General features: G+C 31.5%; 2 protein-coding genes and 1 pseudogene across 2 annotated transcripts; 2 read left to right on the top strand and 1 right to left on the bottom strand.

The window, feature by feature from the left end:
- Window positions 1-19,287: 19,287 nt before the first annotated feature.
- On the top strand, window positions 19,288-24,430 carry LOC121391032 (cytosolic carboxypeptidase-like protein 5). Its single transcript, XM_041522796.1, is given in 10 exon segments — window positions 19,288-19,347; window positions 20,179-20,253; window positions 21,572-21,725; window positions 21,728-21,903; window positions 22,073-22,187; window positions 22,190-22,351; window positions 22,589-22,801; window positions 22,804-22,954; window positions 23,764-23,902; window positions 24,242-24,430. Coding segments are annotated over 10 exon segments (1,434 nt in total).
- A 13,921-nt stretch (window positions 24,431-38,351) lies between these two features.
- LOC121391030 (tyrosine-protein kinase SRK2-like) lies at window positions 38,352-45,379 on the top strand. Its single transcript, XM_041522795.1, is given in 6 exon segments — window positions 38,352-38,591; window positions 43,209-43,342; window positions 44,223-44,267; window positions 44,269-44,968; window positions 44,970-45,159; window positions 45,162-45,379. Coding segments are annotated over 6 exon segments (1,527 nt in total).
- Window positions 45,380-46,462: 1,083 nt separating this feature from the next.
- On the bottom strand, window positions 46,463-47,545 carry LOC121391029 (annotated as a pseudogene).
- Between the last annotated feature and the right edge of the window lie 24,544 nt (window positions 47,546-72,089).

The raw sequence follows: 72,089 nt of genomic DNA, 5'->3' as shown, positions 1-72,089 counted from the left end.
GCTTTTAAAAAGAAATAAAATTTTTCTTCTTATTATAACAACGTCACTTCAAAGAGAAAACTTAATGTACCAGTTCAAAATATTACAATGTGTATTGGCGTATACATTATAACAGTTATTAAGTAGTTATTAAGTAGTTATAATATTGAATTTTATAGTGATTACTGTTGTACATATAAATTACTAAAGGAAAGTAATATTAGTATATACCAATATAGTAAACAACATTATAACGATATAGTAAACAACATGTATTGTACATATCATTACTGATATAATTTACAACATTACAACTTACTTTCTATGTTATCATATGTTGGGGATACTGACAACATGACATTACTAGTACTAGTACTAGCTATAGACGCTGTTCCTAAGATGTAATCTTTTTAATATTTATTTACAAATTTTTTGCTAACCTGATGATAAATTGTATAGTGTGTTTGCTTGACCTGACGTAGTGGGTGTGGCTTGAGAGGATGTGGAAGGAGTGACAGTGGAGGAAGGAAATGATGTTGGAGATACACTTGTTGAGGATGTGGAAGTAATGATTGTAGATATTATAGAAACCAGTTCATTTGTTGATGCAACTCCTTTATAATGATAAAATATAATTTAAGTTTTTTCTTTCATTAATTTTTTTCTTTCATTCAAATTGGTTACCTACCTATTGTTGAAGTAACTTTACCTATTGTTGAAGTATAATTGTAAGAGTTGAAGTGATTACAGAAAGTGTGACTGGATCATTGGGATCAATGAGATCAGCTTCAGCATAATATGTACCAGTATCATAGACAGTAACATTACTGACAATTGAAAGTCATGTTCCAAGAATCTTGAGAATATGATGAACCAACTCTAGAATTACCAGTACATGAGCTTTGATCACAACGTATTAAGCTATCATCATTAGATGAATTTTTAAATCTCATGTATTTAATGCCTTGTTTCACTCCACGAGCTCCACCATTGACATATTGTATGGAAATGTTTAGAGTAACATCTAGACCTTCCGAGAAATTTAGTGTTGTACCAGAATTACATAAGTTTTGTGGAATACATCCAACAAAAGTTGGAACAGCTGTAAAAAGGAAAGAATATATATTTCTAGTTTTATAACACATTAAGTATGTACAAGTATTGTTTATTACTTACCCACAACAGTCAAATTAAATATATCTTGTTCTTCATTGTGTACACAACGATATACTCCCTCATGATCTGCTACTACATCCTCAATTGTGAGAGAATCATGGACAGTAAAAATACCAGAAAGAGTTTCCTTGATTATTGGGGGCACTACCAGTAGGACCATAATACCAAGTACATGGACCACAATTACAATAAAATGTAGTATCTCTTCCCACACCACCTTGTATTCTACGATGTTGAGTATTACCTATTGATTAAAAAAAATTTATAATAATTACAATAACTCCTAATTTGTCAGTAAAATTAGGTATATAGATTCTATACTATGGTATGTGGCCATCTTTGATACTACAAAATACATTAGTAAGTTCTATTTGGAAGATTTGTAACAAGTATACTACCAATATACTTATCAATACTATGTGTATAAAGTAGTTTAGTTTAGTACTGTGTCAAAAGAAAGCAGAATCATGCTCTTCCCCATTCATATATTTACACACCCTTGAACATGGCTGTTTTTCCTGTGAATGAACTTTGAATTATATGACTTATTAAAAACACATCTATTCATTCAACCACCTGTGAATTAATCTATCAATCATTTGTCCATTTATATACTTACTTTCAGAGGATACTAGTAACCCAATAATAATAATAGTGTTAAAACTGTTCTTACTCCTTTCAGATCTAGTGGTAAGACTGTAAATCCACTGCTAATAACAAAATATCTATAAATGTCCATTTCTTGTTTATGTAAGAGAGAGTGTGTGCGTATTTGTGAGAGAGTAAAAGAGAGAAAGAGAGATTATTTGCACTGTTCTATACATAAATTCCAATAGTAGATTTACTTCTAGTTACAAGGAAGACATCTTAACGGCCCAGTTAGCATTGCAATACAAAACTGAGCGTGCTCTTCACCCAAAAAATTGAGTAAAACATTTTTTATATGACAGTAACTTTGCAAGAGTATCTTATTTTACGTATAATTATATTCGCACAGCGACACACAGACGCACATGTACACACACACACACACACACACACACACACAAGCAAAGGATCCTTCCATCAACTAACCAGATTTAAAGATGCTACACGGACAGAGCTACAGATGAAGCAGTAATGAACACGACAGTAACCAAATTATAAATTTATCGTATATTCTAAAGTTTATATACGCTCTAGTAATGTCTGCAATGTGACTTATCAAAACACAGGAAGTTAGGAACATACAATGAAAAGAATCTTAGACTGGAAACCAACTAAATACTGTCATTACAATTAACTACATAGTGTGAAGTATTTTATTCATGTTAGTCAGAATTTTTTTTGTGAAAATTGAACATAAAAAACAACACTGTATACATTCATAATACATTATGTGTTTTTAAAATGGCTAGCATACCCCCCCAAAAATCAATAATGACAATAGTCACTACTGCAGTAAGAACATCGACTATTACCAAAGATTTCTAAAGTCTTCTTCTGAAGAAAGGGATGGAAGGAGGGAGAGAGAGGGAGATTAAAAATAACCTTTAACATATTGTATATTACATACTGGCTTTTTCCCAACCAAATATCTTCTACATAATGTCATGGTGTCAAATATATATACTATAAATGTACATGCATTAATACACATGTACATATATAGTATATATTTTTATATATGTGAGTACAAACTGACCATGAGTCATAATGATGCTAAGATAAACATTACACACACATTTATCATAACATTATATACTATGATGAGATCATACTCCACTATGAAGTGATCATTGTCTTGTGTCACTACATGTAATATTATATTTAAAATTTCAATTAATAACAGCTTTTACTAACTGTTTGTTACAAACACCAGCTTCAACACATGTAGCAGCAATCTCTATAATAATAACATCTATATTATATCATTTTCCCTAAATAAACTACTTAACATAATATAGTCTATTAATCTTCCTTCACAATACCTTCTATTGTGAAAATATAAAGCTAGACATTACAACATCAAATAAAATCTAGACAAAGTACTGGTACTATGACCTAACTGGTAATAATTACCCACATTGCACTAGGGGAGTCTATTACATAGTATACAAAATAATGACTTAGCAATTGCTTAAATAAATGTATTTTTAATTCTCAAAAAACATTAGCCACTTAAAATTAATTTTGATCAATGTGTACATAACGAAATAAAATAATCACAATGACCATATTAGGAAGTAAACTCCCTTAGTTCTGGGAAAAGTCAACGTGTATAGACTATACAAATACAAAATCAATTTGTTTTCTGTCATCAATGATTCATTGATTATTGTAACGTATAAAGCATTGTTATAATTATTACAGTAATAATGTATTGTATTATCTGATCTGATAAACTAACTACATGACTATTAGTATATCATTTTTTCCTTTTAAATTCAAAATATACTACTGAACTAAACCAAAGATACATCCATATATGTACATGTGAATAATATTAAGAAAGTAACATACTCAGTTATAAAACTTGATGTAGTAGTAATATTATATTGCATATAAAGGAGTATTGAGAACCAAATATAGTCACTGGAATACTACAGAGAAGGAAGCTACCTGTATTGTACTGGATAAATATCAGTAATTAATTTTTTTCTGGGGTCTGTATTGAGTTTGTAGCCAAAGAAATTCTCTCCCCTCCTTTGAGATGACAAGTTAGTGATGTCACCTCATATGTAGTATTACAGTAAGTGACACTATTTTAATGGAATTTATTTCCTTCTCTATAGGTCTGGTTCCTCATTCATAACCTTTCCCTCATAGTACATATAGACTTTGTATGTATTAAAGGGATGCATTACTAAATGAAAAGGAATTTATGGCTATTAGTTACAGTATATACACTAACATCATATTTTATTGTGTGTGACACTATTATAAAATGATAAAAAAAGATATATTCTAACTGACATCATGTTCCTTACAATATATAGGAACTATATAATCATAGAATCATATACATTATCTTTATAAGAACTATGTTGTAGACAAAACTACTAGCATACCTTAAGATATCATGTTATGGTTTATATAGTATGTGTAATAATCAAATTATTTAAATGTTATGTATATACTGACCAAATAAATTATACAAACCTCTCACCTGTACACTAATGTATGTATGCATGTGTGTGTTAATGTATAGTTTCAATACCAATAAAGTAATTATTATACTAAGTATAAAAGATAAAAGCCAAGTCATCTTACTTGTTGTTATTGTTGAGGACACTTGTTCTAGTCCCATACTAATACTTTAGTGTACTATACAACCTCTATATTGAGGACACTTGTTCTAGTCTCATACTAATACTTTAGTGTATTATACAACCTCTATATTGAGGACACTTGTTCTAGTCTCATACTAATACTTTAGTGTATTATACAGCCTCTATATTGAGGACACTTGTTCTAGTCCCATACTAATACTTTAGTGTATTATACAACCTCTATATTGAGGACACTTGTTCTAGTCTCATACTAATACTTTAGTGTATTATACAGCCTCTATATTGAGGACACTTGTTCTAGTCCCATACTAATACTTTAGTGTATTATACAACCTCTATATTGAGGACACTTGTTCTAGTCTCATACTAATACTTTAGTGTATTATACAGCCTCTATATTGAGGACACTTGTTCTAGTCCCATACTAATACTTTAGTGTATTATACAACCTCTATATTGAGGACACTTGTTCTAGTCTCATACTAATACTTTAGTGTATTATACAGCCTCTATATTGAGGACACTTGTTCTAGTCTCATACTAATACTTTAGTGTATTATACAACCTCTATATTGAGGACACTTGTTCTAGTCCCATACTAATACTTTAGTGTATTATACAGCCTCTATATTGAGGACATTTATTCTAGTCCCATACTAATACTTTAGTGTATTATACAACCTCTATATTGAGGACACTTGTTCTAGTCTCATACTAATACTTTAGTGTATTATACAGCCTCTATATTGAGGACACTTGTTCTAGTCCCATACTAATACTTTAGTGTATTATACAACCTCTATATTGAGGACACTTGTTCTAGTCTCATACTAATACTTTAGTGTATTATACAGCCTCTATATTGAGGACACTTGTTCTAGTCCCATACTAATACTTTAGTGTATTATACAGCCTCTATATTGAGGACACCTGTTCAAGTCCCATACTAATACTTTAGTGCCTATACACTAAGGACAATGTCTAAAAAAGAGAGTTTTGTAAATTTAAGTATTAATACTTTCCAAAACATTTTTAGCTCCAAACATTTGAAAAACGATCTGTATATCACACTGTATATATAAATATGTCAACAATCAGAAATAGTTTATATATTAGAATGAGTCCAATAGTCTCTATAAGTTAATACATCAATATTATTTAAATGGGATGTTGTGATTTTTTTTGATGGAGTTTGTATTCAAGTTCATGGAATAATGTAATAGGAAGTTCAGACTAAAGGTTTATTTTCAAAATATACACATAACTTTGTAAGCAACTTCAAAGAGAATAGACTATACATGTTACAGATGTACATGTACATTTAAAGAGTGGTTAGATAACATTTACTACTACATAGAGTGTTTGTAAATGTGCTTGTAGTACTGAGAATGATATCTGATTTCATTGTAGTTTTTACTAGGAAAACTAATGGTATAATAAAGAATGTGAACTTAAGATGAGAACATTTACAGGATATAGTAATTAATGATGTGTATTATACACAATACAATTAACTATTATAATGATTCTTTGAGTTGGACATCTATAATAGACATGTTATTAAGTCTTAGTATTGAAATAATAGTTAATTAACCACAATCTGATAAATTAATAGTTTTATTTGTTAATAATGTATGATCTCTTCTTGTAAGTCATATATCCATAATCATCTGTCCATTTATCAGATCATATATCCATTTTTAACTAAACATCTGTCCATTTAGCAGATCATATATCCATTTTTAACTAAACATCTGTCCATTTATCAGATCATATATCCATTTTTAACAAACCCTCTACCCATTTTACCACAATAAGATACTTCTCAATATAGATAGCATAATGATCATCATCATCATCTTCTCCAAATGGATTACCAGAAGTATCAGTGTCATGGTATAAAAGATGATGTCATAACTATGAATATCATTAAGGGAAAGTCCATTTCTATTTGAGGCTCATGAAATGTTATTAACTGGGTGGACTCTCTCATAAATATTGTGATAATATTATCACTGTGAATTCTTTTAAATTAATGAACATTGACTTTCATAGCTATTAAAAGTTAATAATGAGTCTTATAACATTTAATTAATAGGTGTGATTACTTATAAGACTTAGTGTTATTACAAGATGCTTGGTTTTTTATTAATTTAGTGAGTGGGCAACTCCACACAAGACTAGTTTAGTAAATTCTTTCTTATAAATAGTAGTTATGATCTTATCTTAATAATAGGATTACAGAACTAACTCTTATACAGAAACTTTCACAATTACAATTTCTGCAATCCTCAATTACATGTAAACATGTGTTGTTCTAGTATTACATATTTAGTTATTGCAATAAACAGAAACCTAACATAATTACTGTTTTGATATGACTTCATGAAGGTCAGTCATTGTTACCATAACAACTCATATTAGACATAAACCCACTTACATAAGGTAGTTACGAAAACAGGATGTTCTTACATGCCTCAATGGGTAACTTCCAACAATAAGTCATTCAACTTATCAATATTAAACCCTCTGTTATCTATATCAGGGTCTTTAGAAGGGAAATATACCTAAAAAAAAATTAATTCCCTCGTTTTATATTGTCAGACTATACAAACTGTATAATCAAATTTAACAGTTACCATTCAAAAGGAATATTCTCCCTCATAGAATATGACAATTTTGAAATATATTACATAATACCTGTGTCTTCAGAGGAAGTGGAACAATCACAAGACAAAATGGCTCAGTTCCATTATAATACTCTTTGGGAAAGTAATTACTTAACATGATATGATGCTTTTGAAATATCATGGTTAGTTCTTTCTGAATGAAACTACACTTGACAATACATTGTGTAAAAATGGATTATTATCTACTCACATAACCCTATACATTAATGTGTATTAATATGGACCACTCATTATAGCTATAGCAACAGTGCTATAAATTATAGTTAATAGTACTCACTCAGTATAATAGATGGCTTCAGTCCATAAGTTATATTATTATTGTAGTTAAGAATATTAGATATTAGATAAGTGTATTAATATGGAATTGGGACCACTCACTGAATATATACTTGTATACACAGGAAGAAGGAGTAATGGCATCAGAGTTACCTGGTATTGCTAATTATTAGGGGCAGGTAAGCCTTTACCTGCCCCCCATATGTGATTATTGTGGTCAGCACTATTATCATTAAGTGATAGTACTATAATTATAGATGGCTTTAGTACATGCATTAGTTATCAGCTCATCGTATACTAGATAGTTAGGAAAAGATTATGATTCTAGAACAGGAGTACCAAAGAGGGCCAACTGCTTCAGCCACTATGCACATATACACCTGAAGATAGAGAACAAGTGCTGAGGAAAATATACAAAAAGAAAAACAAGGAAAATGAAGAATTTTGCTGAGTCTATGCTCCAGGAGGCTTGTAGCAGAAATGTCAAATGGCCATGTGGTGCAACTGCATTTAAATTGATATTAAACATCATTATGGTATGATAACCATTACTATGTCAATATTGTTACAGTAATGGTTACCATAGTAACTTTGTGTGGGAGCATACATGCTGTTGCTAAGATATTGTTATAACAAATTATAATATTAACGATATGTTTCCATAGCAACAATTACCACAACAACTATTACAATAAAAGAATTAAAGATATAATTGTTGCTAATAACCTCCTTTAAATTGCTATTAAGCATCACTTGTGGTCATGTTTTTATGATAACTGTTACTATGGTAATATTGTTATGATTGTCACTTCTTACTTTGCCTACATCTCATTTCGTCTACTCTCATTTTGTATCATTTGTCTATAAAGGATCATTTTAAAAATAGTCTTTGACCAATTAACAATTGAATATGAGTTTGGTAATCTATGTGTATTTAGCTCTAAGTATCATTAAGTAATAGCTTAACTCAGATAACTTAAACCATTGTGTTACTAATGCATCATGTATTAGTAGCATTATTTAGTTTCTACTAAATGCCATGTTGTTAAAATCCATACAGAACCTAGAGATTCGTTAATTTATATGTACTAGTGGAAAAAAATGAGTAGAAATTGTCACTGTGGTAGAAAATAGCTTTTTAGCAAAACTACATTGTTGCCATGGTGATATGTTGTTATGTTGTTACAATAATTATTACTATGGCAATTGTTGCTATGGTGATATGTATATAGATATAGATATAAATTATATAGTCTATAACAAAACCTAAAGAGATTCATTAAATTACATGTACAAGAACAAAGAGGATAATTTTTATCTTTAAAAAAATAATGCAACATTTAAGAGCAGTACTAATAATGTCATGACTCCATGAACTTAGACCAATTAAAAACATCTGCTTAATAACTTTATAGTATTGTTTTTAATTTTATTATAAACATTGTCACAACCTACCAAATACATGATTAATAACCACTGTTTAATTGTTATCTATAATTAACAAAAAATATTTCACTACAAAAATGTATTTTTACATTATACATCCCTCTCCTTTATATAAGAGATTATATCTTTTACAATCTAATACAATGTTAATAACAAATTGATATAAAGTGCTTAAACAGCTTTTTCTGAGGAAATGCTTGGCTGGGATAACTTCCAATCATGATCAGATTTAATGACATCATAATATTGACTTTTAGCTGAGCTAGACGTTGTAAGGTCACATGTGGGCACATAGATTACAGGTGCTTGAGATGGAGACTCTATCGGGAGACATTGATTGGCTATTGTTTTCTTCTTCTGCTTCTTTTTATACCATCTTTTTAAACAAAATGCCACACAAACTGCAATAAATGTAATTATTATGACAAAGCTTGATACTTCCATAACTAAATCTATGTATGTCACAATGACATCACTGCTCACTAAATGGATGAAAATAAGAGGAATGGATTCCTACAAATGTAAATAATAACAATATAGTTGTAGTTTTTTCAACTGTACAATTGTTCTGCATAAATTCACTTACAAAAATACTGAAATTTTAACAAACTCACACTGTAGGTTTATTGATACTGTTGATAATGCAACTGTAGAATTACTGGGGAAAGTATCAATAGTAGAGGAGGGAAATATAGTAGGATATATTCTGCCAGATGTTGAGAATATGGAAGTGGTGATAGTAGATGATCCAGGGAGTGAAGTACTACCTGTAGACGATATACTTGTTGGTTTAGAGGATGACAAAGAAGTTGAGGAAATTCCTTTAATAAAAGGTAATAATGACATTAATTAAGACAATTTTTTATTTTTTTTATTGATACTATGCGTTGCTGAAGTGTAATGACTTAGGGAATATAAGTACCTTTACTAAATACCAAACTTGAGATTGTCGATGAATGTAATCCTGTCTGTTCATTCATGGAAGTGGTATATGTTACTGTTGGATTGAGTATTGTTTGATGTGTATTAGTTGAGTAATTAGAGGATTGAGTTGTAATATCAGCACTGGAGGAGAATCCAATGATTACTGAGCTTGTTAAAGGTATGTTCTCTAGAGCAAAAAATGCAAATATTTGATGCATTACAATCAAACTTACTATGTCCATCACACCTGATGTTGTTCGTTGCCAAGTAATAATAACTCCAACCATCCTGAATGCAACCACGTATGAGACAGAAAGAGCCATGAGGAATTGTAATGTTATATACTTTATCATCCAGATTTTTTAAATTGTTTATAGCAAGAATACAGCTATACTTCTAAAGTAAAAAAAGAAGCATAACTATAACTAGTTATAAATGTACTGCTATATCTGACCTCATCTTGTGTGATGATATTTTTTGCATACGTATTCCACCTGGAGAAGTTCATTGAAATCTTTATTTAATGGTTCACCATTAATGTAGCATAATTCATACTACAGTTAACAATCAGCTCTGCATGTTCTCTTGTATCAACTTCACAAATGAAAGTGAAAGAACAGTAAATAAACAAATAAAAAATAAATAAATAAGAAACTAAATAAATACTAATTATTAACTGTGTGCATAGTTTTTTTTGTGTTGCTTACATGAGTCAATTTGCTGCACACAAATTTGTTCGTAGTCAAGACAACTTTGACCAGGTTGGAAGAGAGTTAGTTGTAAGAGAATACAGACTAAGGCTTGAATACGCCAAGTAACAGTCATGTTAGCCTGCAATCCACTCTAATATCTCTTCAAGCGCAATAGAAAGACCAATTATTTATAGTGACCATACATATAGTGACCACAATGTAATCATATAGTTGTGAAGTGTATACATTTCCAAGAATGTCGATGCACCAAAGCATGTAATCTACTTGTAATGTACATGGTGAAAAACATGTACATTCCTTCAGCTGTAGTGTATTTCATACGTCTCTATTAAGCTAGTCTCGTGTGTATTCATATTACAGTCATTCCATAATCAGTAAATAAAGTTACATAACAGATGTCGACTTTTAGATAAGACAGACATTGACTATATATAGCGTTGATTGTGTTAATGTATTTTTAATGTAGTGACTACTGAAATGAGACTACGGATTAAATACATATACTGAAGGGAAGGAGAGAGACTGCCAGGGGGCTAGGAAGGAAGTAATCGACAGCTGTGTGTAGAAAACATGCCACCAAAATTTAGTATATGCACTAAATTAGCAAGAGTTATATTATATTACTGTTGTATTACATCATCAGCAATTAAAATTAAAAATTTAAATTGGTGAAATAAAATTGAAAAATAAACATTACAAAATTGAAAAATAAACATTACAAAAGCATATACAAAAGAAACTAATATATATATGCTAGACAATAGCCTCTGATAAATTATATTGTTGAGGTAATCTCCAATCAGGATCACTTATATAAGACATTGATGTCAAATGCACTGGTGTTGTGAAACTGTCTACTGGTATATGATATATAGGAGAATGTGGACTAATATTATTTGATGATTCCATGAGATCATCAGTTGCTTTTTTTTTCTCTTCTTACTCAGATAATAACATAGTATGATCAGACAAACTGTCACCATCACCACATCAAATGTAAGAACAATACTACTTGTTATGATTAGTATAATAACATCTAATACATAAAAATAGTATTACAATTAGGAATGGATAAGGTATTGTCCAGCTAGCCTTTATATCACCAAATAAACGATAAATTCATTTAAAAATTACTATGTTTGTACAAGTACAAGAGAAAGTTGTGTACGCACACACCCTAAATAGTAAGCATAGCAAAGTGTGAACTTCCAGTTGGACCTCTAAAGACTGTTAAAAATTTAATGTAACTACTAATGTGAAATATTTTCCAGCAATAAAAAGTAGTGATACTAGACTTTACCTGTAGGTATCATATTAACTGGTTTAAGGGACCACAAAACCAATGATTGTAATTTTTTTTCCATCCTTTATCTTTGCATGTGATGACTGGATAATTCACAACAACATTAGATTTATAAATATAGGTCTAAAGAAATGACAGTTACATCCAATGAATATAAACATGTACATATCTGACCTCATTTTGGTGAATAATCTCATTGGATATTATTACTTGGACTGGTTTACAGTTAACAGACAATCCTGTGGTGTCTAAACATTACATATATTATATTATACTAACGTTGTGTTAGTAACAGTAAGAACATGAGAATAAAAAGTGGGCTAGATTGAACAGCTATCACATTGTAGCCCAATCCTCTCCAAGATTTTGTACATTGAATAAAAGGTAGTCCCATTCTTTACACATCAGTCTAACTATAACACTAACTACTGCACAAGTTATGATGAACTACTCATCTTTTATAAACTAAACGTTGTTGTTGAAAGGATGCAACCAGCCATTATTATTGAAAATCTACAAATACACAAATTCATGCTTACTACATATTCTACAACACAATTTTTGTCACATGTTGTCACATTATATTGCTCACAGCAGTAGTAGCAACATTAATAGATACCATATTATTTTCAGCAATTGAGAAACACGAATGGAGTAACATGACTGATACAATACTAATATAATATAATTTACATGTCAAGACTAGACAGTATGTAATGTTATTTTATGTAATAGTATATGTCAGTGACTTAATAATGATACCAGTCAATAAGAACACACACTATCATGCAAAGTATGTTTTCCATTACATCTCTTGAGGTAAGAAGGTGGGAGGATGATATATAAAAGGACTTACCAGTTCATAATTGTGGTCGTTTACTATACTCATTTTCATTATTGAGTTGGCCACAAGTTGTACAAATCAAAGAGTACATTTCCTAGTAAATCTAATTTTACCATTTTAAGTCAACATCCCATTGTTATAAAGACAATGTAAGTAGTAAAATAATAAGTATTGTATTGTAGAGTATACTTGTATGGTAGCTATCCTAGGTCACTATGGTAAATAATGATGTCCACTAGTCTAGAGCTTACTAATAGTAGCTATCCTAGGTCACTGTGTTAAGTACTGATGTTCACTAGTCTAGAGCTTACTAATGGTAGCTGTCCTAGGTCAAATACTGATGTTCACTAGTCTAGAGCTTACTAATGGTAGCTATTGTAGGTCACTGTGGTAAGTACTGATGTTTACTAGTCTAGAGCTTACAAATGGTAGTTATCCTAGATCACTGTGGTAAGTACTGATGTTTATATCCTACTTCAAGTTGTCTCATTTGTTTAACTGTTCTTCTAAGAAACTTGGGTCTTGTTCCAACTAAATCTGTTCAGACATTTTATTTTATTTAATTTTCTCATTGTAATCATTAACAATTATTAGTTTTAAGGTAGCACCATTAGATACTATTATAGAATATTATTTCAACAATTGAGCATACAAAATTAATCAATAAGACTGGGACAATATATATAATATAATTTTTATATTGAAAGTACGTATAACTGCAATAATATGGGTATTGTCTTATGTGATGTAGTATGTCATTTCTGATTCTTAAAAACTCCCAAAGCACCCAACAATATCAAAATGCCAATAATTATAGCAGTCACTATTATAATGAGAATACAGACTATTACCAAAGTAAGTTTTCTACTGCATCTCTGTAGGAAAAGAAGGAGAGAGAAAGAATCCCAAGAAGACATGTAGGGAGAGAGGAGAAAGAAAATAAAGGGTTACAATAATGAAAGTTTACAGCTGTGGTTTATACATCAATCACATTGATACTAAGAAGAAGCTTTACAAGTCAAAGGATAAATTTCCTAGTAAAAAAACAAATGTGGTTTAGAAGCCTTTAAAATGAATTCCTTTTGTTATATAGAGTGGTCCAATAATGAGTCATAAATTACAGGTTATTTGACATCATATATCAGTAGGGACTAGTATGCTGATGTTAATAATAATAATATAAATAATAAATAAATTAAAATAAAGTAATTGTACAGGTGAATAATATTAGTCTAATAAAAATATATTAGTAGGGATTGCAGTTCCATCATTCTTACATAATAGTACAGCTACATAAATACAACAATTCATATATCATGATGTTATTAAAGCAATTTAAAAAGTTGGTGAATATCCTTACTTCCATATATCACTGTGCTATTATGTAGGGTAATAAAACTGTTATCATTACTATCTTCTTTGCAATACATTTCAATGGACAATCTAGGCCATCCCTCTATAGACATTGTTACCATGTCCCAGATAACTATGACAATACTACTAGTAGTAGAGTCTTGAAATTAACATCACAAGACCTTCCATCAATGAAGTATATACCTTATGTTTAACGGCCTTTATTAACTGTTTGTTACCGGCTTCAACACGAGTGCCAGCAATCTCTACATTAGCTTCAATGTTATCTGTAATTTGAGAACAAAAATAGTATTATTTTATACTTTAATAATTTTTATTTACCAATGACTTCCCCTTGTTCATGAACCATTGTACCAAGATCACGGAAGATATCGTTAATGTCTAATATATCAGTCTAGATCAACAGAGATATAAGAATGTTAATAACAGTACTGATAGCTATAGCTAATAAGCTCTAGACTACAGTACTTACCACAGTGATCTAGGATAGCTACCATTAGTAAGCTCTAGACTAGTGAACATCAGTACTTACCAGTGACCTAGGATAGGTACCTTTAGTAAGCTCTAGACTAGTGAACATCAGTACCTACCACAGTGACCTAGGATAGCTACTATTAGTAAGCTCTAGAGTAGTGAACATCAGTACTTACCACAGTGACCTAGGATAGCTACCATTAATAGCACTACACATTTCATACAATAATACTAAAAATAGATACACGTATATATATATATATATATATATACTGTATTATATGTTTGTTGTCTATAATGATCTGATCTTTCAATACTGTAAGTGTTATAGTTCAAATACCCAACATTAATACTATTAAAGTTAACATTGGCATGGAAGCCACACCCACCTCAAGTTGTCTCATTTGTTGTTCTCTTTCCTCTAACAAACTTGCATCTTGTTCTAACTCAATCTGTTCAGCCATTCTATCATGATAATCATCTCGTCTACAGCATAAGAGAGAGAGTGTGTGTATGTAAACAATCTTGGTTGGCAAGACACACAGATATTATATATATATATAAAAATATATATATATTATATATATATATATATATATATATATATATATATATATATATATATATATACATATATATGTCTCCAATTTAGTGGTAAACAAGTCTGGTATTCAACTATGAGCAGCTGTAAGCCAAATCAACAGGAAATCGCTAGCCTTACAAAATAAGTAAAATAACTCAGTAATGATAGGGGCTACCTCATAATAAAAAAAACTACCCTTTTGGGCCATTAAAGGCATTATGTTTTGTAAATTGAATATAAGATCGACAACATCAAAATAAGTAAAGATCATTTATAATATACTTACAAATTGTGATTTATAAGTTTTTCATCATCTTCTTCTCCAAAAGGATTACCAGAAGTATCATTGTCACTATATGATGACGATGATCTCTGTATAAAAAGGATGATGTCATAACTATGAATATCATTAAGGAAAGTTGGATATCTTATATTGTTAAGTTAAAAGACTGTGAATTTAAACAAATAGGTGAGGTCACTTGTTTGTTCCAAAGTCCTAAGTATTCTCTAACTAATAACATTGTTATCAACTTGTGTTACTATATTTAGGATTTAGTGGTATATGTAATCTCTCTTGACATTATACTATAAATAGAAACTTTTATTACTATATTTAGGATTTAGTGGTATATGTAATCTCTCTTGACATTATACTATAAATAGAAACTTTTATTACTATATTTAGGATTTAGTGGTATATGTAATCTTTCTTGACATTATACTATAAATAGAAAATTTTATTACTATATTTAGGATTTAGTGATATATGTAATCTTTCTTGACATTATACTATAAATAGAAACTTTTATTACTATATTTAGAATTTAATTTTTTATATCTAATCTCATTATATCTAATGTTTTATATCAATGTACATTTTACATGTACATTGTGTGAATTACCTGTCTAGCTTCTCTTGACTTGTTCACTAATTCTTTCTCAGATTCTGAGTCAGCTACAGAGAAAAAAATATACATCCACATGAAATTTTTGATATATAAGATATTACCATATAAGGAGACATGAGTCATATATACACAACTATAACCCTATTTTTTGAAATCATACTTGTTTCTTGAAAATTTATAAAAATGTGTAGTTATTAGTTTAATATACAGTCATTATGTAGATATTGTTTACTAAATTTCATATACATTGTATATAAACTAACTACATAGAATCTATTTAATATTTTCTATACAACAAATATGGTTTATATATTATAATAAAGAAAAAAGATTTCATCATACCAATTTCAAAGAGTTATATATATTATATCATTATGATGTAATGACATAGTAGTAGTGTTATTGAGATTTTTGTTATTGAAACTCCTACTTCTTAAAACTGACTACATTAAACAATGTCATCATAAGCACATGAAATAAATATCATCTACATTAACAATTAAATATGTAAAGATGAAGAAATTACAAACTGACTAGATCATAAGTGTTGATGTAAGAATCATTACACCCACACAAATTAATGCATTTAAAGCTGAAGCTGGTCTAAGAGAAATAGATTTGTAAAGATATGCTTGTTCAGGACATCATGTCCATTATACCATAGGTAGGAGGAGTCTATTATAATATTTTAATTTTAAATACTCATATGAAATTTTTCTATTATATAGATATAGTCTAATACATATGTACATATACATGTAAATGTACATGTATATGTACATATATATTTACATATATATTTACATATATATGTACTATATGTACGTGTACATATACATGTACATATATATGTACATATGTACATGTACATATATATGTAAATATATATGTACATATGTACGTGTACATATACATGTACATATATATATGTACATGTACATATATATGTAAATATATATGTACATATGTACGTGTACATATACATGTACATATATATGTACATATGTACATGTACATGTACATATGTACTTGTGCTCTGTAAAACTTACTCTTTGTAAATTTTTGAAACTTGATGCCAGCTGAACTAAATGATGTCATTAAATTCTCAAATTGATTACGTTCACTCTAAATTTATAAAAAAAAGGAAAATAACAGACTATACATTTTAGTTCAACTATTCACAGATTGTCATAACCATATATGGTAACAATAAGTACATCCATCCATTCATCTATCAACAAATACATCTATCTATCTAACTAAGTCAGTAACAAAACTGTCACAGAAACATTATAGAAGTTCATTCTATCTATCTTATATACTTACTACAGTCAGAGTTCATTCTATCTATCTTATATACTTACTACAGTCAGAGTTCGGCTTTGTAATCTTAACTTTTGTATTGGAGAATTTGTGATTTTGGCTAATTGTGCTGTGTCAGCAACTAACTGGATACTAGAGTAGAAGATATATGAGGTCATTAATATAATGAGTATAACCCTGTCATTAAGGTCAATATTATAATTAATATAATTTCTACCACTCCAGTGTATTCTCCATAACACAGAAATATCTTTAATTTATACATTAATTATAACTATAGGCTGTCCAAGTTGAGAAGAGCCCCTTCATTAAAAAAAAGGTGTTTTATGCATGGAATGTAAGGTGAGGTATTTCCTCACCTATTATACACAATTAGTGTTGAAGCATATTTTAATTATATTCATTACTTGTTCACGTGAATGTCATGCGAACACACCACGTTTTCTCTCGTGTTTGTGAATATGCCAACTGGAAAGAGATTGAGAGCGCAAACAAAGGTTGTTGTGAATGTCTATGAATATTTTGAGGAACTTGGCAGGCGGCGTTAAACGGACTGAAGGATCTCTGAAACGAACCTCTGATGCTACAAAACTTTCACGTACCAGCATCAAGAGGTTACGATTAGTTGTAGACATTCTTAGTTTTCCTTCTTTGTCGAAAAGTTTTTTTCAAAAAAAACCATGGTGGCTTTATAGCTGCCTCAAATCACAAAAGACGATACCTGGTTATTATTTTAGTAATAAATTGGTATAATATACCATTTGTTCATATAATTAGAATTGTAATTTTGAATTGCCACGTGACAGATGGCTGACTACTCAAAGCGAAAATTGTGTTTTTTTATTAAACCCTCGAAGGTGTGCAATTTGAAGTATGTGAAAGGTATGCCATTGAAAATGTATGGAGTTTTCTAGTTTGGTACTTCTCGTAGTGCTAGAGAGCCAAATTTTATATATAAAATGCGCATTTGTGAGCTAAATCGATTGTGCAAGTTTCATGTCGATAGCACGTAAAACGGCAAAAGTTATTCACACGTCTGGGTGGCTTTTCTCAACTTGGACAGCCTATAGGGGATACTCTCTAATTATGACAAGGATGTCCTCTCTAATTTAGTAAAGTTAATTAAGACAGGGACATTCTCTCTATATGAATACTTACATTTCTTCCCTTAGCTCTTGAGTATCTTGTCTAGTGTCCAACAAGTCAGTCCGCTTTTCAATTATATCAACTAACAAAGGGTTAAAAAAGAATAATTATGTTACATGTATACATGTACATGACAATACATAGCAAATGTTGCTATGGACACACCCCTTAAAATCCCTTTAATTGGGTTGTTACATGCATCAAAATGTACTAAGATGCTACTTAAAAGTGGGTGTGGCTATGTTGAAATGAAGGGTGGTGGCAATACTTAAATGACTTCCAGGATATTACTACAATATTATTGTTTTGAAGTAGATAATACCAAGTTTAAACCTCAAACTCTATGCATTTTTATACCCCCAGACCTATGTGTACGAATCTATGGAAGTATTGACATGAGGATGAGGCAGTTTATAAATTTTTTATGTATATTTATTATACCATTTTTGACAAAGTGTTGGACATTTTCTTCAATTTCTCGTAAATATTTTGTTACTTGAGGATTAGACGCAGTAGCTATGTGAAAAAGAAAAGAACAATAACCAAACCACGCCACAAAATTTCAAAAGCAAGTTAGACTGTGTTATTGTTTTATTTATAGGACATGCATTAATTACTCGAAGGAGGGTTGTAGGCAAAGTCGTCAAACTCACGCTAACCGGCAGCCATCTTGTCTTCTAAAGATCAGCAGTTTCTTTCTCAGTCATGTTGATTATGCCACACCAACTTTGGTTGCTAAATAACACTGGCCGCACCTCCTAAATTGTTACTATGGTAACTAAACAACATGGCTGAAGGAAGAGGAGGAGAACAAGCATAGTTTAGACTGGGATTAAAATAAATTTAGTTATCAAAAATGGAGAACCTCGAAGAAGACGTCCCTGTACGTGGTAAAATCACGAAGACATTTGGAGAAGTAACATTTAACTCCAACTTTGACTCAGGTAGTGTCCTTTATAAGACGCTACATATTGTCTGTGTGTCCATTCAAGTATCTATGTGTCCATTTGATTTGTTTTATATTCTATAGATTCATGTGTTAAATTTACTATTTATATGTCCATTTTACTATAAATCATGCATCCATTTACATCTATAAATCCATTTTAACTTTATTCCATCCATTTATCCATTACACTATACAATATGTTTTATTAGTATCTATTGATCCATTTTAATTATCATTCATACATAACTCCATTTACAATAATTTTATCCATCCATTTTAATTTATCCACTTTAATTCATACATCCATTTTACTACAATGTTTTATTAATTTTCCAGGCAATTTAGATAGAGTAGTACAATGTCCTTCCAGTCATCCAGACATACTAGAATTTAACTTATGGACTGCACCAGATTGTGCGGGGACACCTATCAAAATAGTAATAGATCTTGGTTTTACTTTAGTGTTATAACGTCACCAAATTATCATGGAAAAACAATCAAGTGAGTGGGTGGATATTATTAATATTCGTGTATTACAATTAACAGAGTAGGGGTGGATTTAGTGTATTACAATCAACTGAGTGGGTGGATTTAGTGTATTACAATCAACTGAGTGGGTGGTGAAATAATTAAAAGTCTCTGTTGATTAGTTAATAATGTATGTTAATAAGAGGATTATGTAATGGAACATTTATTACATGTTCATGTTTAGCGAGCACTTTACAGGTTTTTATTATACTTTTTCTTTTATAGGATGGATATTTAAATCTTAATAAACAGGTTCGTCTTTATCAACAGGGATTTACTCCTCTCATACGTACTGTACCAGGAAGAGGTGGTTGGGAAAGAATGAGAGATCGACCTGAATGCCAGGTAATAAATTAATGAATGGATGAATTGATATGTAGATGAATGAATGGATAGATAGATGAATGGATGGATGGATGGAAGGTGTGTCCTTGTAATAACCATTACCTACATATACTGGTACATTAATATTATGGGAACCATTCCAGTCCATGTAGTCTAAATGTACATTAACTTAACTGTGTAAACATTCCATCAATACTTACATATATAGCAACAACAGGTCATTAATCATTGACATTTAGCACTATTCAATAAATAAATATAATAACATATATATTATATTATTATAGATATGTATATAATGAGTCTTTAAATATAACTCAATATGTAATATATTATAGATAACTCAATATGTAATATATTGTAGATAACTCAATATGTAATATATTGTAGATAACTCAATATGTAATATATTGTAGATAACTCAATATGTAATATATTGTAGATAACTCAATATGTAATATATTATAGATAACTCAATATGTAATATATTGTAGATAACTCAATATGTAATATATTGTAGATAACTCAATATGTAATATATTGTAGATAACTCAATATGTAATATATTGTAGATAACTCAATATGTAATATATTGTAGATAACTCAATATGTAATATATTATAGATAACTCAATATGTAATATATTGTAGATAACTCAATATGTAATATATTGTAGATAACTCAATATGTAATATATTGTAGATAACTCAATATGTAATATATTGTAGATAACTCAATATGTAATATATTGTAGATAACTCAATATGTAATATATTGTAGATAACTCAATATGTAATATATTGTAGATAACTCAATATGTAATATATTGTAGTCATATTTGCTGTTGTTTGTTTTGTTTTCAATTTGACAAATTTTTTAAAACATTGATTCACTGCCAGTTACTGAACTTTAAAAACATTATTAAACTTTCTTTGATTTTAGACTATCACTTTTACTCATTACATTTATTTATTTCAGAACTCTTTATTCATTTAAAATTTAAAAAATGAACTTATTTTTATTATGATAGGACATTTCAGACTTTATGTTTGTCTGTACAACCAATACTAAAAATCAATAAACAAAGTCAAGCTATTATATACAATAAAACAACCAATCTATTTCATTGGCTGTTGCTATGGACTCATTAGATGTATATTTGATTGGTTGTTGTATTGTATATATAGCTTGGCTTTGTTAATTGATTTTTAGTATTGGTTGTACAGACAAACATAAAGTCTGAAATGTCCTATCATACCTATTACCTCTCTACCTAAGCCTTTTCAACAATTATTTATTATATTATATTTTATTATAGAGTTCAGATGAAGGTATGGTTCTGTCATTTCATATTACTCCACCTGAGCTACGTAAATCTATATCTCACATTGCTTTTTGCTATCCTTTCTCATACTCTGATTGTCAACGTTATTTAACAAAACTTGAGCAGAAGTTACTAAAAGACAGAGAGAAGACAACAGTATTTATTATCATAGAGATCTCTTATGTTACTCATTAGATGGACTACGTATTGATCTCATTACTGTATCGTCTAATTGTAATATCACCACGGAAACAGAACCACACCTACCTGGACTGTTCCCAGATAGGAGTGTGAGTAGAGCTCAACGCTTCCACAATAAAAGGTATGTTTATATTTTATAGAAATTGTAGCTCTGTTAATGAAAGGCATATTATAATAGATCTCCTTAATATAAGGGGTTTCCTCATTATATATGCTAACTGCTTGGTTTCCATAGCTACATACATGTACATGTACTTTCTTATAAATTGTGTTACTCTTCTATTCCTTCCACAGGTAATTCTTATCACCAGTCGAGTCCATCCAGGGGAAACCCCTTCTAGTTATGTCTTTAATGGAATCCTTGACTTCCTTCTCCGTGAGGATGACCCTCGATCTCAAACCTTAGAGAACAGTTTGTATTTAAACTAGTCCCGATGTTAAATCCTGATGGTGTTGCTAGAGGACATTACAGAACGGACAGTCGAGGTATTAATTTGAATCGCGTTTATCTTAATCCTAGTCATGAGCTTCATCCACCCATTAACGCTATCCGCAGTTTAATGCTATATTATTGTAATGGAACAGTACTACCTGACCACAGTCATCACTATGATTTCTATTGTGAATGTGCTCCACTTCATGGTACTAATACATGTATAAACAACAATGATAATATGGAACGTAAACATGTATTAATAAATAATGATTTAGACTCAATCCCAAATCAATTACATGTAGACTCAATCTCAGACCATGTAGACTCAATTCCAAACAACTTAGACTCAATCTCAAGCCATTTAATGGACTCAGTTCCAGACCACATAATAGATTCCTTCCAAAACATTGATGATAATGAACAATTATTACATACGACACCAAACATGGTTGCTATGGCAACACAAAGCAGTCCTTCAGGAGTAGCATTGTATGTAGATTTACACGCCCATGCAACTAAACGAGGTTGTTTTATTTATGGAAATCATTTTGATAATAAAGAAAACCAAGTTGAATGCATGCTACTGCCGAACTTGTATCATTAAACTCCGCCCATTTTGATTTTGGGCACAGTGTTTTTTCCGAGAGGAACATGTATATGGCTGATAAGAGAGATGGAGATACAACTAAGGAAGGTAGCGGTCGTGTTGCCTTGTACAAAGCTACTGGTCTCATACAATGGTAAGTTTTTAAATCATCTAATTTGTACAGCCATTTAATTGTCTGTCCATTTGTTTATGCGTTCATCCATTCTTGAATACTTTGTCCATCTCATTAGTGTTCATTCATCCATTAACATGCCCATTTGTCACCCATTTATCAACTTTGTTCATTTTATAACTTATCTATTCAACAATGTTTCAAGTTGTTGAGTTTGAATGAGTATTTAAAATGACTTTAATATTTATGAATAAAGTTAGCATTAAATATTTACTACTATCTATTATATTGGATACTGATAAACATCTAATTGATAGCAATTAACATTGATTATGAATGACTTCTACCCACTGAGTATTATTTACTATATATACTGTATGAGAGGACCTTGCTAATATATATAGATTGTAAATGATATGATGACAAGAAAATGATAATGAATTGACAATCTTTTTAGTTCCAGTTTTAATACAATCCTTGAATAATTTAGTTCACCTTTTAAAAAGTTATAAATCTAGTTTTTGTTCAGTTACTAAAGTTGAAAGGATATACTATTAAAACAATTACTACAATATTTCAAAAGTATCTACTTAATGTTGTATCTTTGATGCTACAATTATTGAAGGCTTACAATGAATTGGAACACATTATATAAATCATTGTCTTAATGGACAGCTCTCACCTCTCATGAAAGGAAGAGCTCTGTACATTAAATGTGACTGTGGACTACAATATTATTACAAATGTTCTATTACATTAATGAGTCATCTTATCAATCAAATCTATATGTCTTTATAAACTGACCAATCTATTTATTTTTCATTCAACAGTTATACTTTAGAATGTAACTATAACAGTGGAAGACATGTTAACACAATAACTTCTGCTACAATGGACAGTGGACGATGTTCTCCACCTCAAAATGGATCACCCATACCTCATAAACTAACATCATTAGACTTTGAAGAGGTATGCTATGTTGAGATCATATACATTATCTAAACATTGCAACTATAAACATCATGATATACGTTTACTGTGACATTGATAACAAATCATAGCTGTCCCAGTTTTGCTCTAAACAATATTAATACACACCAATAATATATTACATTATTTAACTTCTATTATTATTAGCATCCTTCACTATAATCCTATATTTACTCAAATTTTTATGTGCATATCATAGTCAAAAAAAGATACTAATAAAATTTTTTTAACACTTTTGTATACTTTAAAATCAATATTTGAGAGATCTTTACATGTACATGTATATGGACATGTGTTACATGTATGCTGTATTTACAGGTTGGGCGTGGTCTAGTCATTTCAATTCTAGATCTTTATCAAATTAATCCATGGTCTAGACTACCAACAAGTGAATATGCTACATTACATGGTGTCAGACAACATCTCTTATTGAAAATTGAAGCAAGTCAAAAGAAAGCACAAGTTGGAAAACGAAGATTAGAAAAAAGGTCATTTGAAATGTACTGAATTAGCACACACAATAAAATCTCTTTATAATGGACATTTTGAGATATTAGAAACTGTCCTTAGTATAGGGGTGTCCTCAGGTTGTATAATGCACTAAAGTATTAGTATGGGACTAGAACAAGTGTCCTCAATATAGAGGTTGTATAATACACTAAAGTATTAGTATGGGACTAGAACAAGTGTCCTCAATATAGAGGTTGTATAATACACTAAAGTATTAGTATGGGACTAGAACAAGTGTCCTCAATATTGTGATTCAGAGTGTTCTTTATAAGAGGGCATACTAACTGTATAATACATGTACATGTCAATGTATGTTTACTTTACATTTAGACGTCCCCTACTGAGATCAAATACTGATGAATCAGATATTGATGATCCCACCCTCTCATTAACAACTTGTCTCTCCTCCCCCTCAAATCCATTAAAATCTCCCATAAAATTAAATTACCTAAAAGAGATTCTAATGAAGGGACAACCCCTTCAATACGCCCACCTCATTATGTGCTACATATACAAGAAGACTGTTATAAAGTCAAGAAGTTAGAAGATTATGTAGTAGAGCAACATAGTACATATACAAGTAAAGAAATATATCCATATACTTCTTATACATCCATTTACTTAATATTTATGCATCCATCTCCTTATCATGCATCCATTATTTATCAAGTCTTTTTTTATTGATCCATTCACATGCCGGAATTATTACCCATATATCCATTATAAAATTATTCATCCATCAAATTCACCCACGTCCATGTATTTTCTAGTGCCAAATCCACCATTACAATCCAAACCAATTATACATAGCAATAGTGACTCACTTCTCCTTCACAAGAGCACTTTTCCCACCGTCACACATACAACACATCGCTCCCTCCCAAGTAAACTCCACTTACCCCTCCACCCCCAGTACCACAAAGTAATATCGCATTCAAACCACACCCATAATTACAATTGTATTATTATAGGGACTACTTCAGTGAAAACTTTACAAATTGATCATTTTGCTCTTGTCGGTCAAGGCATTAGATCAGGAAGATCACGCCATCAAATACCAGATCCCCTTCTCACGTCTATTAATCCAATACAAAGAAAGGAGTGGTAGAGGTTAAAGGAGTCACCTTTGACCTTATGGTTAAAGGAAAAGATGACATTAGGGAGCAACCTACTGTGTCTCCCAGTAAATTACCAGTACATTTGAAGTCTAAAAAGAAAGTGAGCTGAACAATCTAACCAGTTCATATTACATGTACAACTTTATTAAAAAGTTCAAGATATCTTGTTACTTATGATCTTGAGCCAGTCTCTAATTTTTGATCATACTCTCAATTTAAAAAAATTGAGAATTAGTCCACTGTCTTATAATAATAGGTATAAATATGAACATAATACCACTATTGTGTATGTGTTAATGAATATATCATCAGAATCTACATTGAATGTAGAGTATAAATACATTTATATGTACATGTATTTATAGAACATAAATATATTTATATGTACATGTATTTAATAGAACATAAATACATTTATATGTACATGTATTTAATAGAGCATAAATACATTTATATGTACATGTATTTAATAGAACATAAATACATGTGTATGTACATGTATTTAATAGAACATAAATACATTTATATGTACATGTATTTAATAGAACATAAATATATTTATATGTACATGTATTTAATAGAACATAAATACATTTATATGTACATGTATTTAATAGAACATAAATACATGTGTATGTACATGTATTTAATAGAACATAAATACATTTTATATGTACATGTATTTAATAGAACATAAATACATTTATATGTACATGTATTTAATAGAACATAAATACATTTATATGTACATGTATTTAATAGAACATAAATACATTTATATATACATGTACAATGACATATCTGTCTGTGAAAGCATTTGTAAATGTGATATTATGAAAACAAGGAAGTGTCTATTTGTTTTCTCCCTATATAATTCTATATATCAATACTCCATTATACATTAATAATATTACTATTATTACTATATAAAATAAAGTATTCTCATCTGTGAAATAATCATTTTAAACACAGTGTATATGAAACCAATCCTTATAAGGAAATAATTATGGGGTATATTCAAATAACTGTTATTCAAATAGAACCCCATATATATATATTATAGTGTAGACATAGAGGATAGTAGGAGAGTTAGACATAGAGATAACCATGATTAAAATTCATTAATAAAATGAGTGATTCAATAGAACTCCTTATAAGGAGATTCTCTACGAGATAGCATGAGTTATCCTTTGAAAGAGTATGTTCAATAGATTAAGACAATCAACGTTAACTACCTAATCTCCAAATATAATCAATTGTATTATAAAATTTGAGCAATGAAGATGTTCAATGATTGTATATCTAAAGAGAACGTTGTCTTTGTAATTCATACATATTAAAAACTATGTTATTGACTTTTTTATTAGGGAACACAGTAACTATGAATGTTTATTTTGAGACTAAGTGTCATGTAATATAATTTAATAATTATCAACAGACAAAATATTGGCATTATTTAAGTATATACCAAATATGGATATAGTTACATTAACAAAGCTATCAAGACACAAACAATTACCACTTGACCATATGCAATGACTTACCATATAAAGAACATTAATATATACTATATACACTGTGTATACTGTACTATATAGCTTCAAGTCGATAAACAACTGGTGTTCGTTTAGTTACTGTATAAGGTTATCTCGTATCAAACACAATAACAACTACTTTACATATATGGCACAACGACTAGTAGTTGGGGAAATTACTGGATGACTATAATATTATATTAACTAGCTGATAACATAACTATAAAGGATTTCACAGTTTTTGTTAGGCTACATTCTACACTATGGGACCTTTGAAAATGTCCTAATTTATTGGGTGCCAATTGAATTAATATAATATATTATTTATAATATTAATATGTAATTCTATACTATAAGGAACTCCACCTCTTAAACCTTCTTAATTGGAAAGCATAGCTGACTGACATAAGTTTGTGAATCACTTGGTAACTCATACTTAGATAGAGATGTCCTCAATATAGAGGTTGTATAATACACTAAAGTATTAGTATGGGACTAGAACAAGTGTCCTCAATATAGAGGTTGTATAATACACTAAAGTATTAGTACGGGACTAGAACAAGTGTCCTCAATATAGAGGTTGTATAATACACTAAAGTATTAGTATGAGACTAGAACAAGTGTCCTCAATATAGAGGTTGTATAATACACTAAAGTATTAGTATGGGACTAGAACAAGTGTCCTCAGTATAGAGGTTGTATAATACACTAAAGTATTAGTATGGGACTAGAACAAGTGTCCTCAATATAGAGGTTGTATAATACACTAAAGTATTAGTATGGGACTAGAACAAGTGTCCTCAATATAGAGGTTGTATAATACACTAAAGTATTAGTATGGGACCAGAACAAGTGTCCTCAATATAGAGGTTGTATAATATACTAAAGTATTAGTATGGGACTAGAACAAGTGTCCTCAATATAGAGGTTGTATAATACACTAAAGTATTAGTATGGGACTAGAACAAGTGTCTCAATATAGAGGTTGTATAATACACTAAAGTATTAGTATGGGACTGGAACAAGTGTCCTCAATATAGAGGTTGTATAATACACTAAAGTATTAGTATGGGAGTAGAGCTGCCACCACCTACACAATAGAAAATAGGCTGAATACTCTCCTATTTGGTGTTACCACTCATGGAGGATGGGACTACTCTATATAGACACTGTCCTTAATTTAGTGCATCCTTTATGACACATTCCCACTGTATAATATATATATAAAGTAGTATTATTTAATAAGCTATTGGACAATAAGTGGGTTGATACCAATAGAGGCTATCACATTTAATAATAGATACGATATGTTACTTGTAAGGTATAGTTATGTATCTATATTGTGTTCATGTCTTTTGATGGGGTGTCCATTTAAGGTTTGTTTATGAGTGAGTAGTTGTGATTAGATACTTATGTCACTGCCTGTAGTATTATATCATTATTAATTTTACTGATAATGTATATAGTCTTAACATGTGTGTGGTATCCATAGTTCTATTTATGTCTGTATACTTCTCTTATTTGATTTTTAATCTGATTAATCCATTGCATATGTGATTAATTCTCTCTCTCTCTCTACCACACAAATTCTCTCTCCAGCTTCTTACAAGAGCTTCACGACCACCTGCACGAATTCGATTGAGCAGTGGAAGGAAAGGAGCAACTAGAGGTACCACAACACATCCAAGTGATGATTATAATCCAACATTAACAAAACCATTATTACAACTACCTCTAAAAAATCATTAACAATAATTATATTAACAACACATATTGTGTATCGCACATTTTGTACTTGTTACATACAAAATTAAACTATATCTGATATACTATTCATACAAAATATTTATAATTATGACATTTTATGACATTACGACTTATTTGCTGGAGTTAATTAATGATCTTCTAAACTCAATCAATCTCACTGTTTGTGGTAACCGTCAATACTAATAACAGTTATCAAGCTCTCAAGTTGTCTATTATAAAGAAGTTTATTATTTATATGGTACAAACTTAATTTAGTTACAAGAATATCAAATTATCAATGTTATCACTTTCCATACAGCTAACTCTATTGGTTAACTTCTAGATTACTCCACATTGACACCAACTCATTTCAGACCACACTGAATTAATTATTTCCCAAAAAACCTTTCAAGTTTTATCACAACAATCCATGATCCAACAATAATGACCAATTTCCATTAGTAAGGGCTCTCCCTCACACTTCGGCCAACCACAGTCTTAAACAAACTCCATATTTATATAATCATTTTACAACTAAACAGGTTGGAGAAGGCAAGTCTAAACTACTTTATAACCAGTGTGTAATTACACTAAACAACATTAGTTACATATATAGATTTATACCATTATATTAAGCGTCATAATTTTCACAATTCACAACCACAACTCCATGTAATGGATAATAACCTTTAACAGTCATGTCACCTTCAACAAAATATTGGTAAACAACTGTTCTGTGTCAACTCTCCTGCACATAAAGGGACATTTATTCTGTACATGGTATTGTCAACAGACAGAAAAACAATCATGCTTTTGTCTAATGTCCATGTACGGCTGAGCACTTTTGATCCACTAATTTCATTAAACAATTCATTGTAAAGTGAGCTGCCATTCATGGTAATCCCATGTTGACTGGACTTGCCATATTTTCTGTATTAAGAGAATATGGAATGTATTTGTTGGAACAATAACAGGTTTATTAACAGGGAAGGTATGTATGCCCTTATAAGAAGTTGCCAGCATGATAAAGTAGTCATTACATACTTGATTACTGAGATCACCACATTAGCATATTTTATCATAATTAAATGATGAATTATGTTCATATGTTGACAGGAGATAATGTAGTTAAAAATAATTGAATACAATTGATGACAGTGCTGTATTTTGACAATATAATTACATTAGATAAAAGTATGGAAATATATAATGTTTGTTGTAGTTCATAAGATATTCTAGATTAACCCTCTATATTGAGGACACTTGTTCTAGTCTCATACTAATACTTTAGTGTATTATACAACCTCTATATTGAGGACACTTGTTCTAGTCCCATACTAATACTTTAGTGTATTATACAACCTCTATATTGAGGACACTTGTTCTAGTCCCATACTAATACTTTAGTGTATTATACAACCTCTATATTGAGGACACTTGTTCTAGTCTCATACTAATACTTTAATGTATTATACAACCTCTATATTGAGGACACTTGTTCTAGTCCCATACTAATACTCTAATGTATTATACAACCTCTATATTGAGGACACTTGTTCTAGTCTCATACTAATACTTTAGTGTATTATACAACCTCTATATTGAGGACACTTGTTCTAGTCCCATACTAATACTCTAATGTATTATACAACCTCTATATTGAGGACACTTGTTCTAGTCCCATACTAATACTCTAATGTATTATACAACCTCTATATTGAGGACACTTGTTCTAGTCCCATACTAATACTTTAGTGTATTATACAACCTCTATATTGAGGACACTTGTTCTAGTCCCATACTAATACTTTAGTGTATTATACAACCTCCATATTGAGGACACTTGTTCTAGTCTCATACTAATACTTTAGTGTATTATACAACCTCTATATTGAGGACACTTGTTCTAGTCCCATACTAATACATTAGTGAATTATATAACCTGTATATGGAGGACACTTGTTCTTGTCCCATACTAATACTTTAGTGCATTATACAACCTCTATATTGAGGACATTTGTTCTAGTCCCATACTAATACTTTAGTGTATTATACAACCTCTATATTGAGGACACTTGTTCTGGTCCCATACTAATACTTTAGTGTATTATACAACCTCTATATTGAGGACACCCCTATACTAAGGAGACAACTTCTAATTTCCTATTGTAAGGATAGATGCTCATATACATGAATATGATATAAATTACAGTACAGATCAACATTATAGGACATAGCAGTACACAATAGTATATAGTATATGTTAATAAATGCAGCTTAATTAGTTTGATTAAAGGGATTTCCTCTTTTGAGATGTCTATCTTCATGTAATCATGTATTAAGTACAATAGTAACACAGAGATGACATAGAGTTTAGGGCATAGAGAATAGACAACAATGATGTAATCCTAATAATCTCTATATATCCTGAAACTACAGGATTGAGTCACTGCAAAGAGGACATTCCAAAGACTTCCTACAATTGGCAGTGGTATGAAGTGTACAATAACATCTAAAACAAGGATATTATTAATAAGAACAATATGTGGCTGGTTCATTCCACATGCTTTATGTAAACAATGTTATTGGAATATATCACATTGTACACATATCTTAGAACAAAGAAGTGTAACACTTTATAAAAGAGAAGAAGTTGTTGACAAGTTATAACCACACACACAAGCCATATCCAATATTTAATATCCAAATATGGAGATAGTACTTCCTCTTGTATGTCCTTATAAGGAACTGGGCACGACCATAATTTGCACAACACGTTATTCATAATTAAATTATGTCAGAATAATTTAGTTAGTATGTCTTTTATATAAATAGTTCACTTAAGTTGTCAGCCCAGTCTCTCCAAGAAAGAAGCAAGCGTATATTTGAGAGAGTTGAGCAGTTAGTAGCATATGGCAAGGTCTGTAAAGATAGAAAGAGAAGTCTAATTTCGTGTAAAAACTTACTATTTTCAAGAAGATAGATTTCAAAGTATGTTGTGCATGTGCTTTAAAATGATAGACTGTTTGCTGTTTGTTGCTCTGATCTTTTGTCCTTTCTGTGTATCTGTGTGTGTGAGAGAAGTAGTCCTAACTCAGTTGATTGCAACTATTTCCTCCATTTTTCAGCTAATGCAATGCTTTGTAAGCAGAGACACTAGACTCACTTTCACAGAGACTATTAGCTTAAATAAAATATTGCTAACATAGAGACTACATAATTTATTTGATATCCCTTACAACAACTATATCTTAGTGCATTACTAACACTGTGCTTGCTTTTTTGCAGAGACTATGTCAATGACGAACTACCCAATATCAAATACTAGTACTCCTTCCAAAAGTACTAGTGAGGGAAGTACCCTTAGCAGTGGCCAGATTCTTCGTAGCCACGACTGCAGAGCAAGAGATATTAAGCGTAGACTTGAGGTTATTCAGAAAAAGATGACCGACTTACAAGAGCTAGGTGTACCCTGTGGTTTCTGCTACATCTCAGCACGTAATACAGGAACCCTGTTTACAATGGGGAACTCTGCTATCACACAAGTTATTGAACAGTCTCGAGACCTCATTCTTCAACAACTGTCTAAAGTTCAAAGTGGGATAACACACCAGGAATATATGCGTGAAGAAAAAGAAATACACATGTTGCTACCACCTCTTCCAGCACCTTTAGATGAGTTATCTTTGCACGATCTACGAGGATTGGTTGTAGGAATTGTTAAAGATTTAGGTCTCAAGTGGTCAGATCCTAAACCTCTGTTTTGGCCAGAGGAGGTCCCGTTTCAGTATCCACGGACAGCACCTGAAGATTTCAAGGTATATTTTAGATACAGTGTGGATAAAATGTTTGTTTACCTTATCAATATGGTACAGTTCATAAAGTATAGTCTGAAGGACAGTTCTATATTTAGGCTGTTGTACCCTTGTAGAGAATGTGACTGTCCTAGTTTGACATTACAGTATGATAACATTTTATGATCTAATATTGTTTTTGTGAAAGGTTACACATATCTCTCTATATCGTGTCATAAGTTACATAAAGGGTTTACAACTATTGTACTTGTATGGATAATTCATCATTAGTGTCAATTAATTTTTAAATCATCTTTTCATTAAAATTTACCATATCTGTAAATAAAGTATATTAATTATTAATCAATTATAAATATTTTGGCACTTGATCATGACTTGAATTACCTTGTACAAACTTATCATAAAATATAACCTCTATATTGAGGACACTTGTTCTAGTTCCATACTAATACTTTAGTGTATTATACAACCTCTATATTGAGGACACTTGTTCTAGTCCCATACTAATACTTTAGTGTATTATACAACCTCTATATTGAGGACACTTGTTCTAGTCCCATACTAATACTTTAGTGTATTATACAACCTCTATATTGAGGACACTTGTTCTAGTCCCATACTAATACTTTAGTATATTATATAACCTCGTACTCTATACTAAGATCGTTTTGCAATCAAAATATCTAAATATGGCATTAAAAACATTATTTTTTACTTTTAATGAGAAACTATTACACCCGCTATCAATAACATAGACCATATATGGAACAGTTGTAAATTATACATTCCATTACTCGGAAAATGACACTAAAGATAATATTTCCTTATCACTTTACAACTTCTGTTTTTCAAGAACTATTTCCACATTTCTTAATATGATGTAATATATATTGGTTAATCTATGAACACTGAAATAGCACTTTGATTAAGTTAGACAGTTCAGCAGTAATCAACTAGGTTGTGTGGTAACGTAAGCAAGGACCAAATATGGTAATGTGTTGTAGACTTAACTTCCTTGTAAAGTTGACATGTGATTTAATATTGGTGTGTTCAGCAGATTCTTGTCTCTTTATAAGGAATAACAACATAATGAAGTGGGCAAGAATAACTACTATTAAGATAACTACTTACCACAGTGACCTACCATTAGTAAGCTAGACTAGTAAGCCTAGGTCACTGGTAAGTACTGATGTTCACTAGTCCAGAGCTTACTAATGGTAGCTATCCTAGGCACTGTGGTAGAACATTACAACATCAATTAAACAAATATGAACCACCTTTTAAAGTTTATTTGATGACCTACTCGTATATTACAAACAAATCCTGAACATGGTCAAAGAATCCATTTTAACAGCGTTATTGTATCTCAACAATGTTACTAGTTTATGCACCATGACCATACTTGTCCACAGAGTACATATGAATGTATATAAAAAATGTTTGAAAGCATTATAGTAAGTAATATGCATATACTGTTAACATACAATATGAGGATTTTAGGATATAATTGTGTGTTTTGTACACTCCCAATTCTTGAATTATCTACTTGAGCATGTTTATCATGTGTTGTATTTGAAAATATATTTCAGCTCTCTCACATACTCTCTCTCTCTCTCTCTCTCTCTCAGTTGTTGGACTAAGGCATTACGTAAAGTCATTCAGTCCATTTATTCATATTATAACTATAATCCAAACACTCATTGTTGGAAGAACACTATTTCAACTGCATGCACCAGCCCACTTCCCGCCAAATTACCCGCCATTGATCTACCCAATATCCCTACTAATATTACCAATATAATAAGCAGTGGGGAAACCCCTGTTATTACAACTAAATTACAACCACCTCAAGATGATGAGGACGAGGAAGTCGATGTGGGTACACCAGAAGAAGAGAACTTCCCGCCTAATCAGGGTGTTAATTATGCTCAAATTGAATTATTAAGAGAGCAAGCAATGAGAGAAGTTATGCCACCCACTCATACTGACGATGTGGATACTGAAAGTACAGATACAATATCTGTCTGTTCAGATCCAGATGCTGAACAGGAGGAAAGCGAAGATCGACACATAGTCAGTAACCCTGTCAGTTATTTTGGATATGAAATTGCCCTTAGTGAGTCCAGTCATTCCTCACCTCGTCCAAGCCACACCTCTGAAAATGATGAAACATTAGAAACCTCAGTTCCCATTTTGCCAGTCACCTCTGAAGCTGGAGGAATCCAGAGCTTACTACAGCCACACCTACTTTATTATGATCCTCGATTATATCCTCATCTTTACCCCATGTCCACAGCGCCCCTGTTATTACAACATAATCTTTTGATGAACACAATTCTATTCATTATCAAGTAGTAGTTCTTCAGATAAAGAAGAGCCCTCTACTAAAATTGAACCAGTTTCTAAAGATAAAGACAATGGATGTGATAAAAGTAGCAGCACTACTAGTCAAACCGTTATCTTTCTCCTTCTCCCTTCCAAAAACACACACCACCTCACACCCACACATAACAACCTCATCTAAAAGACCAACCCCTTATCAGTTACCAAATCGGTTTGACTTCAAGCACACACAATTTGGTTCGTTATCACATTCAGATAAAGAACACCAGAAAATGCATCCATTATCGGAAGCAAAAAGTAGAAAAAAGTAGAAATGGTATTTACATTTACACCACACCCACTACACCTTTGAAATTTATGTCACTCAATTCACGAAAATATCCCAATAAATCACGTGGAAAATCACCAATGGGTGTGGCTGGAGACAGCAGACAGACTAAGTCGACAAAGAGCCTGATAGCTGGAGCACCAGTCTCACCTCACACAGGAGAACCTGTCGTTATGAAAGACAGTGGTTATCATTTACATGTTGTACGACAGTACCAGCTGGGACAACAAACAGTAGTACCAATGCTACAACAACAGCTATGACTGATGTTGAAACTCCACCCACTATACCTCATTCTCCTAGACCTGAAACTCCACCCTCCACAAGTACGAGTGCTCTAAGAGGACCTCGTAAACCACAAGGTAGCATGAAAAAGAGACGAGAATTAGTGTTCCATTGGTACCAATCTCCTGAGGCTCCCATATTAAAACGACCAAAAATGGTTGACTCAGTCTGAACCCTATTACAATAACACTATTTTTGTTCTTCCATTTCTTGATGTAATTTTCTTATACATGCACACACACACACCTCTAAACATTATCTATCAATCGACCATTTTAAATGTACAAATATTATTGTTATATGATGCACCATTAATGAAACCAATATTGTTCAAATTAAATATTGAAAATATAATATTAAAACAGCAAGAGTTCAAATACGTATTACTATTAATACATATTACTATTAATAAACATTACTATTAATACACATTACTATTAATAAACATTACTATTAATAAACATTACTATTAATACATATTACTATTATGAATGCATACAATATCAGTGATTTCTATTATATTAAAAAGACAGCAGAGAATGAGAACAAAGTTTAAATAAGGTAACAGTAATTAATGACATAATATTTAACAAATAAATTCTCATAGCATATCTCATGTGACACAGCATTATTTGTTGTTATTAATCTGTTGTTATATCTGAGTAACTGTTTCGTTGCATTAAACTATCTAATTGTTCCTAAGATAAATAAATGATATTTTAACTTATCTTCAATAATCATTCATACATTAGTTAAGTAAATGTGTATAATAGTCTCATTCCAATACTATTAACAAGGATGGTTAATTTTAAGTTATTTATGATGACAGATATGAAAGAAATTATCAAACCAGTGCAATAAATAAGAGTCCAATTCCCATATCAAAGTTTAAGTCTCATACTCATTCCAATACTTAAATTTTTCCCATATTAGGAGGTGAAAGTGCATGTCTCATTCCTATACTCGGACTTAAAATTTATAGCCTTATTCCCATACCAGTAGGTAACATTCAAATCTAATTCTTACTATAGGTATGCATAATTTGAGTCTCATTCCCATATCACTGGGTAGTATAAGACTGTGAGTATGAGAATCAGAAGTCTTTCAAGAGATTGGATAATAGAATATTGAGCAGTTTGCATTAAGAGTTTACCTGTAGTCTATCAGCAATTCCATCAGACACAAAAAGATGATATTCATCTAAATCATATAAAATGAATCGTTTCCCTAACAGTTGTTTCTCATCAATGTATTTAATAAACTCTTTGATAGCTGCATCGCTACTGTATAATACATTATAATAATAATTATATATATATATATCAATATATGAGAATTATAATATTGGTATATTTAGACATATTACACAAAGAAATGCTTATAGTGGAATCTCTTGTATTGTATTAAAGATGTGCTATTCAGTCCCATACTAATATTTTATACAACCTCTATATTGAGGACACTTGTTCTAGTCCCATAATAATACTTTATACAACCTCTATATTGAGGACACTTGTTCTAGTCCCATAATAATACTTTATACAACCTCTATATTGAGGACACTTGTTCTAGTCCCATACTAATACTTTAGTATATTATACAACCTCTATATTGAGGACACTTGTTCTAGTCCCATACTAATACTTTAGTGTATTATACAACCTCTATATTGAGGACACTTGTTCTAGTCCCATACTAATACTTTAGTGTATTATACAACCTCTATATTGAGGACAGTCCCATACTAATACTTTAGTGTATTATACAACCTCTATATTGAGGACACTTGTTCTAGTCCTGTACTAATACTTTAGTGTATTATACAACCTCTATATTGAGGACACTTGTTCTAGTCCCATACTAATACTTTAGTGTATTATACAACCTCTATATTAAGGACACTTGTTCTGGTCCCATACTAATACTTTAGTGTATTATACAACCTCTATATTGAGGACACTTGTTCTGGTCCCATACTAATACTTTAGTGTATTATACAACCTCTATATTGAGGACACCTAAGGATACTCCTATTGAGAACTTTATATATATAAAATGCACAATTGCTCAAGCTAATAAACATTTATAAATTTTGTACTCAATTGATGTACATGTACATGTACATGAGAATGGAACTTGAAACAAAAGGTTTAGAAAAATGATAACTCTTTACATGATTATACAAATAATAATTATGTAATGATTAAATAAATCAAACACTGGACCTATTTACTTTCTATTTTATAATGACATTCTGCGATAATCCACTACTATGAAAATTCTGACTGACTGACGAACAGAACAACAAATTAATGTACCAACAACTACTTGAGATATTGGAACTGGAATATAGTGCTAAATATTTTAAATTAGTGTAATCTACGTAAATTAACTCACCATCGTAATAATAGACCTTTAGAAACGTGAACCATGTTTAGAACTATGTGGAGGCGTGTCACTACAGATGGTCACCTAAATTTACGGAAGTATCCGGATGTTTTGCTGGGGGCTAGTGACTAGTGGTCGGATCAAAAACGATTTCCTGTGAAGATCGTCGGAAAGAAGGGGAAAAACAGGCAGTTTGTGAACAATCCAAGCTTTCTCTCTTCTTTAGGTAAGCCTCTATAACCAAGTAATTTAAAATCGCTTTTAATCTTGATTTCTAATCCCTCGTCATTTCGTGTTTCTTACAATGAAATTTTTCTTAAATTCTTGTCTTCATAGAATACTTGTCGTCAATGATTCATAATGGGCTGCTGTGGTAGCACAGAAAAGCCTCATCCAAAAACTGGTAGTGTATCCTATGGTCAAAAAGCTCATACCTCAAACCCAGTATCTCCTCATGGACCAGGTGGATATCAGCCTCCTCAGCACACTTCACAACCACCTCAAATGGCCCGAACAAACAATCCCCAACCAGCCCATATGAGCCATGGATATCCCCCAGGGGGGATGCCACCTCAAGTTGGATTCGGTAGTGTACCACAAGTTGGTGTACCTCAAATAGGTAGACCACAATTTAATAGTCGTGGTGCATTGATGTTCATTGGTCTATACCGGTATGAAGCTCGTACGCCTGAAGACCTAAGTTTCGAAAAAGGTTAGTGAAAAGTTTAACTAAAAAAAATTAAGTACACTTATTATGATGTACGTACATGTGATGATCAGATATGTTTTAAAAAATGTGTGTTTTTTAAAGACTCTATGTAAATTATATTGATCTTCCGTATTATAATTCTTGATGTTAGTCTGAAGTATTTCATACTTGGGGTGGATTGTGGCTTATATCCATGGAGATGAATGATACATTATTTACAATCCAATAAAGTCATCATTGCTGGTTGTTTTATGAATGATTGATGACGTTTAGTGTATATATATATAATGTTAAGATAGTTGATTCACAGAGATATCAAAGAGATATCTTTAACACAAATCTTTTATAAAAATGATACTCATTTCAGTCAGATCAACTCACAGTTTTAATTACTGTATGCTGTGCTCAAGTTAATAATGACCATTAAGTCAGTGTTAAACTCTAGCTAGGAATAAGCTAGAGAGAAATGGTTTGTATTAATGGAACGCCTTGCAAATCTGTAAATTTTATCCAAAAAAACTTTAGAGTAGTAGCTATTTAGAACAGTAGTAAACCAGAAATCCCCTATAAAGTGAATGCTGCTCTCCATGACATGTCATATATAATTTTCATATTATTAACAAATGCTTGCAATAACATTCTCCAGCTTCATCAGAAAGGTACATAAAGTGTTGAAAATATTTTTTATAGTAAAAATATAGATTAAGAGGAGACAGCGACAAAGAACTACGATGCCACACCCAAGTTAGGTTAAGAAGTTGTCATAATTGAAATTCCACTAAACTGTCAATGTTAACAGACTCTATATTATATATACAAGGTTGAACTACGACATACATGTAGATGTCATTGTTGCATAGTCTTCACAGTTACTGTAACTTATAACTAATTGTGTATTTAATATAAGGGGATACAATAACTGTCTATTGATAATTGTTTGAAATGAAAGTTACCATCAAAGGTATTGATTGATGACATGTGAAACAAGTAGTTAGGTAGAAATAACCGCACAAGTTTCAGAAAATATAAGACAGAAAAGTCTGGGTATGAGTCCTTAGACTAAAAAGTCTGGGTATGAGTCCTATGACTGAAATCTGAATACAATTATGGATATAGGACACAAACCTGTATTTAATAGTGTGGTCTGAGTTTGAGTCTCTTGAGCAATAGTTTGGGTATGAGTTTATTAAAATATTAGCCTCTTTATGTTGTAAATAGATAGTTTCAACTTTGATGTAAAGTGTAGTACTCTGAGGTTTGGGCATGTAAATATTAAGTTACAAATATGAGTCCTTTGTTGTAGCTTTGTAGCTAATGTAATTGTCATTAGTGTGTGTGGCTGAGACTGTGGTCTCTAGTTATAAGCTTTTATCAGTACTTACCACAGTGACCTAGGATAGCTACCATTAGTAAGCTCTAGACTAGTAAACATCAGTACTTACTACAGTGACCTAGGATAGCTACCATTAGTAAGCTCTAGACTAGTAAACATCAGTACTTACCACAGTGACCTAGGATAGCTACCATTAATGAGCTCTAGACTAGTGGACATCAGTACTTACCACAGTGATCTAGGATAAGATTTAGTGAAATTTCTGATGTCAATAGAGTGTTCTAAGTCATTTCCTTTGGTTGTGATGAACATAGTTGTTCTAAATATAGTGTTACTATATTTAGAACAATCAAATCAAAAGCCCTTAACTAACATTAAGATGGAAAACATGGATAGATAGATAGATAGACAAATGGACAGTCTAGTGGATAAATGATATAGTAAACAAACAACATGATAGTCCTCCCACTCTTATTAAGTAATAAATTAAATACAAAGTCTTTGTTTTGGTATGTGATGTACATGTGAAGACATGTACATATCTGTACTATATAACATGTGAAGGCTTGTACATATCTGTGCTATATAACATGTGAGGGCTTGTACATATCTGTGCTATATAACATGTGAGGACATGTGAGGGCTTGTACATATCTGTACTATATAACATGTGAGGGCTTGTACATATCTGTGCTATATAACATGTGAGGGCTTGTACATATCTGTACTATACAACGTGAGGGCTGGCTTGTACATATCTGTGCTATATAACATGTGAGGGCTTGTACATATCTGTGCTATATAACATGTGAAGGCTTGTACATATCTGTGCTATATAACATGTGAGGACATGTACATATCTGTACTATATAACATGTGAGGACATGTACATATCTGTACTATATAACATGTGAGGATATGTGAGGGCTTGTACATATCTGTGCTATATAACATGTGAGAGCTTGTACATATCTGTACTATATAACGTGTGAGGGATTGTACATATCTGTACTATATAACATGTGATGTACATGTGCTTATATAAACTCCACATGCAAGTAGTATTGCTTCACTACTAGTAATTAAATATTTTTAGAAAAATGATATTGATTTTATGTCTTTCTTTTATTTATATTGGACCACAACATAACATGTCATGTCAACAATAATTTTATTGTTGTACATGACAAGAACAAACAATGAATTTTATTACCCTCTATCACTGGTGCAGTGAGATGGGTGTGTCTGATCTTGTTTCAAAAGCTTCTTTGCTTCTAGAATTGTCTCCTTTACCTTTAATAGCTCCTGCTAACTTATATTTACAGCTGTTGTCTGTAGCGTTGTTAACATTATCAAATTAGCATGTTACCTATAGGAACTATTATAATCTTGTTAAAAGATGTGTCTAGACGCACCTCTATTTAATAACAGACTATTACTTAATTTATTACATTATTTTCACATGTAAATGTGAATTTTAAAAGTAACATCTCCACTCAAATCAAGTCCACACATAACCTTTAGTATGAACATCAATTAAATGTTTGTTAAAAAGTAGTATTGTAATTTAAATACATTATATAGTACATATTATAAATTCTATGACTATAATATAATATTGATATATTGACTGTATCATGTCAGAGTTACCTTGTAATACACCTACAATTGTATGATAACATTGTAGTTAAACTGACAATGATTTTGACTAGTCTTTACAATTTATATATATATATATATATATATATATATATATATATATATATATATATATATATATATATATATATATATATAGAACAGAATTAAAGGACAAAAGAACAGGGCTCTCGCTGTGTTGCTGTTATGAGTTTCACGTGTTATGCGATCATCAGACAGCTGAATACTACTCTATTTACAGGTTGGTTATATAGTATCGAGGTGTTAACTATGTCTTGTCCCTTGAGAAATGTGCTAAATAGTACTTGTTTTCATGTCGGCATTTTGAGACAAGTTCGGATCTTTTATTCAGGGTGGTGGTTTTGTCAGCGTTGATGATAGATAGCTTTTCAGTTAGGCAAGGTTGCACCGCCTTGTTGTGTTGGAGTAGGCTTGTGGCCTTCGGTTTATTGACCAGGTAATTTTGAATTCCTCACCTTCTTTCTTCAATTGCCAAACATACTTTGATAGTTCTGTGCTGTTTCCGTATTTCTCGTATCAACGAACGCAGGCCAAAAATTCCTAAACCTGATCGCCAAGTATTTCCCGAAAAACTCAAGGCTACATAAAATATTCAACACAAACACTGTTAAGGTCAGCTACAGCTGTATGCCAAACCTAACCAACATCATCAAGGCACACAATAATGAGGTCTCAAAGGACACCAGCACATGCATGTAGAAACCCTGCAACTGCCGAAAAAAAGACCTCTGCCCACTAAACAGCGAATGTCAGTCCAACAACATCTACAATGCAGAAGTCGAAAACATGAGCAGAAATGAGACAAAGGTGTACATAGGCCTAACCAAACATGCCTTCAAGCAAAGATATTCCAACCACATGCAATCAATTAGGCACGAGAATGGAGTAAATAGAGTAGTATTCAGCATAACGCGTGAAACTTGGAGTAACAGCAACACAGTGAGAGCCCTGTTCTTTTGTCCTTTAATTCTGTTCTAACCCACTTTGTCTAAACAACATCGAGCACTCTTCAACAGACTTAGATACTTCAGTATATATATACATGTATATATATATATATATATATATATTGGTGAACAAAACTTACTAGTTGGTTTAATATTAAAGGAATTTACTCTGTGTAGTATACTGTTATTATGTAATAGTAATGTTCTCAGTCATAGTGAAGTAATGTGTGCACTTTAAGTGTTTTGAGTTTCATTTAAGTGGTTTGTTAATGTTGGGAATTATAGAAATTTGCATGTTTATATAACTGCTTTACTCTCCCTCCCTCCCTCTCTCCCTCCCTCCTCCCTCTCTCTCTCTCTCCCCTCTCCCCCTCTCCCCTCCCTCTCCCTCTCTCCTCCCTCTCTCTCTCCCTCTCTCTCTCTCTCTCTCTCTCTCTCTCTCTCTCTCTCTCTCTCTCTCTCTCTCTCTCTCTCTCTCTCTCTCTCTCTCTCTCTCTCTCTCTCTCTCTCTCTCTCTCTTCTCTCTCTCTCTCTCTCTCTCTCTCTCTCTCTCAGGTGATCAACTTCAAATTATTAATAATAGTGATGGCGACTGGTGGCTAGCTCGCTCTCTTAGGACAGGACGTGAAGGATATATACCTTCAAATTATGTTGCTGCTGTAGAAAGTGTTCAGGCACAAGAGTAAGTATCACATACTTAATATCTGTTCGTTAATAGTAACAATAATTCCATCAATGATTTGATAACCAACAATTCTATATTACATTTCTCATAAAACACACCCACTGGTACAGCCGTCCATTTATCTAACTGTTTGTCCATCTCATCCATCATCCATCCATTCACCTTACCATCCATCCATCAATGAAGTCACACATTATGGAATGTCTATTACTAGCTCACAAATTGTAGCATTACCTTAACAAGACACACTGATAATATTCATAGCCTAAACAGTCCCTTGTGGGATGATCAGTTTATGTTATGCACTTAACAGTTGATATATTTGTTAGCTTTTAAGAAGGAAGATACCTGTTGACTTTATCATAACTATGACACACTTGTCTATTATATTGTGGGAGTTATATTTAATGAATATATATAATACAACATGCATACACATATATATATATATACTGAGTATCTAGGTCTGTTGAAGAGTACTCAATATCGTTTAGACAGAGCAGGTTAGACCAGAATTGAAGGACTAAAGAACCGCATAACGCATGAAACTCGGAGTAACAGCAACACAGCGAGAGCCCTGTTCTTTTGTCCTTCAATTCTGGTCTATATATATATATATATATATAATATATATATATATGTAATACTGCAATGTATTGTATACATTAACTGGCTAGACTAAATTATTATTATACTGAAGTGGACCTTCTCATAGAGAATACTAGTCCTGTACTAATACTTTAGTGTATTATACAATCTCTATATTGAGGACACTTGTTCTAGTCCCATACTAATACTTTAGTGTATTATACAACCTCTATTGTATCTAGTATGCTGGTTACATTTATTATTATTCCTTTAATTCTTCTCATTGTAGATGGTTTTTGGTAAAATCAAGCGTCAAGATGCGGAAAAGAAACTCCTTCAGGTGGAAATCAAACTGGTACTTATCTCATTCGAGAGAGCGAGAGTCAACCTGGACAATACTCCCTCTCCGTGAGGGATGGGGAATCTGTAAAGCATTACCGCATAAGGAAAGTGGACACAGGAGGATGTTATATTGCCCCACGTGCAATGTGTAATTCTCTTGACGACTTGGTCCGTCATTATCAACGAGATGCAGACGGACTTTGCTGTCGTTTGACGATACCTTGTCCAAAATCTGATCAACCAGTCACAGCTGGCCTTTCTTATAACACAAAGGATGAATGGGAGATTGAAAAGACATCAATTAAACTTATGAAACGTCTCGGAGCTGGACAGTTTGGAGAGGTGTGGGAAGGTCTGTGGAATAACACTACTCCTGTGGCTGTGAAAACTCTCAAACCTGGAACAATGAGCCCACAAGATTTCTTAGCCGAAGCTCAAATCATGAAAAAACTTCGTCATGAAAAACTCATTCAGCTTTATGCCGTGTGTACACATGAAGAACCTATCTATATTGTTACTGAATTAATGAAGAACGGTAGTTTACTCGATTACTTGCAAAAGGGGGAGGGGCGTCATTTAAAACTTCCCGAATTAATTGATGTAGGAGCACAGGTTGCCAGTGGAATGGCTTACTTAGAAACCCAACATTACATCCATCGTGACTTGGCGGCTAGAAATGTTTTAGTCGGTGAAGGCAATATTGTTTAAAATTGCCGATTTTGGTTTGGCAAGGTTGATCAACGATGACGAATATTGTGCCCGTGAGGGGGCTAAATTCCCCATCAAATGGACTGCCCCAGAGGCAGCTTTGTACAGTCGATTTAGCATCAAGTCTGATGTGTGGTCATTTGGTGTTCTTTTAGTGGAATTAGTTACCCACGGCCGTATCCTTATCCTGGTATGACTAACGGGGAAGTCTTAGCTAAAGTGGAACAAGGTTATCGTATGCCTATTCCACCTGGTTGTCCGGAACCACTGTATCAAATTATGTTGGATTGCTGGAAAGCTGAAGCTGAGGAGCGTCCCACTTTCGAGTATCTCCGTTTTACACTTGAAGATTTCTTTGTGTCTGCAGTTGATACAGCATATCGCACTTTAACGTAATGACATGATTTTAAAGTAATGTTTTATTTCAATTTTCTCTTTTCTTTTTTGCTTGAGAGGGACTTAGTGTTCTTTTTTAAAAAACTGATACTTTTCAGTTAACATACTGATGTTTGTAATATTTGGTAATTTTGTTAAATTTAAATATTAGAATTATTTAAAACATCTTTTTGTATTATGTTTGATTGCTGTATTAATAATATGCAATGTGATGTGTTTATTAGACAGTCATTATTTTAAAATTATGTTGTTTTAAAAAAATTGAAGTTAATATTATTGCTCAAATAAGAGTCGGGTGTAGTACAGTGCTCTAGCTGTCACTGAAGTTAAGGGTCCTTCTTGGTGTAACTTCTATGATGATGGACATCACTATGTGTCATAAGGTTTTGGTTAGGGTTGTTTAGGTGATGTCATTATATATGATGACATCATTATGTGTCATTTAATGTGATGTCATCATAGTCAAGTTACACACCCAAAGTTGAGCAACACCAAGTCGGAACATTTATATGATGGGTGACTCCTGTTGGACTTTGCTCCCTCTAATATTATTAAAATCTATATACCCTTTGTAACAAGATCATGTTATCTCTGTGGAACACTTCCCTTCTAATTCTAAGTAATTATAATAGCCACCCTTTATAGCTGGTTGGTTCTTGGTGTAACTTCACTCTGATGACATCATTAAATGACACATAGTGATGTCATCATGTATGACACCCTAAACCAAAACCTTATGACACATAGTGATGTCATTATCATAGTCCAAGTTACATCATCATAGAAATTACACCAAGAAGGACCCCAAGGCCTACATTATGCAGAAAGTCCACACCTACTCTCCTAGCCAATCTTTCATTAATATCATTTTCTATTTTAGTAAGGTACTGTCCCACTAAAATGTTTTCAAAGATTAAACAAGACCTATTCTACCAACATTCCATGTCTAGTCTCACTCTCAATTTATTTCTATCATTAATAATTATGTATCATTTTTTCCAATAAATTTTCAAGGAATTAAACACAACATCTTGATTAACAATATTCATAACTTCGTTGATGTCCCACAAGTTATTGGGTTTATTAAACAGCAGCTGCTTGAGTTTTGATGTATTCCTGGACAACATTCCATGCTTCTGTGTCAGTACCAATGTCCTAGAAAGATACCATAAATGTTCTAATTTTATGAATCTCTCAAAAAAAATCAAGTAATTTAAACAAAGCTAAATTCTAGGAGGTGTGGTCACATATTATTTATACTGGACACTTCAGATTGTTATAGTGATTCCGGTAAGCTTATTATCTTCACTGATATCAGTAGAGGGAGCTAAGTCTCATCACAAGTATCCAGATAGGAAACTTAATAATATGCATTAATAGAATACCTTGACTACAACACAACTGCACTTGACAAACCTTTCGTGGTTTTCCATCTCTATCAATCTTACATAAACCAACCCATTCTCCTAGTTCTTCTTTATCTTCTACCTATAATATATTATATGACATCTAATAAAGTTACTAAATATATTATTGTAACATCTATACAATACCCTAAGTATAATGACCTCTCTCTATACTGGGGACTGTCCTTAGTCCTTAGTATAGAAGTGTCCTCAATATAGAAGGTGTGTCCTTGAATGTTGCCTCATAAATAAAACAGAATGCAAATCAACCTTATAGTTGGGCAGAGCTAACCACACCCACTAATCAGTCAGATCGTGGTGCATGTAGATTTAATCAATGGCAACATACATACACCACACCTCCTCCCTTTCTACACATTATTATCAATAATACCTTAAGAAGACTAATTTGGTGTTCATTACACAGTGCTTCTACAAGTCTCAAATATCCAGCTTCTGAACAATTCTTAGCTACCACACATAAGAATGCTTGACGTCTAATGAAAGAAAAACCATAATAATAGTTGAATGACAAATAAAAATTCATGGCATTGCTGATCAACATGACCCTGTAACCAATCAAATTTCAGTATTCACATGTGTACAACAGATCATAACCTATTACTTTAATCTTAAGTATAAAAAATCTTTCTTACTTGTCTAGAGCTTTCACAGACTCTCGTAGTCCTCTAGCAAGTCCATCATGTTTCAACGATTCTTTGAGTACTTCTTTCATTGCTTCTTTGAGCTTCATGCCCTGAGAAGCATCATCTCTAGAAACAACAATACATTAGAAGATGACAAGTACTACTTTTAATCACAGTTTCCTTCTGATAGAGACTGGTCTGAAACCCAGACTACAAGCATACAAGTCTGAGGCATAGGCGATGGTATACCACATATCCACATTAAAAAAATTAACTACGACTGTCTTGTCAAAAATTGAAGTCATATCCTCTATAGTTTTCATAATTATTATAATTAGGTATAATGCTATAATAATGGATATTAGTGATTTTTAATGGTCACTATAGGGTGGCTAGGTAATATACCAACCAACCAACCAACCAATGAAGGATCTACACAACTTAACACGAAGTACGTAGTTATAATTGACATGTGACATACCCTTCCGCCGCCATTTTTTCGACGGTTTCCTCACTAGGAACGAGAAAAATATTGTGTAGATAATAAAAATACTCTTATCTTTCTTAATAAATAACGCTTACTAGAGACCATTACAGTACGATGAGAGTAAAACTTACATGATATTCTCAGGTATATTACACGACCAGTTACAAAAAAAATCACACAAACACGTGGTATTGGGCAATGTTATACGCATGCGCATCAGTGCAAAATTAATATACGTGTACAGTTATACACAATAATCGTATGAATTTTATATATTAATTATAACCCAAATAAATAATAAAAACAGCTTAATTTCAGGCATGAATTTTCAGGGTTCAGTCTATGGTCTCAATAATTCAACCCTAGTCCAATGATGACAGTGTATACCAACTACACATGAGAACAATGAGAAAACAAATAGAAATTGGTGTTGTTATATATCTATATATTATATATATATTATATATATATATATATAAATATATATATATATATATATATATATATATATATATATATATATATATATATAGATATACTATATATATATATATATATATATATATAATATTATATAATATATATATATATATAGATAATATTAATATATATTATATATATATATATATATATATATATATATATATATATATACTCATTCTTATAACTAGTAATTGTACAACAATAACATAATTAATTTAGTAAAACTCCACTCTGTGCTCGTTGTTGTTGTGTCAGAAAATAACCACCGTAGTGTTATGACCTCATTATTGATAATACTCAATATATAGCTATTATATAATGTCATTGTGTAAGTGAAAATTGGATTGACACATCTTACTATCTTAAAGGTGCTATTAAAGGAATTCCATATTACTCAAACAGTTTTCCTAATTCTCTGTCTTGCAGCTGTCACTATACTAGCGTACTAATACAATGAATGATTTAGTCTGGCTAGACCACTGATTGAAGAAGATTATTCAGTCTACTGAAGTCACCAGAAGACTTTGTATCTGCCTATATTCTTATTGGTACAATGATAACAAGTATGGATATTGATTTATTAGTGCTATTAACCTCGTTGTTACTCACAATGACCTCATATTATTTATTTAGTCCTTTCCTTAGCAAGAAATATTTTAAACAATATAATTCATTCACTGAAGATAAAAAGACTCATTGGAACACTCTTCCTGGTTCAACAATATCTTCATATCACTTTGTATCATAACATCAATGGGATTGATATTTGACTCAACGCTAAAACAAAACTACTTCAGCTTTTTTGGCCTCAAATATTTTGCACTGGCTTCTAATTGGCGATTTCATAATAATCATGTCACATAGCTCTCTGCGCTGTGACCGGCCAATGATATTTCATCATATTGTTAGCGTTTGCCTCGTATATATTTCGGTGAGACTAATGAAAGGTCGCTGGATAACGCTTTATTTATACCGTTTGCTATCTCTAGAAGCATCAACTCCTTTCTGAGTCTTCGCTGGCTCATTTGTGAAACTACTAGTCCGTCAAAACTGTTGTTTGTACTTGCAAATGTTATAATGTCAGTCACACATTCATTCTATCACGTATATTTACTATACCATTTCTCTGGCGTATGTTTTTTGATATAGTTGGTGATCCCTCCTCGGAATATTCGTCTATTTATGGCACAGTATTTTGTGTGTCACTAAACATTTTATTAGATTGCGTGAACATTTTTTGGGCTTGTCGAATCGTCAATGCTTGGTTGGATGTCATCAAAAAAAGAAAATTCAAAAATCATTACTAATTATATATTATATAGTTACTGTTTTTAGTTATAACGAGAGAGAAATATTTAAGTTGATGATAATATCATTAGTGTATATAATATCATTATCATAATAACATTAATATTGTTATAACAGTCACAGTCTACTGGTAACTTTCAATCTTCAAGTAATCTTCTTCGTCTCTCCTCAGCTGAGTGTCTGTTACAACTTAATATCCTTGATGCTCGTTCTTCCTTTGAGTCCAACCTGGTTAGTAACTTTGCTTCCAATAAAGATTATGAGATTTACCGTTACATCCGCGATCTTTCTGGCAAAGCTCACATTCCTTCTGTGATGCTTCATGACTCCATTGTGGCTGACAATGCAAGGGACATTGCCAACACTTTTAATCAGTTTTTCTACTCAGTTTTTAGCCACTCTTCTGTCACTACTCCCTTTCCACCTCCATATTTGCCCTCCAATTCTATTTGCTCAATTGACATTTCCATTCACGACACCTTTGAGGCTCTCTGCTCTCTTAACATTAATAAGGCTTCAGGTGGTGATGGTATCCCCCTGTTATTCTAAAGGGTGCTGCTACTGCTCCTCCTTGAGCCTCTTCATCACTTATTTGACACTTGTAGCAAACGCTCAGTTATTCCTCTTGAGTGGCGTCGTCATTTTATTACGCCAATATTTAAATCTGGTGACAGGTCCAAGGTTTCAAACTATAGACCTATTTCATTGTTGCCTTCTGTTTCTAAGCTGTTCGAAAGACTCGTGTTTGACAAAATGTATGAGTTTCTCTCTTCCTCCTGTCTCTCTGCCTCACAATTTGGGTTTATGAAAAACCGTTCTACTGTCAAGCAGTTACTGATCTACACATACAAGATTCTTCAGGCTTTTGAACTAAACCAACAGTATGATTCAGTTATGCTAGACATAAGGAAAGCTTTGACACTGTTTTCACATAATCTCCTTCTTTCAAAACTCTGGGAAGCTGGTATCACATGGTTCCCTGTGACTTTAGTCATTCTATTTAATTTTCTCTACTCTCTTTTCCAATAATTTACCAAAGATCACTTACATTCTTTATTCACTTTTCATTTTGCTGATCACTTATATTTATGCATTATACTTTAAATTTCTTTCTTTCTCTTTCCCTGGGTATCAATAGATCTTTTTGATAGCCCTTCAAGTAGTTGCTTTGATTAATTGTTGCATTGTTTTCATTTACTTCGTTTTGTACCTCCTTGTAAAACATAAATAATATAATAATAATAATAATAATTGGCGATTTCATAATAATCATGTCACATAGCTCTCAACGCAGTAACCGGCCAATTATATTTCATCATATTGTTAGCATTTGCCTCGTATATATTTTGGTGAGACTAATGAAAGGTCGCTGGATAACGTTTTTTTTTATACCGTTTGCTATCTCTAGAAGTATCAACTCCTTTTCTGAATCTTCGCTGGTTCATTTGTGAAACCACTAGTCCATCAAAACTGTTGTTTGTACTTGCAAAAGGTATAATGACAGTCACTTTCATTCTATCACGTATATTTACTATACCATTTCTCTGGCATATGGTTTTTGATATAGTTGGTGATTCCTCGGAATATTCGTCTATTTATGGCATAGTATTTTGTGGGTCACTAAACGTTTTATTAGATTGTGTGAACATTTTTTGGGCTTGTCAAATCGTCAATAGTTGGTTGGATGTCATCAAAAAAAGAAAATTCAGAAATCGTTACTAATTATATATATAGTTACTGTTTTTAGTTATAACGAGGGAGAAATATTTAAGTTGATGATAATATCATTAGTGTATATAATATCATTATCATAATAACATTAATATTGTTATAACAGTCACAGTCTACTGGTAACTTTCATCGTCTTAATACTTCAATTTTTACTACATCCTATGGAGGTGTCTTGGTAGTTGATAGTCAATTAATCTCATTAGTATTGCACGGACGCTGTATTTGGGGAAACACTACTACATGATCATAACTACAGTGTCCTGAGTGTTTGTATTCTTATGACCAGCCTCCAAATGGTCTATTGATATACTCTAAATTATATCACGACAGCAATCACTTAAATAGCAATGGCTGAAAAAATTTCTCTTCTTTAAAATTTAATGAATCCATAAAAGTAGTTTTATAATTTCAAATTTATTCTAGGACCAATGATCTTCTGTTTTAATCAAGCTTGCAGATAAAATTTGAAATGCTTAGTATGTTACAATTTGGAAAGCTTCTCAAACTTGAGTATCATCCTTTAAAAAATAAGATGCAGTGTCATAATTCATTAACATGATCATGCTAATAAAGGAATGCATATATATTGTTTAAAGTGATAGTGATAAAACCTTTTACAGTCACATGTTGTTAAAGTGTATATACACGTGGTATACACATAACTTATGAATAGCACTTGTGCTCCCCATGTACTGTATTTGCTGTGAATGGCAACCTCCTTCGCTGAACTAGTGATCAAATTAAGTGAAATTAAACTATAATAATGCAATGACCTCCATAATGTTATGACCTTATTGATAAGACTCAATATATTAACTAATGTTAGTGTATTGATAATACTCAATATATTAACTAATGTTAGTGTATTGATAATACTCAATATATTAACTAATGTTAGTGTATTGATAATACTCAATATATTAACTAATGTTAGTGTATTAATAATACTCAATATATTAACTAATGTTAGTGTATTGATAATACTCAATATATTAACTAATGTTAGTGTATTGATAATACTCAATATATTAACTAATGTTAGTGTATTGATAATACTCAATATATTAACTAATGTTAGTGTATTGATAATACTCAATATATTAACTAATGTTAGTGTATTGATAATACTCAATATATTAACTAATGTTAGTGTATTGATAATACTCAATATATTAACTAATGTTAGTGTATTGATAATACTCAATATATTAACTAATGTTAGTGTATTGATAATACTCAATGTATTCACTAATGTTAGTGTAAAGGTGAAAAATTGGATTGACACATATCTTTGTTACTATCTCAAAGGTGCTATTAAAGGAATTTCCATATTGCTCAATTAATTCTTCAGCTGTCACAGTACTAGTGTACTAATACAATGAATGATTTAGTCTGGCTAGACCACTGATTTGAAGATTATTCAGTCTACTGACGTTACCAGGAGACTTTGTATCTGCCTATATTCTTATCAGTACAATGATAACAAGTATGGATATTTGATTTATTAGTGCTATTAACCTCGTTGTTACTCACATTGACCTCATTTTATTTACTTAGTCCCTTCCTTAGCAAGAAATATTTTAAACAATATAATTCATTCACTGAAGATAAAAAGAATCTTTGGAACGCTCTTCCTGGTTCAACAATATCTTCAATATTACTTTGTATCATAACATCAATAGGATGATATTTGACTCAACGCTAAAACAAACTACTTCAGCTTTTTGGCCTCAAATATTTGCACTGGCTTCCTAATTGGCGATTTCATAATAATCATGTCACATAGCTCTCAACGCAGTAACCGGCCCATTATATTTCATCATATTGTTAGCATTTGCCTCGTATATATTTTGGTGAGACTAATGAAAGGTCGCTGGATAACGTTTTTTTATACCGTTTGCTATCTCTAGAAGTATCAACTCCTTTTTCTGAATCTTCGCTGGCTCATTTGTGAAACCACTAGTCCATCAAAACTGTTGTTTGTACTTGCAAATGGTATAATGTCAGTCACTTTCATTCTATCACGTATATTTACTATACCATTTCTCTGGCGTATGGTTTTTGATATAGTTGGTGATTCCGGAATATTCGTCTATTATGGCATAGTATTTTGTGGGTCACTAAACGTTTTATTAGATTGCGTGAACATTTTTTGGGCTTGTCGAATCGTCAATATTTGGTTGGATGTCATCAAAAACAGAAAATTCAGAAATCGTTACTAACTATATATATAGTTACTGTTTTTAGTTATAACGAGGGAGAATATTTAAGTTGATGATAATATCATTAGTGTATATAATATCATTATCATAATAACATTAATATTGTTATAACAGTCACAGTCTACTGGTAACTTTCATCGTCTTAATACTTCAATTTTTACTACATCCTATGGAGTGTCTTGGTAGTTGATAGTCAATTAATCTCATTAGTATTGCACGGACGCTGTATTTGGGGAAACACTACTACACGATCATAACTACAATGTCCTGAGTGTTTGTATTCTTATGACCAGCCTCCAAATGGTCTATTGATATACTCTAAATTATATCACGACAGCAATCGCTTAAATAGCAATGGCTGAAAAAATTTCTCTTCTTTAAAATTTAATGAATTCATAAAAGTAGTTTTATAATTTCAAATTTATTCTAGGACCAATGGTCTTCTGTTTTAATCAAACTTGCAGATAAAATTTGAAATGCTTAGCATGTTACAATTTGGAAAGATTCTCAAACTTGAGTATAATCCTTTAAAAAATAAGATGCAGTGTCATAATTCATTAGCATGATCATGCTAATAAAGGAATGCATATATATTGTTTAAAGTGATAGTGATAAAACCTTTTACAGTCACATGTTGTTAAAGTGTATATACACGTGGTATACACATAACTTATGAATAGCACTTGTGCTCCCCATGTAGTGTCACAACTGTATTTGCTGTGAATGACAACCTCCTTCGCTGAACTAGTGATCAAATTAAGTGAAATTAAACTATAATAATGCAATGACCTCCATAATGTTATGACCTTATTGATAAGACTCAATATATTAACTAATGTTAGTGTATTGATAATACTCAATATATTAACTAATGTTAGTGTATTGATAATACTCAATATATTAACTAATGTTAGTGTATTGATAATACTCAATATATTAACTAATGTTAGTGTATTGATAATACTCAATATATTAACTAATGTTAGTGTATTAATAATACTCAATATATTAACTAATGTTAGTGTATTGATAATACTCAATATATTAACTAATGTTAGTGTATTGATAATACTCAATATATTAACTAATGTTAGTGTATTGATAATACTCAATATATTAACTAATGTTAGTGTATTAATAATACTCAATATATTAACTAATGTTAGTGTATTGATAATACTCAATATATTAACTAATGTTAGTGTATTGATAATACTCAATATATTAACTAATGTTAGTGTATTAATAATACTCAATATTAACTAATGTTAGTGTATTAATAATACTCAATATATTAACTAATGTTAGTGTATTGATAATACTCAATATATTAACTAATATTAGTGTATTAATAATACTCAATATATTAACTAATGTTAGTGTATTGATAAGACTCAATATATTAACTAATGTTAGTGTATTAATAATACTCAATATATTAACTAATGTTAGTGTATTAATAATGATCATTATCTTCTGTTTTAATCAAGCTTGCAGATAAAATTGAAATGCTTAGTATGTTACAATTTGGAAAGCTTCTCAAACTTGAGTATCATCTTTAAAAAATAAGATGCAGTGTCATAATTCATTAGCATGATCATGCTAATAAAGGAATGCATATATATTGTTTAAAGTGATAGTGATAAAACCTTTTACAGTCACATGTTGTTAAAGTGTATATACACGTGGTATACACATAACTTATGAATAGCACTTGTGCTCCCCATGTACTGTATTTGCTGTGAATGGCAACCTCCTTCATGTGGTAACTTAAATAAACCTATGATGTAATGTTTATATAAATGTTCTGGAACTGCACTATATATTGTCATGTAAATTAGTTTTGTTCAGTCTACAGTTTTGAGTTATTGTCTTTTAAATATATATATGTTGTATGGTAAACTCGGTCACTAGTAGAATTACAACACTTTGCTAAACTAGTGATCAAATTAAGTGAAATTAAACTATAATAATGCAATGACCTATGGAATACCTTAGTTCTTCACATTTTAGAGAATATTGAGTCAAACTTACTGCTGTCAAAAAATGGTATAATTTGGTGATATTCTTGTTCCATCAGCTTCTATGATATTTACACTCATCTCTTTTTACTTACTTCTCAACAAATGGTTCTTAAACAGTATACAATTCTTTCAATGAAGACAAAATGTTCTATTGGAATTCTATTCCTGTTCAACAATACACACTGTTACAGGATGTATCATTGTATCATATGACTATTAAGAAATGATTATATGGAGACAAATCTGACTTAGTTTTTCTTGCCACACAAATTACATCAAGATAATTTTGTGGTGATTTCTTAGTACTAATGTCACATCATTCTTTCCATCCTGATATAGCAATAATAATTCACCACAATAGTTTGGCTTCTGTTCTGTGCTTACAGCAAGAATGTAAAAAGTCTGTGCTCTTGTTGGGTTGGTGTCAGAAAATGACCTCCATAATGTTATGACCCTATTGATAAGACTCAATATATTAACTAATGTTAGTGTATTGATAATACTCAATATATTAACTAATGTTAGTGTATTAATAATACTCAATATATTAACTAATGTTAGTGTATTAATAATACTCAATATATTAACTAATATTAGTGTATTGATAAGACTCAATGTATTCACTAATGTTAGTGTAAAGGTGAAAATTGGATTTACACATATCTTTGTTACTATCTCAAACGTGCTATTAAAGGAATCTCCATATTGCTCAATTAATTCTTCAGCTGTCACAGTACTAGTGTACTAATACAATGAACGGTTTAGTCTGGCTAGACCACTGATTTGAAGATTATTCAGTCTACTGAAGTCACCAGAAGACTTTGTATCTGCCTATATTCTTATCAGTACAATGATAACAAGTATGGATATTGATTTATTAGTGCTATTAACCTCGTTGTTACTCACATTGACCTCATTTTATTTACTTAGTCCCTTCCTTAGCAAGAAATATTTTAAACAATATAATTCATTCACTGAAGATAAAAAGAATCATTGGAACACTCTTCCTGGTTCAAACAATATCTTCAATATTACTTTGTATCATAACATCAATGGGATTGATATTTGACTCAACGCTAAAACAAACTACTTCAGCTTTTTGGCCTCAAATATTTGCACTGGCTTCCTAATTGGCGATTTCATGATATTCATGTCACATAGCTCTCTGCGCAGTAACCGGCCAATGATATTCATCATATTGTTAGCATTTGCCTCGTATATATTTTGGTGAGACTAATGAAAGGTCGCTGGATAACGTTTTTTTTATACCGTTTGCTATCTCTAGAAGTATCAACTCCTTTTCTGAATCTTCGCTGGCTCATTTGTGAAACCACTAGTCCATCAAAAACTGTTGTTTGTACTTGCAAATGGTATAATGTCAGTCACTTTCATTCTATCACGTATATTTACTATACCATTTCTCTGCGTATGGTTTTTGATATAGTTGGTGATTCCTCGGAATATTCGTCTATTTATGGCATAGTATTTTGTGGGTCACTAAACGTTTTATTAGATTGCGTGAACATTTTTTGGGCTTGTCGAATCGTCAATATTTGGTTGGATGTCATCAAAAACAGAAAATTCAGAAATCGTTACTAACTATATATATAGTTACTGTTTTTAGTTATAACGAGGGAGAATATTTAAGTTGATGATAATATCATTAGTGTATATAATATCATTATCATAATAACATTAATATTGTTATAACAGTCACAGTCTACTGGTAACTTTCATCGTCTTAATACTTCAATTTTTACTACATCCTATGGAGGTGTCTTGGTAGTTGATAGTCAATTAATCTCATTAGTATTGCACGGACGCTGTATTTGAGGAAACACTACTACACGATCATAACTACAATGTCCTGAGTGTTTGTATTCTTATGACCAGCCTCCAAATGGTCTATTGATATACTCTAAATTATATCATGACAGCAATCACTTAAATAGCAATGGCTGAAAAAAATTTCTCTTCTTTAAAATTTAATGAATCCATAAAAGTAGTTTTATAATTTCAAATTTATTCTAGGACCAATGATCTTCTGTTTTAATCAAGCTTGCAGATAAAATTTGAAATGCTTAGCATGTTACAATTGGAAAGCTTCTCAAACTTGAGTATCATCCTTTAAAAAAATAAGATGCAGTGTCATAATTCATTAGCATGATCATGCTAATAAAGGAATGCATATATATTGTTTAAAGTGATAGTGATAAAACCTTTTACAGTCACATGTTGTTAAAGTGTATATACACGTGGTATACACATAACTTATGAATAGCACTTGTGCTCCCCATGTACTGTATTTGCTGTGAATGGCAACCTCCTTCGCTGAACTAGTGATCAAATTAAGTGAAATTAAACTATAATAATGCAATGACCTCCATAATGTTATGACCTTATTGATAAGACTCAATATATTAACTAATGTTAGTGTATTGATAATACTCAATATATTAACTAATGTTAGTGTATTGATAATACTCAATATATTAACTAATGTTAGTGTATTAATAATACTCAATATATTAACTAATGTTAGTGTATTGATAATACTCAATATATTAACTAATGTTAGTGTATTCAATGTATTCACTAATGTTAGTGTAAAGGTGAAAATTGGATTGACACATATCTTTGTTACTATCTCAAAGGTGCTATTAAAGGAATTTCCATATTGCTCAATTAATTCTTCAGCTGTCACAGTACTAGTGTACTAATACAATGAATGATTTAGTCTGGCTAGACCACTGATTTGAAGATTATTCAGTCTACTGACGTTACCAGGAGACTTTGTATCTGCCTATATTCTTATCAGTACAATGATAACAAGTATGGATATTGATTTATTAGTGCTATTAACCTCGTTGTTACTCACATTGACCTCATTTTATTTACTTAGTCCCTTCCTTAGCAAGAAATATTTTAAACAATATAATTCATTCACTGAAGATAAAAAGAATCTTTGGAACGCTCTTCCTGGTTCAACAATATCTTCAATATTACTTTGTATCATAACATCAATGGGATTGATATTTGACTCAACGCTAAAACAAACTACTTCAGCTTTTTTGGCCTCAAATATTTGCACTGGCTTCCTAATTGGCGATTTCATAATAATCATGTCACATAGCTCTCAACGCAGTAACCGGCCAATGATATTTCATCACATTGTTAGCATTTGCCTCGTATATATTTGGTGAGACTAATGAAAGGTCGCTGGATAACGTCTTTTTTATACCGTTTGCTATCTCTAGAAGTATCAACTCCTTTTCTGAATCTTCGCTGGCTCATTTGTGAAACCATAGTCCATCAAAACTGTTGTTTGTACTTGCAAATGGTATAATGTCATCACTTTCATTCTATCACGTATATTTACTATACCATTTCTCTGGCATATGGTTTTTGATATAGTTGGTGATTCCTCGGAATATTCGTCTATTTATGGCATAGTATTTTGTGGGTCACTAAACGTTTTATTAGATTGTGTGAACATTTTTTGGGCTTGTCGAAATCGTCAATAGTTGGTTGGATGTCATCAAAAAAAGAAATTCAGAAATCGTTACTAATTATATATATAGTTACTGTTTTTAGTTATAACGAGGGAGAAATATTTAAGTTGATGATAATATCATTAGTGTATATAATATCATTATCATAATAACATTAATATTGTTATAACAGTCACAATCTACTGGTAACTTTCCTTGTATTATACTTCAATTTTACTACACCCTATGGATGTGTCTTGGTAGTTGATAGTCATTAATCTTATTAGTATTGTATGGATGCTGTATGGTGGGAAACACTACTACACGATCATAACTACAATGTCCTGAATATTTGTATTCTTATGAACAGCCTCCAAATGGTCTATTGATATACTCTAAATTATATCATGACAGCAATGACTTAAATAGCAATGGCTGAAAAAATTTCTCTACTTATAAAATTTAATGAATCCATAAAAGTAGTTTTATAATTTCAAATTTATTCTAGGACCAATGATCTTCTGTTTTAATCAAGCTTGCAGATAGCACTTGTACTCCCCACATATGTATCTGTCACAACTGTAGTATTTACTGTGAATGGCAACCTCCTTTGCTAAACTAGTGATCAAATTAAGTGAAATTAAACTAAGTATGGAAACCTTAGTTCTTCATATTTTATAAAATATTGAGTCAAACTTACCGTTGTCAAAAATGGTATAAATTGGTGATATTCTTGTTTCCATCATTTCTATGATATTTACACTCGTCTCTTTTTACTTACTTAGTCCTTTTTCTCAACAAAAGGTTTCTTAAACAGTATACAACTCTTTCACTGAAGACAAAATGTTCTATTGGAATTCTATTCCCTTTCAACAACACACACTATTACAGGATGTATCATTGTATCATATGATTCTTAAGAAATGATTATATGGAGACAAAATCTGACTTAGTTTTCTTGCCACACAATTACTCAAGATAATTTTGTGGTGATTTCTTAGTACTAATGTCACATCATTCTTTCCATCCTGATATAGCAATAATAATTCACCACAATAGTTGGCTTCTGTTCTGTGCTTACGGCAAGAATGTTTAAAAGGTCATTTGGTGATTGTATTTTTTGCTTTGTCTCCTCTCAGAATTTGCCACTCCATTTGTGAACTTTTATTGGCTTGTTTCTGAAATCAGTTTGTCAGTAATAAGCTTACTGACAAACTTGTACAACTATATATCAAAGGACAGAAAAAAGCAGTAGATATTATAATGTGTACTACATATAATATTCCATTAATTCTATTACATTATATTTTTTCTTTGACTAATTTGATGTGTATCAATCGAAAATGTTATAATATTAATAAAAAATTAAATTCACAAGTTTTTGCAGTAGATGTACTAAACTTCCTTGCAGGAAATCCTGTTATTTATTCTTTAATAGATTAGAGACTTGAGTTGATTTCTGACTCGTCCCTCTCTCGATCGAGCTCGAGCTCACTGTTTTCAGACCACCAAAGAACTAGTAAATATAACAATGGAAATAAGTGCTGACTATGTTATAACACCTTTACAATATCATCATTGATATCTACATTGATCTCTTTCTATATACTGAGCCCTGTTTCTTAGCAAAAAGTTCTTTCAACAATATAACTCTTTTACTAAAGATAAAAAGATCACTGGAATGGTCGCCCATGTTCAACAATACATGCTGTTGTAGTGTGTACAGTTATTGTAATAACATTTATAGATGGCTCTATACTGAATGATGATATACTCCATTCAAAGTGTAAGTTAGGTTTTCTTGCTATTCAAGTATCTGCCGTTACTTTATTGGTGATTTTATAATAATAATGTTTACATACTCCTTACATAGTGATAAACTAATGATTCTACATCACATATCAAGCTTCATCTCTGTATTTCTTGGACTCTTGTTTGAAGGACGTTGGATGATTTAATACTACTCCATCTTTTCTCAGATTATCCACTCCATTTGTCAACCTCCATTGGTTACTTATTGAGACCAAGACTCCTAAAAAGTCATGGATATTTTATTTTTGACGCCTTTGGATTGACCATCACATTTTTCATTTCTCGTATATTTGCTCTACCATTATTAGTCAACACTTTGAGTTTGTGTGTAATAAAACAACTCGACCCATCTGTTTGACTATCATCCACCTATCTTTTTAATAGCATTGGTTGTGGTATTTGCAACTATACAACATTGTTTGAATACTGATTTTGGAGTTATAAAGTGGCTCGTGGATTTTTGAACTTTTTGAAAATATTGCAACCAAGAAGATTATATACATAAATCAATAAACTAGATGTACATTTTTCTAATTTAATTAAAACATGGTATCTAATTTGACACAGAAAAATGGCTTCCATAAGGGTGCAAATCAAACAATAACGTTGCCAAAAAGGTCATTCAATTTTATCATTATAGCATTAACTATCTCACCAGTCGTCTATGTGATTTAGATACAAACCAGCTCTCAAAGAAAGGCAAATCATTGTGAGATATTGATCAGTATATTCATCCAAGTCAGCTATAATGAGTTGGGCAAACTATATGACATGGGTCAACATGTTATAAGACATAATTATAAAGATGGACTTTTTCTCAGGTATATAATATTATATATACAAGTGTACATGGACATGTATATATACAGGTATTGTCAGTGATTTACCTCATGTGGTACATGTGAAGTATTACTTAGTACTAGGGATTGTGTTACCATAGCAACACCGAGCTCCTCCACCTATTGGAAGGTCTGCCCAGGTGGTTCTCCCACATCATGAGATCTACTCTACCAATGAAGATAAATATGAAGAAGCTGTTGAGTTTATTAGTTCACAAAAAACAAGCTTGAGTTGGTAAAGTAGATTTTTGCACAAGAGAGGACACTGAATTATCAATGACCTATATAATTTAACTTCATAAAAATCTAAGATTAACTTCATTACTTATTATCTTGGGCCATTCTTATAATTCAAACCATGGACCTATCTTTCTGAAAATACAACTCAGTTAGATTGCTTGAATATGTTTTAGTCATCTGAGATTTTAAAACAGTCAATGATTGATAACAGCAGATATTGAAATTGTGCTACATTTATTTTTCCATGAAATATAACTATTGTGAGAGTATCTAGTATAATGTACATACAATAAGTGCTATTATACAAGTTATTGATCAATACTAACTTCCTTGTAGGAAATATAGTGTCTAGTATAATGTATATACGATAAAGTGCTATTATAGATGATTCACAAGTTTATTGATCAATACTCCAAAACTTCCTTGTAGGAAATATAGTGTCTAGTATAATGTATATACGATAAAGTGCATTATAGATGATTCACAAGTTTATTGATCATACTAAACTTCCTTGTAGGAAATATAGTGTCTAGTATAATGTATATACGATAAAGTGCTATTATAGATGATTCACGAAGTTTATTGATCAATACTAACTTCCTTGTAGGAAATCTACTACTCCTTAGCACATTAGAGACTTGAAAGCTGTTTCTGACCTGTTCCTCTCTCACTGTTTTCAGAACATCAAAAGAGCCAGTTTTATAAGATAAGAATGGAAATAAGTGCTGACTATGTTATAACACCAGTTACATATCATCATTGATATCAACATTGATCTCTTTCTATATACTGAGCCCGTTTCTTAGCAAAAAGTTTTTCAACAATATAACTCTTTTACTGAAGATAAAAAAGATCTACTGGAATTCTCTTCCGTGTTCAACAATACATGCTGTTGCAGTGTGTACAGTTATTGTAATAATATTTCTAGATGGCTCTATACTGAATGATTACATACCTTATTCAAAATGTAAGTTAGGTTTTCTTCCTATTCAATTAACTTTTGGTTACCTTGGTGGTGATTTAATAATAATGCTGTCACATATCTCTTTACGTAGTGATACTGTAATGATTGTACATCACATATCAATCCTTATCACTTTTTTTTCTGTCACTTGCATGGAAAGGACGCTGCATGATGTTTAATGCTACTTCATGATCTCGGAGAACTATCCACTCCATTTGTCACCTCCATTGGTTATTTATTGAGACCAAGACTCCTAAAATTCTTGGTTAGCTATTACCAATTCCTTTGGAATGACCATCACTTTTCTTGGCTCACGTGTTTTTTCCTATTCCATTACAAATCTATTTAACGTATTTTTGTTTGATGAAAGAACTCGATCTATCTCTCTATCTCAACATATTCCTTGTGTTATTAGGAAACTACACAATATTGCTTGAATATATTTTGGGGTTACAAAGTGGCTCGTGGCTTTTTGAAGTTTCTGAAATTGAAAATTCTGAATCAAAAAAAGATTAGACAATTCAATATAATAAATGTACATTTTCTAGTTATATTCAATAAACATTAATTTTGGTAATTGAATTGAAACTTTAATATATAATAAACTCATTATGTATTTTGAAGCATGACAGTAATATTAAAGATGACTCATAAAATATGTCAGCGATAAGGATTTTGGAAGGTATCGGTACGGAAGCGGACATTCCATTCCAATTTCAATATAACGGGGTTATACGAGTTTTAATGTCCGTTCTCGGCCTCTCTAAATAATCGAACCAACCCAAGTCAGTGTCTATCATTACACACAATTTATTTTTTATTACACACGTATGATAAAATTAAATTGAAACACTTTAATTTACTAGTGCTGATGAAAAATGTAGGTGTGCTAACTGTGCTTTTTATTATTGGACTCTCCTTGACTAGACTGGAGACCTTTCATTTTCCTCAATTCTGAAGCTCACCCGCTATAGATACATAGATACTTACCATTAGTATCTTCAAACTGACAATAATATTATGTTTTTGTAAAATAATATTAAATATTCAGGATAAATTTGCAATATCAAATTATTTTCATATGTTGAGTAGACTGTTACTTCTGCTAATCAAACCAGAGACAAACACACCATTATAAAGCATTAACTAGATCTAGACAGAGTCCAAAACAGAACTCTTCTGGACTGATACCCATTCCAATGTGACATTAACAATGTCAAGAAAGAGTAATCTAACATTGGTTTCATTAAAGTGTACTTGGTCACTGATATAAATATTTGAACCCACAGTTTGCTACTTTTTATATAGCAGAAGTATTACAAATGAAATCATTAACAGTAGCAAACTGTGGGTTCAATATTTATACTACTTAGCTCTTTTCCAATAGAGTGTGTGGACCAACAAACAAGAAAGACGTCCCAACCATATATTGGATACAAGAATTAACTTTGTTTCTGTCAGACAGAAAATCATTGATCAATGACAGGTGCTGAGTAACATAGTCATTACGGCTGCACACAAAGCTTCTGAAAGATGCCTATCCAAACTTGGTGGACGTTTTGGCAAATGTTTGTGGTGTTTTCATTAGCTTTTGCCACATCTCTTTGTGGCGGGCAAATTCCAACACAAATAACCTATATTCAACATCAATTAAGGGACCACCTTTTTCACTCTCTTGAAAATAAGACAATTAACCCATTCCCTTGCCAGTGGTGAAAAATGAAAGCAAAACAATGTGTTGCTGATATTAAATTTGGAGTATACTACAAGTACTACAAGTGTCGTCAAGCAGAAGGGGGTAGAATGATTAAGTGTGAAAACTGCAAAGACTGATATTATGAAGATTGTGTTGAAGTCTCAAGAGCCATTTGGCAGACCAAGAGGCACATATCATGGATATGTGGCACTTGTGTAAAAACTCTTAATTAATCGTAGCATTACCTTTATAATATAACCTAATTGCATAACATATGCTGTCTTTATTTAGATTATATGCTGCCAAAAGGAGACCTAGACCCATATTTGCTGCCAAAAGTGGACCTATCTCTGGGAACAATTTTGCAGTATAGGTCCAAATTAGGCAGGGTCCTAGGTCCAAATTTAACTTGCATAAATTGGACCTAGGTCCAATTTTAACTAGGAACAAATTTGTCATGACAGGATGACAAATATACATATATAATCCAAAAGATTTAGTGCATTTGAGTATACCATCATCATAGTCAAAATCTCTAGACAGTCAATTCTTAGGCAACAGAATACTGCACTGAAGTTTCAAGGACTCATTATATTACAGGGGGTATAAATTACTACTATAATATATAAAAAAGTAATGACTTTCATATCCACGAACTTCCTGACAGGAAAATAGTCATTTTAGAATACTTATGAATACTTAATATAAACTGAAAAGTAAGAGGAGAGGGTGTGACTTTGAGAGTGTGGTAGTTTTTTGCCGACCTGTTCGATTCATTTGGCATTTCAGATCATCAAAGAAGACATTTACTCAAGTAACAATGGTAACAGGTGCTGAGTACTTTATAACACCAGTTACAATATTATTCATAATATTTACGCTGACCAGTTTCTATATACTGAGCCCCGTTCTCAGCAAGAAGTTCTTTCAACGATATAACTCTTTTACTGAAGCTCAAAAGGTTTATTGGAATACTCTACCATGTTCTACGATACATTCTATTGTAGTATGTACGGTTATTATAACAACATTTCTATATGGCTCTATACTGAGTGAAGATATCCTTGAGTCAAAATCTAAGTTAGGTTTTCTGGCTCTTCAAGTATCTGCCGGCTATTTTATTGGTGATTTTATATCAATACTGTCACATGCATCCTTACGTAGCGATGGAAAAATGCTTTTACATCACATAACAAGCTTTACTGCTGTAATTCTTGGACTTATGTTTGAAGGACGTTGGATGATATTAATATTACTCCATCTTTTCTCAGAACTATCTACTCCATTTGTCAATCTCCGTTGGGTTCTTTCTGAGACCAAGACTCGTAAAAAGTCATGGATATTTATTTTTGATGCCTTCGGATTGACCACCACATTTTTCATTTCTCGTATATTTGCTCTACCAATATTAGTCTACACAATGTACTTGTGTATGATGCGAGAACTTGATCCATCCTTGGACTATCATGTACCTTTCAGTATTAAAGCATTTGCTGTAGTAACTTACCTCTATACTGCATTGTTTAAATTTATTTTGGGGTTATAAATTAGCTCGTGGTTGTGTGAGGTTTATTAAGGCGCTGCAACGTGAGGATTAGACAATTTAATTAAAGGTTAATTACTTATTTTCTGGTTCACTGTTTATTATATAACACTATTTGTATTATTGTGTTGATATTTTAATCCAGTTGTTTAGTATAGTTAAGTGCATCCAAAAATTTGTCTTCATAATTTATTTTGAATTGAAACCAGATGATTAATTAGAATTGAACAATGAAGCAGGAACATGGAAACCAGTAAATAATGTGTGCTCCTTCCCCTCCCATTTAATATAATTGGGAGTCTTCACTGATTTAAATATTAATTATTTTAAAAAATTTACTTCTTAATTAAAAAGACTATTTACAATAATTCTGACTGACAGCAATAAAATTTACTAAAATTATATAAAAATATTGACAGATTCAATTATAAAATAAATTAAATTACCACATTGTTGTCTCATCTTCTTCCTGTACTACTTTTTGATTTGTTTTTATAATTTTTGACGACGTTTGAGTCTCAAATTCTCAATGGTCTCTTTACGACTAAACCCTCAATTTTGGTAAAGATATGTAATAATTCATCCATTTGGTATGACCACTCTTCAATAGCCTATAGAAATTGGGAAGATGTGATTGACATAAAGTCTGTATTTTATTATGAGATATACAATTATAAAGTTATTATTTTAAAAAATACCATAAATATTCTGAACTTAGAATTGAGGAGACTTGTTCTAGTCCCATACTAATACTTTAGTGTATTATACAACCTCTATATTGTGGACACTTGTTCTAGGTCTCATTAAAATAGAGTGCTCTTTGTACAGAATGTTCTTATAAGAGGTTCTATTATGTACCTGATACTTGGTGGTCATCAACATATCAATAAGACAACCGTTGTCAGTCTCACTAGAGGCTACTTCCTTTTCCAAATTGGGACAGAATCGAAAAAAGGGGATGTGCTGTTCCTGACATCTACTTCTACAGTTTTTAGCAACATCTTCTGACTCTACAAGCTATTGGGAAGATAGAAACACTCTATATAACAGAAAACTACATCCTTTATAATGACACTTATTAAAAACATTCTCGTCATTAAGATTGAGAATGTTTTAACAGAATATGTGTAGAGTTATTAATTCAGTGTCCTTCATAAAGGTTCACAATACATATATGTGTCTTAAGAATCATTTTCTGATTGTAATATGTGTTTTATAATCTATGCTAAAATATCAAGGACTCATTTCTATGGATATCATATATGTAGGCAGATATTTCGTTACAAGTTTAGTGAACAGAGTCATGTGACCTTCATTAATATAACTCCTTGCTAATTAAATAATTATATATTATTATATTATATTATATTATAATATATTATATTATATTATATTATATTTTCCAGTATAAGTTATCACAACCTACTCACTGCTTTTGTTAAAAGTGTTAACAAAATTTGTAGCACGTTTTTTAAGAGAATGAACATTGAACAACATTTCATGAGCATCTGTGCTTCCAAGAGCTTCAGCTGGAAATGTCCCTGTGCCCACGGATACCACACAGGCAATGTCTAATTTACGTCCCTGTTCACGGTGGAAATTTTGAATTGCTGTTAGTCCATAATCACTGGGGTTGTTAGCTAGTACCCCTCCATCCACGTAGTGATCCAGTTCAGAAAAGTGCATAGGAGCAGCACTTGTATAGCGAGCTACTTTCCATACAAGTTCTATGTGTGAAAATAATAACATATTATGAAAGTATTAATGCTACAATGTGTAGTGTGTATTAATGCTACAGTGTCTAGTGTAGTAATGTACAGTGTCTAGTGTAGTAATGTACAGTGTCTAGTGTAGTAATGTACAGTGTCTAGTATAGTAATGTACAGTGTCTAGTGTAGAGTAGTGTACAGTGTCTAGTGTAGTAATGCTAGTGTGTATTTCACAAAGTGTACTCTAAATCAAAGATATTTCCATTTTATGAGTATAAGAGTGCTGGTAATGAATGCATACTTTAATGTGAAATTAATACATTTAAGTTCTAATGATTAAGATTTAGCATAACATTTAGGTTGGGGTCAATTACATGAGAATGATTACAATTACAATTGTAGGGAAAAAGCATGATTACAATTACAGATTACAGTCTAGCAGTGACAGTATGTATATTCAGCTCCAGATACGCAAAGTGTAATCTCATGTCCTTTCATGAATCATTCATAAATTTACACCAGTAGATGCTAACACAGGCAACATGTACTTGTTCCATGTACTACTTGCAAAGGCTACTGTAATCATTTGTGATTACAATAATTACTTCGTCTGATTATAATTACGATTACTGATTACGCAAAAAATGTAATTGATTGTAATCGATTACGATTGTAATCAACCCCAACCCCAACATTTATACCTGGGGTATAGCAATAATCTTCCATTAAACCATAGCATTCTATTACTAGCACTCTAGATACTGCCTTATTTAAACTCCATATTGAACAATATCCAAGTTGAAGAAAGAGGTGACATCATTATTACATCGTTAAAATGCATTGTTTTAGTTTCTAACTTTTGTTTTCAATAACTATCAACTTACGATCACTGAACTCATCGTCAAAAACAATTATTAAAGAAATTCAGCTGCAAATTAGTTGTTTTCTTGAACACAGCTGATACCAAAACCCTATAATTAATAGAATAATTGATTAATTAGAATATACTGTGATTCTTACTTAGGTTCTTTAACATCTGACATCTTTACATCACTACCTAATATTTCTTTCAATATATTTTCTAACGCTTCAGTGTTGTAAGCAAATCCAAAACCAGGTTTAGCAAATATTTCTTCCTTCAACTTGAAATAAAATTGTCTTAATTCAGAGAGGCTCTTTTTACCTATATTGATAAATTGAGAGAAACATTAAAAGAGTGTTACATACTAATGTCACTCAGTGTAGCCATGACTACATAATATGTGTGAGCTATATTTAAAGTACTGACATTACAATATCATATTGTCTTACTGACTATCATTAAATTTGTATGTGTTTTAGCAAATACTGTTATAACAGTTGTCAACTAAATCCGAACATTTTTAAAATACTAGACACAATTAATAGTAGACTTATAAGTACTCTTACAAAATATGACTAGACTAGTGAACAGGAGTACTTACCACCTAAACTAATGAACACCAGTACTTACCACAGTGACCTAGGATAGCTACCATTAGTAAGCTCTGGACTAGTAAACAGCAGTACCACTACCTAGGACTATAGGTTCACAGTTGTCCATGTACAGATGTAAGCTATAAGTAACACTATCCTTACTTACCATATACTAGTCCCGAGAGCTACTATACCTCCAGTACTAGTACCCAATGATCCAATCAAAGAGTTCTGTAATCTTACGACCAGTACGACGTTCCAGCATACTCAAAATTTCAATCTGTATCAGACCCCTTATGCCCCTCCATCAAGAAACAACAGTCGACTACCACCTTGAACCTAAATTATATTAATTACTTTCAAAAACACAAATAATTAAGAATGGCATTAATAATTTTACTAAAAGGGGAATAATAGATTTTGGAAATTCTTAGTATTGAACAAAAATATAATTAATTAGATTAAGTAATGATTGATTACCTGAAATTTAAGTGCTGACGAAGATGTAACTTTCCATCCTTGTAGTTCAAATTGTTGTAGTCCAATTGCAAACTGCATATCAACATCAGGTATCCTATCATACTCTGTGTATAGATCATTTAGATTGGTTTCTAGCTTTTGAGCTAATACATAAGGGGACAGAGAGTTGCTTGACTGGGAGAGAGAGAGAGAGATGTCAATAAAGCAGTTTTTATAACATAAAAATTACATATCAGTATTCAATGTGATACGTACAAATTGCAGTCAGTTCATTTAAAGTAATATTATCTGAAAAGAGGATAACCTCTTTTATTAGAACACAGATGAGTAATATACACTATATTACTCACATACCAGAGTTCGTGGTTTCTCAAATGTTATAGGTTGAGGCTCTAAATGTTCTTGTAACTCAGGATGATCGACACATATGGACATTAAACGAGTTTGACGACTACAACTTTGAGCTTGTAATATATTAATTTCTTTTCCATGCTTTGCATCAAGAGACTTCAACAACTCTATAACTTCTAAGAATTTTGTATCACCACACTTTGTTGATTAGAAAGTCAAGAGGTGTCTTTTTTTGTTCATTAGTGGTATCTATATTGGCGCCAAATATTAATAATAGTTTTATTACTTGAAGATCAGCTCTCTATACAAATAAAAATACACATGTACCTTCTTATATTACCAGTTTATGTCAAAGATATATATATATGTAATCTCTTTCTCACTTCCTATTTACCCCCGGCTCTCTCCCTCTTCCTTCTAACTTCCCTACCCTTTGACCCTCCCTCCCTCCCTCCCTCCTATACCTGTACTGCAAGGTGAAGTCCAGTGTTTCCATACAGTGCAGGCAAATCAATGTTATCAGCACCGTAATCACTATGGACCATTAATATAATTAAACACTCGAGTTTATCTCGTCTTTCACTACGAATGATAGCATGAAGGGGCGTGTCATTATTCTTGTCTCGTTCCACTTGATCAAACTTGTTTGCTTTAAGGTGTTTTAAAAGTTTCTATGGCAACAATTTAAACATGATAGTTTTGGAGTTAAAGCTTACTTCAGCACTTTTGGGATTATGAAGTTTATACTTTTTAGGTTTCTATAGAAAAGAAAATGTAGGATTTAAAATATAGAGAGAAGTCAAATAACACTGTATTGAACATGCTTAAAGATAGTGACAAGTCTCACAATCTCTCATCATATTACTGATGATAATTGGTTAACTTCATTAATAATTAAATATATCTAGACCACTACATATAGTCTCCGTTGTTATTTACTGCAGTTGCCCATCATAAAACTGATCCTGCTTGATATTGCTTAACTTCAATGACCACCAAGTAACTGGATCACTGAGCTATCAATGACTAAGTAATATGATCTCAGTGACTTTACAATATAATGATAACACTGCTCCATTGGCAAATGATAACTGAGATTTGAATGGTGTTAAATAAATAAAACTTTTATAATAATAATTAATTCTATTAATTAATAAATTATTTAAATATGTCAAAAATGCCATTTAACTAACCAATGTATTATAATTGTGTACAAAAACTTTTAATAACTTCATTACATAACATGTAACTTAATGTCACATGTTCTGTTGGTCATGTAATTGGCAAATACAAGGTACATGTACATTGGGCAGTATTAAAAAATAATATTATATGTTCTCTATTTATAATAATAATTAATACACATATCTATTTACCTGAACATCAGGGATCTTCTATTAAGTCTAGGTGAACGTAATAGTTGTGGGGATCCAAGTACTTTCTTTTTTGTTTGTTCAAGGGGCTGGATTTGTTGGGACAAGAGAAGCAGAGATTCAAAATTATAAGTACCACGTCTCAATTGAGATACCTATATTGAGTGACCAAATTATAAATGACTTCCATTTGTGAATTACTCACTTCTCTTCGATTAATAATAGGAGATCTGAAGAGCCCCATCCCTACAATAAAAGAATAAAATATATGTGTAATCCTATGAAGTATTATTATTAATCTGGTCTGACTGTATTACTGACTTTGCCCACTGTGGGACTAGTAACAATGGTAACAATGGTAACAATGGTAACAATGGTAACAATGGTAACAATGGTAGATTGAAACTGACCACTAATGAATATACTCATTTTTAGAGATTAATTAAACA

Source organism: Gigantopelta aegis, unplaced genomic scaffold, assembly GCF_016097555.1.
Source record: "Gigantopelta aegis isolate Gae_Host unplaced genomic scaffold, Gae_host_genome ctg1224_pilon_pilon:::debris, whole genome shotgun sequence".
Lineage (NCBI taxonomy): Eukaryota > Metazoa > Mollusca > Gastropoda > Neomphalida > Peltospiridae > Gigantopelta > Gigantopelta aegis.
Note: the sequence above shows the minus strand (reverse complement) of the source record. Positions and strands in the feature narration are given on the sequence as shown.